The 72,089-nt window shown below is 47.2% G+C and overlaps 2 protein-coding genes and 1 long non-coding RNA gene across 3 annotated transcripts in view; all 3 read right to left on the reverse strand.

Moving 5' to 3' along the window:
* Positions 1 to 23,476: 23,476 nt before the first annotated feature.
* LOC142575845 (uncharacterized) lies at positions 23,477 to 36,578 on the reverse strand. Its single transcript, XR_012826722.1, has 4 exons — positions 36,324 to 36,578; positions 33,474 to 33,523; positions 25,410 to 25,514; positions 23,477 to 23,687 (listed from the first exon to the last, which is right to left on the reverse strand). It is a non-coding gene; the product is annotated as an uncharacterized LOC142575845 (long non-coding RNA).
* Positions 36,579 to 48,902: 12,324 nt separating this feature from the next.
* On the reverse strand, positions 48,903 to 51,050 carry LOC142575846 (uncharacterized). The gene has a single exon (XM_075685547.1). It carries the CDS (start codon positions 50,752 to 50,754, stop codon positions 49,012 to 49,014), a length of 1,743 nt encoding a protein of 580 aa, XP_075541662.1. The 5' UTR covers positions 50,755 to 51,050; the 3' UTR covers positions 48,903 to 49,011.
* Positions 51,051 to 70,644: 19,594 nt separating this feature from the next.
* The window catches only part of LOC142575847 (uncharacterized), a 29,775-nt gene continuing 28,330 nt past the window's right edge, over positions 70,645 to 72,089 (reverse strand). The window contains exons 6-7 of the mRNA XM_075685548.1: positions 71,878 to 71,979; positions 70,645 to 70,868 (exon numbers count right to left, since the gene is read on the reverse strand). The gene's annotated coding sequence lies outside the window, so the exon portion shown is untranslated. The remainder of the gene's footprint in view (positions 70,869 to 71,877; positions 71,980 to 72,089) is intronic.

Here is a 72,089-nt window from a genome sequence, read left to right on the forward strand (position 1 = left end):
CATCAATTAAACTGACGCAAAGAAGTTAGTGTAATCATATTGAGAGGCTGGTAAGGGCTTCGTAAGAGCTGAAAAAGAAGCGGGTGCTTCGTCGTAGACCATATGACGGTGTGTCTGCACAAACGCATTCATCGCAGTTTCGTCGAAAACCTCCGTGGCATGTATTTATTTTTCACAACGATCTAGGCACTTCAATGTAGAAACAGAGATCGACTGATCGCCAAACTTCTATCACTCTCGCCTCTGGGACGATGATTTCTTTGTGCCGTGCAAACGATAGCTGGGATACGTGATAAATTGTTAGCATTTGGCGCTGTTCACATGTTTAGGAGCCACATTTATTTTTTGCGATGTCATGAACAGGTAGGATACCAGTTGACGTTTTGAAGCGTTAGTCTTCTAAGCTTTCTTCAGCTGGCGTACTTACGTGAGAGTTCTTTTTTTTTTCTTTGAAGTTCACCGTGCAGTCTCATAGCGGCTCATTGCGCGAAGCTGTTAAAGGGCGTGTTAACGTAGCTGTTGACATTCTGCGTTACACGTTGTCCCTTCAGTTGTAGATTAGAGGAGGTTATTGCGTCATTCAAGGTAAATGGTTGATGCGGCAAATACTATATACTATAGAGGTTTGCCGTTGCTTTCTTCAAAGAGCTTTCTCGTAAGAATGACAAATTCTACTCAAAAGCGAACAAAGGGTCACAGAAATCACGAACATTAGTAACATATTCACCGTAAAAGGGCTGCCCAGCTCTGAAAATTCGACATGTGCATTTCATCTGCGTATCGTAACAAACCAGTTTACTTAAATATAAAATTAAATTATGTGATTTTACGTGACAAATTCACGATCTGATCATGAGGCACGCCTTGGTGTGGGACTCCGGAAACTTGGACCACTTGGGGTTCTTAACGTACACCTAAATCTAAGTACACGGGTGTTTTCGCATTTCGCTTCCATCGAAATGCGGCCGCCTTGTGACCCGTTTATTCTTCATGTTACATGGAAATCTGTTTCTCGCGCACATTATGTGGACGGGTTGAAGGAAAGAAAAATATGTATAACAGCCGTTTCTGTGTCTCTTTTCCTTTCATGTTTTCCTTTCTTTCAACCACGCCGGCAAAGAAAAGTACGCCTTCACTGACCTCCGGCATCCCCTCCCCTTACAACAACAACAACAACAACAACAACAACAACAACAACAACAACAACAACAACAACAACAACAACAACAACAACAACAACAACAACAACAACAGAAAGGAATTTTGGCTACGCCTCTACACACGCACTACTGAATTTAGACGTGCGTGCTTTAAAACGAATTCCAGCGTATTACGAAATCCTTCACGGATCGGCATTAATCGGCTGCCCGGAACTATATAGTGCACCAGGAAGTATACGAACATTGCCTCACCAACGAAGCAGAAGATGCGGAGCTGCAGCGTGTCCCACGAACACATGGCCACTGCCGACAGAGGTCAGGCTCCGCTCTCTCGACTAGAACAACAGGGGACACGGGCCGTCAGGAAATCGCGTACCGCGATAAAGACAACGCACAGAAGAAAAGGAAATGCATTCTTTTATCTTCTTACGCAAAGCAGAAAATAAAAAACAGTTAGACAAGAAAGACGATAACGAATCGCTCCCTTGAGTGCAACATTGTCCCCCCCTCCCCTCCCCCGACGTTGTTCGTGTCCGTCCGGTACAATCAATCTGGATCTGTAATTCAAGAAGGCAGCCGCAAACCGTGTTCCTGGTTAACGTAACCAGCAGGATTGCTGCGTTGTTTGACCAGCGCTTTAACCTTTCCCTTATTCAGCCGCCCGGTGGCACGCGAGCCGCGACAGACCGTTTTGTGTGGGGTCACAAGCGCCGCACTTTCGCTCGCTAGTTTACGGGTGTCACATGAGTCCGCGTCCCTGATGAGCAGCGCCGGCAATTGGAAGCGTACTGCATGCAATTTCGCACGCTGACCCTTAGCTCTCGTAGCCCATTTGTGCGGGGTTGCAGTTAAGCACAGTCGCGTGGAGGTTGTACAACATCGTCAAATTTCGCTTGCCGAAGTATTCAAAGTAGAATCGCAGGGTGCGCGTAGGGGCGCTGTGTACAGACTTAGAGCAACGCATTCTCCCGACGCATCTTTCGGCATCCTCTTCAGGTGCTGCACGCAACTTTCAAGGCGAATTACCGAGTCTCGGCATAACGGCCGCTAATTTGCTTACGACGCGAAAACAAGTCGGTGTACACCTTCTGTTGGCCGTAAGTCGCGCGTATTTCCCTCGGTCGTCGTGAGCGCCTATTTGACCGACGAAAATGGGCTGCCCGCTTCCTCTGCCACACAGACAAGCTCAGAAAGAAAGGAAGAAAGAAAGAAAGAAAAAAAAGAAAGAAAGGAAAAGAAAGACATACTACGCTTTAACGTTGCTCCCGTTCAAGACGACGTCGTTCAGCTCTGTTTCCCAGTTTTTGTGTTTCGGTGGCTTCCCCTCCTTGCACGGCGTATTATCCCCGCCCACTATAGTAGCGCAGGCTCGTTCAGCTAGACAAATCCGTTAGCTTGTAGAGGCTCGTTTGGCGAAGCCATAGTAAATCTCGCAGCGCCGCCTGGCGCTCGCGTGCCGAGTATTTGCCGCAAATTTACGGCGTTCCCGCTCGCTACGCGGAGTCGTGAGCGTCTCACCCTTTGGCGGCCCACGTAAACAAGGAAACATAGAGGATGGAGAGGCGGGGCAGCTAACGCAGCCTGATTGCCGCCAAAGGATCTCTCTTTCTCTCTCTCTTTCTCTCTCTCTCTCCGTGCTCGCGCCCGACTCCAATCTAACCTGTCGCTCGCCATGAAGTGTTTATGCCGCATCAGCAGCGTGGGATGAGTGCTCAGATAAGCTATAGCTTCCTGCCGGCTTTCGCTCGTTTTGAATTTACAACCTCGTGGCGCCTTCTCATTACGGGAACGAGGTGTTCCGTATAGCGCGGGCGCCACCGCCGCCGCCTCCGTAGCGTCCGTCGGGTTTTAGCCACGGTCTCGGCAGACCCGCACGTCAAGAAGAGAGCTCCTCACGCCTCGGTTGCCTCGGTGCCGTCGCCTGCCGTTGACTCTCCGCGCGTATAGTCAGCGTGGGAGGTGATTGGGAAACCGGAAGGACGGTGGTGGAAAGCTGGCGTGCCATGTGGGCCTGATTAAGTTTATATGCGGATAACTTTCGGAGAGAATCTCTGTTTCTAGATTTCGAGATTCACGTATTACGTTTTCATTCTTTTTTAACGAAATACACAATATACGAGACTAATTCGACCCGTAGCCGGAGGCTATATACTCTGGGATCTAGTGTTACGGTATACAAAGTGGGCTATGCGAATAAAAGACGTGCGAAATTTCTGTCGTAGCTTACAAGTAGCCACATTAAGAAAAAATACAGTACATGAGACTTTCAGAAACATAACAGAGAAGTGAAAATAATCGGGTTCAATACAGGTATATGAAGAAGAGCAAGGAATGCATATATGCATCAAGAATTGACAAAAATGCTAATGTCGGTTTTGCCCTGTCGAAAAGCGCTCGTGTCCTGCTTTTGCTTCTTTGTCCCTTTAAATATATGCGTTTGCGCTGAATATTTGCAACCATATGAATCGACAAAAAAGTTTTCTGTGCTCATAAAAAAAGCAACAAGAAAATCGCAGTTCCGCCCGAAAGGCGAAGGACTGATTGCGATGGCAAATTAGTAAATAGCTGTACAAAGTAACGATAGTAGTTTTATCGGCCGTATAAACTTGTAAACATTCGCTTACTAACCAAATTAACAATGATAGAATATGTAAGCGTGACTCACCGAGGACGTAAAAAGAAACACACGCATAGAGACAGCGCTGTCTTGGTCTGTCTGCTTCTTTCTACGTTCTTGTTCAGACGCGCTTACGCATTCTATGATGGATTCAAACCAACTAGCCCGTCGACGTGTTTTAACTAAATTAACCAGCACGGCGTCACGCGCGCACAGGTAAACATGAACTCATCTCGCTCGACGACAACGGAAACTGTCTGTGAAAACGCTGAAGTCAGGAATCGCGGCACCAGCCGCGAGCGAATTGACCTCCGTGCATCTGTCACTTCAACGCGAACGAAACATCGAAAGCACAGCGCATGCGAAGCTGCCGGCACAACGCGTACTCTGAAAACATCGCAGATCGCTTTGAAGATGAGGCCAGTGCGGGCGCACACTTTAGCCACATCGCAGACCGCTTTTAAGACGCACGAGCGCCGCGGCAACGGGTCCCTACGGCGTCCGCCAAAGGAGACTACTACGGCGTCCGCGATTTGCGTGGCCAACGCAGTAGTAGACGCCGCGATTGTCTCCACTCTGTACGGAGCCGCGGGCGAGGAGGACATCGAGGCACCCTAGCAGCCGCCGGGGACGAACGCTCCTCCTCCCTCGCCTGACCCCCCGGCCTCGCGCACGACAGGAGAGGGGCACGCATCCGGGCCGCGTTCCTCGCTCGCGCACGCGAGATTGAATCGCGTTCGCCGGCTCACCCTCACGCACTTTCACTCATACGGAACCTCACGGCGACGCCGACGCCGACGGCAGAAACGCTCCTGGAGTTTCCACATAATTGACATCGCAATAAAAGAAGGACAACAATCCGACTAATACGCACAATAAAGAGATTTCGTGTTCTGTGTTGTGCGCCAAATTGTTATAGGTGTCTGTTTACTGCTCTCAGGAATCTTATTGCTAATTTTACGTCTCGTGGTATGTTGTGCAGAAATCGTTTGACTCGAGCAAACGAGTTATATGCGCAAGATATCGAGACGCAGGAAGGTCCGCGCAAGGGGAAAGTTGACAATTAAACCCGATTGTAACACGAAGTCGCACAGGAAAACCACGCGTGGTTTCTTCAGAAACGAAGCTGCGCAGTTTAAGAAATATTCGTTGTGGTTCGGGAATAAATACACTTTCTTTCTTTCCAAGCAATCTAAGCGCGTTTCTATTGCGTGTTAGCGATACTTCACGTTGGTGTCAACTTTCTGTTCTGTTCCTTTATAAATGGGCTGCTGTAGAGAGATTGAGACAGAGAGTACCTCTCCTACTCCATTTAACCGCGCGTGTTAGGAAGCAGGAAATAAATGAATAAATTATAATTCTAGAACAACTAGAGGTAGGAAGATTACAATGGAAGTAACAAAGATAACGCCGCAACGGAGATTTCACTTGATGTCTGTCCATGGCGCTAAACCATGGCGTTAAACTATATGCACACTTTGTATTGCTTATACGCTACATTGCCGCAAGAGCAATCCGTATACTAAATGAGTGGTGTATCCAGACGTGCAGCTCAGTTCCAGTTGTGTAGAGTGCAGAGCTTAAGGACGTAACTTCATATATAACTAAATTGGACTATACTTATCAGGTAAGGTTACCTGATTCACTAAAAAAGTATGTTTTAGGTATGTTGGCATTTTGTTGCAGATAAGTTGCTGACCACGGGCTAACTAATTTTTGCATTGTAAAGGGGCGCTTGTCTAAAGTTCCAAACGTTTGGTTAACGTTCTTCTTTTCACAGCGTACTTCGAGCCCTGAAGAAGAACGTTAAAAATTAAATTATGGGGTTTTACGTGCCAAAACCACTTTCTGATTATGAGGCACGCCCTAGTGGAGGACTCCGGAAATTTCTACCACCTGGGGTTCTTTAACGTGCACTTAAATCTAAGTACACGGGCGTTTTCGCATTTCGCCTCCATCGAAATGCGGCCGCCGTGGCCGGGATTCGATCCCGCGACCTCGTGCTCAGCAGGAAGAAGAACGTGACAGGTGTTCTCAATTTCATGACCACAGAAGCACTCAGAAGAAGGGGAGTGGCGTATCCTGCACAGAGAGACATTTGTATATACCAATTCCAGGTCGAAGCCTGTGAATTAAATAGTGTATCTATGCAAATGCATTTCTGTGTGTCGGGAAATTCGATGCTATGTTTAATATTATATCTGAGTGTCAATATATTATAACAATTGCATGATGGTTTGCATGATGATTGCATGAAGATTGCATGATGGTTTCGCTTTATCACTGTCAAACCACTTCTCAGAACAGAAGGTAGACACTTGCACATCATCGTGCAATTTTCTCAATATCCGACTTAGACATAGGGATCGCACTATGATTTCCTTCGTTCAGGACTTTTTTTGTGACTCTTGACAGAACATCTTGTTCTTGTTCATTAGTGAAATGGCGCAACCCACTGCAGGGGGATCGGCGCAGAACATCTGCTTATAAGCCCTGTTACCTGTCTTCTTTTTCTTTCTTTGTAAAGCGGGAACGTGGCTATAAGCTTACAGTTTGCACGCATGAAAAAAAAAAGAAAGAGAAAAAGAAAGACTTGGCTGCTTTCTTTGCCTCTTATTGTTCTTCGTACCGCTCGCTTCTTTTGTTTGTGCGATTATGCGCTACATTTCACGACCCTTCAGCCTGTTTACGACGTAAGAGATAGAAAGGGATGAAGTTATAGAAAGTTATAGAAGACGAAGTCAATCGTGCCTGCCTGTCCCTGGTTCCTGCTTGCCTCGACAGAGCGACCGTTTCGTTGACCTGCAGTGGTGTTTTGGCTGAGTATCGGGTGGTTTAGGGTGTCTCATTAACCGTATTTTAGTTCCTGGTTGATTGGCATTCCTTGCGTCAGCCGTCTTGAGCTGATGTCGACCAGTTCTCCTGGCCAGGCGCGATCCGCCTGGTCAGCATCCCTACCACCTAATGAATTGCCCATAGATTTATTTTTCCGCAGTGGCGTCAGTACCATTCCTGTGGCGCTTGTGCCTACCAATGGAGGTTCCATCAGGATCACGAATCCACAGGCTGTCCAGAAGGCACTTAAGGCCACAACTAACCACTTCCAGACCATCACTGATGTGCGAGCGTTCGGACGGGGAGGTATAGTGTGTCGTTCACCCGACCAGACCTGTGTAGAAGACCTCTTGAAATGCACTTCATTCGCTTCCACCCCGGTGAGTGCTTTTATTCCGCCTCATCTTGCGTGCACCAAGGGTCTTGTACGGGGCGTAGACTCCAGATTAAGTCCTACTGAAACCCTGGAGAAGCTATCCGCAGCAGGCGTCATTGCCATCTACCGTTGCAACCGACTGGCCAATAACGAGAGGGTTCCGACAGAATCTGTTATTGCAACGTTTGTGGGCACATCATGTCCATCTGAAATAAAGGTGTGGCCTCTTGTGTTCCGTGTAGAGCCGCTTGCGTCACGTCCAATCCAGTGTAAGAATTGTTGGAGATTCGGGCACAGCGCAGGAGGATGTAAGTCTAGCTTGCGTTGCCGCACCTGTGGGGATGGTCATTCTTCAAGTGCATGCTCTACTCAATCTCAAAAGTGCTGCCTCTGTGCGGGAGAACACCCAGCAGACTATTCGAACTGCTCAGCTCGCGCTCAAGAAGTACAAATTCTTGAAATAATCGACCGCCGTCGTTGCTCCCGAAGAGATGCAATTTCAGTTATCAAAGACAGGGCCTTCGGATACTCTAGTGTTGCAGCGCGCAACACTCCAAGCATGGATCTTAACCTCTCAGAAGCAATTGACTCTGCTGTGGAAAAAGCAATGGCTAAAGCTATGGATAAATTGATATCCAGTCTCTCTGATTGCTTAGCGCAAATCATTTCCAGTCACATGATGCAAATAATGCAGCCCACTAGGACACCAATGCAGTGCCCAGTACCTAACGCCAGACCTCGAACGCCTAGCAACGAGGTCGAGACGCCTTCCACAGTTGCAGAATATTCCACACACACTACTTCGCTAGTCCAAACACGCGAGGATGAGCCCTCTTATTCAGACACTGCTATTGTCACAGACATGGAACTTGACACTCGAGCTCCCAAACGTATGGGGTCCCCAATTTCAACAACTATGAAACCAAAATCAAAAAAGAGTCAACCAACGCCTGTGCTTACAGAAAGTATTCTAAAGGCGGCAGTTGCCGCTGCTGTGCGTTCAACACCATTGGACAGTTGAAAGTGCTGCAGTGGAACTGTCGTTCTATATTTTCAGCTTCAACAGATTTATCTTGCCTATCTATTCAATTCAATCCAGATATCTTACTTCTTCAAGAAACGTGGCTTTCACCAGAGAAAAATTTTCATTTAAAAGGTTTTCGGTCCTTCCGATTAGATAGAGACTCGCGAGGTGGAGGATTAATGATACTTGTTTCCAGTAAAATTTGTCACAAGGCAAAAATTTCTTTTCAAATCATGGACTGCGAGTGTGAAATTTTGGCCATAGATTTATGTCTCCCAGGATACCATCCATTTTCAATTATAAATGCTTATTTCCCCAGCGGTGTGCAAAGTACGCGTCAACTTGATAGGGCTGTGGCTGCATGTAGAAAAGAAATTTTGTTTGTAGGGGATTTTAATTCGCATCACGTGTCGTGGGGGCAAAAAACAGATTTGTGTGGTAAGAGACTTTGGGAGTGGACTATTGATAGTCACCTTTCATGCCAGAACACAGGGCAAGTAACGTTTGTTAGAGGACCCTTCCGTTCAGTGTTAGATTTGACATTTTGTAGCGCTGGCATCAAGGTTTTGTCGTGGGTAGCGGTTGAATCAGCAACCAACAGTGATCATCTCCCTGTGTCATTTGAAATCAATTGTCAAATAACATCTTTAGAATACAAGGCATGCACATTTATGGACCATGCGAAATTTAAGACTTTCTTGCGTTCTGCCGTTTCGAAACTTGCCAATGCCAATGATAAGGAAATCGCTTCAACCATTTGCTCAATACTAGAGGATTCCCGGAAGCAAGCTGAATTTGTCATCCCTTCGGCTAAAGGCACCGCTTGTCGTTGGTGGAATGATGAGTGTACGCGGGACTATAGAAAAAGAAAGGCCGCTTGGAAAATGCTTCTGCATAATCAGTGCCCGACCAATTGGAAAAATTATCAGTTTCATGCTGGTGTATTTAAGCGTACTGTTAATCGAGCCAAAGAGGAATACGATATTAGACATTACGATTATCTATCTAATTCAAAAAATAAGCGTGCTTTATTTTCATTCCTTCGTGCTAGGAAGGTGCTACCAACACCCTTAACATTAGATTCAATTGTTTTGAGCCCGCAGGAACTGAGCGCCTCCCTAGAAGAGATTGCCGAAGGCTTAGAAAATCGATTTACGGCCAGGCTTCCGGCTATTCATTCTACATTAGGTCATTGGGATGGCTTTACTCCAATTTCCTTAGCTGAACTAAATGAGACTGCACTATGTTTACCGAATTCAGCCCCTGGCCCTGATGGCGTCACAAATGCAATGTTAAAAATATTGTTACAGGAATCGCCTAACGTTCTTTTGGACCTGGTGAATTATTCAATTAAATATGCATGGATTCCGTTACACTGGAAGCTTGCGAAAGTAATATTGATGCTTAAGAAACAAGAAGGAAGGTATGTATTGGAGAACATTAGGCCCATTGCGCTTACATCAAACGTAGTAAAATTCATTGAGAGGCTTCTTCACCGTCGCATCATGAAATTTATTAATGATAATTCCATTCTTAGTCCCTGTCAGATTGGTTTCAGGGCTGGCTGCTCCATCTGGCATGCCCACGTCGACTTAGAAAGCCGAATACAACTCGCTCGACGTCATAAGCAATACGCTGCCTCAGTGACGCTCGATATCGCTAAAGCATACGACACTGTGGAGCACAGTATATTGATCAATCGGTTAACTTCCTGTGGTGTTCCTGGTTATATAGTAGCGTGGATTCGGTCATTTTTAGGTGAAAGAGAATTCTATTGCTACGAAAGGGGCGTTTCTTCTTCTAGACACAAACAAACGAGAGGCGTACCGCAAGGCTCAGTTCTTTCCCCGGTACTTTTTAATATTCTCATGAGCACACTACCTTGTCATCCAGAAATAACCACTTATGTTTATGCAGACGATATTGCGTTTTTTGCATCTGCCAACGACATCCACACGCTATACCAACGACTGCAAACTTACCTTTATGATCTGGAGAGGTGGTTAGATGCTAGTCACTTCACACTCAATGCCAGCAAATGTGCTGTTCTCGTATTTCCGATACGTGACATAGTGCACATTTCATTGTCTTACCACCTTCAAGACATACCACAGGTGGAATCTGTTAAATACCTCGGAATTATTTATAACGCCTCTCTGAACTGGCGCTCACATATAGATCATTTGACTGGGAAAGGTACCCGTGCAATTGGCATATTGCGTAGGCTGAGCAGTCGTCGAATAGGAATGCGAAGAGATACACTCCTAATGATATATCGTATGTACGTTCGCCCTGTATTAGAATTTGGTTGCGTGCTCTTCTCTGGAGCTCCAGCCTACATGTCCCGTCCTCTAATCCTCTTAGAAAGAGAGGCATTACGTCTGTGTTTAGGTCTTCCTAAATTTGTTGCAAATTCTATTCTTTATCTAGAATCCCGTGTCCCGCCACTTTCGTGCAGGTTCCGGCTTTTGACGGTGCAGACGTTCTTAAGGATTTACGAATCACCACTGCGTCATCCCCAGATAATCTTTATTTCACAACCTGCGTTGTTTTTCGGTGTCATCTGGCCGCGACTACATAATCCGCAAATTATATTCGTGCAAAAATTACTTGACTGTTTGGGCGTGCGCATATGCGATGTTCTTCCTATTACCGACAGAGCTGTTGCCACGGATATTCAATTTGATGATATCTTTCCTAATAATGCAAAATTACTTCCACACCGTATTCTAGACGGTATATTACAAGATCACCTGAAAAACCTTCAAACAAACGTTGTAATTGCTACAGATGCTTCACAATGTGAAGAAAAGTCAGGTGTAGGAATATTTTCCCCGATTCTCGATTGGACATTTTCTCTTCGGCTGCCAGATTTCATACCGATTTTTTTAGCCGAATTCATGGCCGTGGTGCTGGCATTACGCAAATTAGGACCATCAATTACGTCAGCCGTGATAGTCACTGATTCTTTATCATTGTGCTCCTCCCTTACTGCTTCTAATGATTCTCGCGTAATGAGGACATTTCAATCATTGGTACCTGGTTACTTGAGAAGCGTGCGTTTGATTTGGGTGCCTGGCCATAAAGGACTAATCATTAATGAAATTGCAGACTCTCTAGCCAAGGCATCAATAAGTGGCCCGATTCTTCCTTGCTGCCCTTTGACTGCTTATGTTACTGCAGCTAGATTTCGCAGGAGTATCATTATACAGTCAGTATCAGGCTCCACAATTACTAACTCTGTGGATTACGGACATCTGCTGCACCCTTGGAACAGAGATTTTTGCCGAACACGGAAAATTGAAGTGTCCATAACAAAGCTGCGCTGCCGTATACCTGCATTGAACTTCTACCTCCACAGGTCTGGTCTGGTCCCCTCACCATTATGCTCATTCTGCGGCGAAGCGGAGACAATCGACCATTTCTTGTTGTCTTGCAGACGTTTTTCTATTATAAGAAAACGACTACTCGAAATCCCGCTTCGCTCTATTGGTCTAACTTTATCAGTGCCAGTGATCCTATCTTTTGGAGCCTCCATTGTTGGGTTCAGCAACAGAAATGTTTGCTTGGCGATCCAAAATTACCTAATTGAAACCAAGCGATTTCCATGTTAGATTGATCGTTCTCCCTCCCAACCATAGCTTTCTTTTATTTCTTATCTTTTATTAACTATTATTGTTAATATTATTATTATCTTATACCCGGTTTTCATCTGATTATTTCCTTTTTCTCCAAACACAAAACGTTCACTTTTAAACTCACACGCCCAAATTGTTAACTCCCTTGTTATCATTATTATTTAGGCACCTAATTAAACCGCCCGATTCTTGGCCAATCCCCCACTGTGGGTATGTGCCACGGCCACTCAGGACAACAACAACAACAACAACGTGTAAGAGCGTTGCGTCGGTGGCCATGTGAATATAACTTATTGTATAAGAGATTCTAATACAATCATTTACAACGTGACTACCGCTTTACCAGCTCATGCGTGATCGCAGCCTCATGCACTTAGCGGCGCGGATTGGAAGGCGATGCGAAAACCGACGCTTGTGGCTTGCCGACCACGACAGCAATACTATACGTACATAGGAACAACAATGATAACGACGTTGACAAAAGCAAACAGATGAGCCACCGTATCGGTACTTGTACTATACCTACCGTGTTTCAAAGATGGAAACAGAAAAAAAAAGTATAGTTTTCGAAAGGGTTATACAATGTCACCAGTGGGTGCTTAAGATATGATTAGAAATGATTGCAAACAACCTTCTCGTTAATTCCTTAAAAAAAATTGCCGCGTCATCGTTCTTTCTTTCATTTTCTTCCGCGGCATCAACGTGAAAAGTTATGGGTAGTACGACGCAATTGTCCGACGGCTTTTCCTTCTTTGAATGTATACTGGCATCCTCTCCTGCGTCTTCGTCATCTCTCTTCAGCACGCATAACAAGCAATTGAGATTTTGCAGTAAGACGCTCTAAGGCGCCGTTCACATTTCTCACGTTGTTCTCACTCACGCACCCTCGCACTGCGCAGGCTTCCAGCCGTAATGACGGGCAGAAGGAACCAACTTGACTGCGGCGAGAAAAGAAAAGGCGAGAGAAAGATTGCGCGATCTCAAGAAACACGGTCCGACAATGTTTCTAGGCGGACGTGAAGACCGTTCGCAATGTCCGCGACGGAAGCGGACCGCGTATCTCATGAATACCGCTGCTAATGAATCTAGCGGAGCTCAGAGTCCGAGTGTCAAGCTGCCGCACCCCCCCCCCCCCCAACCCCCAACCCCCCCACCCCGACTTATGCTCGGGCGCACGCCCTGGCGAGAAGCACTCCGTATTTGCACACGCAGTATAATGCCGAGACATTCGTTCCTGTGTGGCTTCTTATGTATTACGCATTCGCCATGCACACAGGCCGACGCACGCTTACACTCTCTGAATATGGCGTGCAAGGCTGTGCCTGGTCACTCTGTTTCTTTTATACTGGTTGCCTCATTACGCGAACGAATCAGTCTTTCTGGCAAATATTGTTTTATTAGCCTTCCCGCGTAGCGTGCTTCACAGTACTTCAGTACAGCTATATGCGTTTGTTGGACATAAATCTCGTCACGTTCTCGGTGTAACGCCTAGATGAGTTGCGTTGTTGAGAAAAAAAAGTGGCAGCGACAACGCAACAATGACAAATGCACAATGACTCGTACGTGGTGTCAGTTTTGCCTGTCTTGTACTATATTTATATAGTCTAACATATGACAAGTTCTCTTACGAGACCGATGCGCGCTGTGCAAAGTCACCTTCGTGAACAGGGGTCTGGCATTTCTCTCTTGACCATTTACTGTCAACTTTGCTGTCATACAAAAAGGAGTTGAGATGGTGTTGCATGTGTTTAGTTTCGAACGTCCAGGGCAAAAAACGTGATGACGATTACGAGACTAGCCTGTTCAATGTGCAGATGTTCAGGCATGAGTGTTATCTTTTATCAGTTTGCATGGCTCACCCTTCTCAAGTGCCTCCTTATGGGTGCTTGTCAGAACAGTCAACGAATTTCATACATATTACTATTATTCTAGCGATCTTCTGAAATTATAGTAGAATGCGCCGGAAGCTTTAAACACTGAACGGGCGTGCGCTTTACATGCGCTAAATGGGTCTATCTGCTTATCGTCTTGCTCACATGTTCATGCAATAATAGCAAAAATAACGTACTTGTGTCGCTAGAGGTACCTCTATACAATCCAGCAGAGTCCACAGCGCCTACTCTCAATAAATTGTCTGAAGACCGGCAAGTGGTTGTGATGCTTCGGTCCCTCATACCTTAGTGTACTTTTCAGCAAGTTGCATACTCCGTCAGCGCGAAGTGCAGTGCAAGTGCTAGATGCTCTTAATCCAGTGCTTGTAATTCTCGAGTAAGCCCCATAGCTCACCCGCAGCCTCCTATTCGCGCAACAACCATTGGCTCTTTGGTCTTCCCAGATGTCACAACGCAGATCACCAGCTATGGAACTCCACTTTGGCGTCACGGGTCTTCAGTGCACACAAAGTCATCACTTCCTTCTTCTTTTCTTCGTTCTATTCACCCTTTCCCTCACCGCAGTGTAGGGTAGCAAACCGAACGCTCGTCTGGTTGACCTCCCTGCCTTTCCTCGACTTGCTATCTATCTCCAGAAGGAACTTGCTTGGCATTCTTTGCCCAGACCTGGCCCTAGCGCTATTAAAAACACATACATCATCGTCATCACTCCAGAAGAATTCCTTAGTGGGCTACTTGGTACATGGCCCCTGAGCACGAGAATTGCGACACGGACGGACGGCGAAAGAAAGAAACCCGAAGGCGACGTCGACAGGCACTGAATCTCAGCGCTTGCCAGCGTCGTTTTCGCGTTCTTTTCTTGTTCACTCCGTTCGTGCTGCCGTTCTCGTATTTACGCTGCTCATATGCTAACTTAAGACCGCTCGTGGTGTGACCTACCCCCTTTATATATAAAAGAATGAGGCCCGTACCAACTCACGTGTTGTCGTACACTGTGCAGTGATGAAACGCAGAGGAACTGTTTTTCTTTTTTTTTTGGCCGGGACTTCTGGGTGAGGAGTGCGCGAAGCATTTCTTTTTCGTCATCTGTGAGGACGAATGCGACAGCCTCGTACACTGAACACGAACCACGTGAATACCTATCCTTCCAGCTGCGGAATGTTCTTTCCGCCGGCTGCTGTACGTCATGGTTTCAATCGTTATCAGACACAAAGTGTGTTTGGAAGCTAGGTGAAATCCCGACGTACCTAACTGCTTCATAGCTCAGTTGACAAACATACAGTCAACTTGGAAGTATACTTGCAGTCTGTATGCGCGGTGCAAGAGCAAAGATATCCTGCTCCCATCGCTTCCTTAACAAAGTGAAAAAACACGAATGTGAACAAGGTGTATACTGGCCCACCTGAGGTGACGCCTGCTGCTTCTTGTTTCATACAGCGCAGCGAAACAGAAATACCGGCAAATAAATTGCAGATAACTGTAAACATTGCGCAAACACCTTAAAGTTGGAGTGCCGAGATCAACCCAGAAGCACAGTCTCAGAAACGCACGGCGTAGCCCAGGAGCAGTTCAGTTAAAAGGACAACTAAAGAGAAATAGTATCTTACTTATATTCGTGAACTTACCCTCCCTCAATGCAAAAGAAACAGAAAAAAAAAACGCAGACTCACGCACACACACACACACAATAACATTACTCTTACAGCGAGAAAGGCGCTCCGCAAATCAGCTTGGAAATCCGCTTCGAAAGACGCTGCCTTGAAGTTCCCGCAACGGCTTGCCATGACGTCATGGATTTTGACGCCGTCTGCTAGGCTCTAAATCATTGTTTATCGGCAAAAAAATTGAATACATTGCATATTCTACCGATACCCTACGTAAATTGAACATGACAAGTTTCGGCAACTTGTAACTAAGCCAACGCGGCCCGAACACGAAAAAAAGAAACACTTTGATATACTTGACGTCACACTGACGTATACCTGCGTTATGGTTATCGATTGAAAAAATAAAAAAATACAACAGCTTTGATCTTAACTTTCTCTCCTAATAAGCAACCTGTTATTACGAAATGGACAAAAATAGAGTTTAGTTTTCCAAGAAAAATTTATCAGTCTACATTAATTTATTGTTACTCTTCAGTGTCACTTTAAGAGCAACGTGAGTACAGTGACAAACATGATACGAGTATCCCGTAAAGACTTCCATGAAAGTAGTTCGCAATTCACAAATAACACACGATTGCTGCAAAGGCTACAGTGTGCGACCTACCGATTTTACTACCACGAAATTACACTGGCAAAAGAAAAGAAAAACCACAGCAACAAACAAATCAGTGCTTCCAACGGCATAAATAGGGCCTGTACCTCCAAACCAACGGAGCCTATTCTTCATACCTTTTCACCGTCCTAACACGTCATCGCCGCGGCGTTTCTGGGAACAACTGGGCCTCTCGAGGTCCGAGCACGGCCGCTCCGCACACGGGCGCCGATCGACGTCACTCTTGAAGAGGGGAAAAACCAAAACGGTGAACTCCGCGAGGGGGTGGAAGGCGACGTTTATCTCAGCGTGCCCGTAAGCGTCGTCGTCGCGTGGGCAAAGCGGGGTGGCATCCTGCTGTGCGCAGTGACAGGAGCCAGGCCCGTTCAGGTCAACACGGAGGCGCGGTCGCGAGACGGATCCAACGTGTGCCGAACGATAGTGCGTGAAACGGCAGCAGCAACAGCTGCTGGGGAACCGTCGTCGTCAGTTTCCGCAAAAACTTGATCGGTCAAAAAAAAAAAAAAAAACAGAAGAAAGGAAAATTGGAGCCTGACGAACGCGTATACAGAAAACGCGTGGAAAACAAGAAAACCAGGTGTCGCGCAGTTTAGGGTGCGTGGGTGTTGTGGGGCTTGAGGAAAGCCGAGGGGGGGTTCGCGTTGCCATCTTGTTTCCGGCTACTTGTTAAAACGAAACGTCGCTTGTATAAGCCCGTTAAGCGGGCCCCGGGCGAGTGCGTTCGGCGTGCCTGCTTGTTCAGTGAGCACGGCGGACCGCGCGGCTCCTGCGTGCAGCGGTGTCGCCGGGCGCATTATTCATGAGGCTGCACTTTTTTACGGCGAACCCGTGTGTCTCCACCTTCTGGAGGGATGGCGCGTGTCGGCGCGAGAGCGTACGAGGTGCCAATCACCCGATGCGCGGGGAGAGCGGGCACGAGGTGTTTCTCTTTGACCGGCGCCCAGTATCGCCCACAAGTGTGTCGCGCGCACGAGAAAGAGGGAGAGAGATGGTTATTTTGCCGGCTGGGCAAAATAACCTGGCCATGCGACGCTTAACCCCGTGCAGGGTAGCCAACCGGAACTACCTCCGGTTAACCTCCCGTTTCATCCTTTTCTCTTTCTCTCTCTTGGATGAGGAAGAAGCAGTCTATGCTCCGAGTATCACGCAATACTTGTGCTTTCTTTTTATTATGTTAAATCTACTGGAATAGATACTGCCGACAGGGAGAAGCGCGCGCAGAAACAGAAGAAGAAGGCAAAGACGAGACAGAAATATACCGCGCACTCTTTGCAAGAAAGCCGAAAATCGGAAGGAATGAAACTTTGCAGTAATACGGGGCTATATACGTTGCATATCATCTACAGGAGAAATGATATATATATGTGGGTTACTTATATGTAGATTTTAACACGTGCATGTTAAAATCTCGCTAATGACGAACAACGAACACTCAAAATCCTGCGATGAGCTATCGTTAGTCGTTCACGCTCAACTGCGACGCAAACTTGGACGTTTGACTTGAAACAATTGCTGCAGAGGAACTATAAAACCCGAACGGGAACCAAACTTGAGGAGAATACCCGGGAGACGTGCAGCATCACCTGCGGGGAAATTTCGAGTGTTCTGTCGTGACTCGGGGCTCGAAGACGAGAGAGGGACTCTTGGAGCAGACGAAGAGGAGGCGCCCCCAGCCATCCCGTCGGTCTGGTGCGCTATTACTGCTACTTGTATGCTATTACATGCTATATATGTATGTATTGTAGAAAAATTTTCGTCTCCTCTTCGTCTACTCAAAGAGTTAGCCTCTCGGCCTCGACCCCGGAGTAGCGATAGTGGATGGCAGCTATGGGGTTGGCGAACCAGCATCTCAACAGTGGGTCACTCGAGGAAGACGCAAGAAATCAACAACATATTGAGTGGCCCAACTGTAACCATATCCGAAGGCGCGAAATTAATTTAAAAACTGTCAGTATAAACAGGAGAACATACGTGCAGAACTGAAATTTCGCGCATATATAGTTAAATTTAATCACGAGCCGGTGTGGTTATAGACAATTTTTGTGAAATTGGAAATATCTAAGAGCGTCTATCAGAACGTTTTACACTGAGTGGCGATAAAGGAGACATCCCGGTGAATCTTGCGAGTTGGGAGAACGAAAAATTATCCAGAAAGCGCTGTGAGTCGCGGTCACGTCTTTTAAAATCGGTGTGATATTTCGTAACGTTTTGTCAGCTTGCTAAAGAAACTTGTTTTATTTCCTTGCAAACGCAGTTATTGCGTCAGAGAAAGAGTCGTAACTTGCTGTGTGCTAGCTACTATCCTGTTCAACGTGCTTCCTTCTAAATGCTAATTTCGGAAGGAGGGCGTGTAGATTAATCTTTAATTAATAATGCCTGGCAAACGCGTCATATGGGCGACTCCACCACATCATCCCACACATATAGAACGAAGTATTCAAGTTATATCGGCTTGAATATTAACGACATGCTTCCCTTATGCGGGGACAGCCCTGTTGGTCAGTGGCTCATCACTTGTAATGCTTAATGCGTTCGCGCACCTTCAATACAAGGATCCGTATGAAGGCAATTTTAAATGTGAGTTAGCGCTTGTGCCATGACGTGTCCACTTTTCGATGCTAAACATGAACCTCCGAAAGGCGAGTGCTAGTTCCGGTTTCAAGGAACGCGCGCGCTCCAAGCGGTTGCCGGTCATGCTAACACCTTTTTCATTTCTCTTTCTCTCTTTCTGTGAATCTTAAGAGGAAGCTTTAGCTCGAGTGTTCCTATCTAAATACATGTAAAAGGAGAATTCGTTTTTCTCGGCAACCACTGCACCAAATTTGACGAGGTTTGTTGCATTTAAAAGAAAAGCTTAAATTCTAGTGACTGTTGGTTTCGAATTTTTGAGTTAGGTCGTCAATTGTTTATTAAAAATTGGCAAAAATCGAAAATTTTCAAAAAACGAAACTATCAAGTTTACAGCTCTGTAACCCAACCACTAAAAATGATAATACAATTCTGTGAACTGCATCTAATAGCACATCTAAAGCGGACAAAATTGATATGTTAAACATGAATATAAAGAAATTTAATCATAGGGAAATAGAACTTTTGCAAACCATTGTAGCCAACGTAACAAATTCACGTAAGATGTAAAATGACATATTGAACTTGTCCGCTTTGAATGATCTAATGGAAGCCGTTTACAGAACCGCGATATCAGTTCTTGATGCAGAGCTATGAATTTGTAAACTTCGTGCTTCTATTTTTTCAAACGGTCAAATATTTGCAAATCGTTTTAAGAAAATTCAGGCCATAAATCAAAATTCCGCTTCTAACAGTCACTAGAATTTAACTTTCTCTTTCAAATGCAACAAATTTCATCAAAATCGGTCCAGGAGTTATCTCATAAAAACGTTTTTTTACATGTATTTGAATAGGCCGCGTCGGAGTTTGGCCCGAGCTAAAGCTTCTCCTTAAATCGGGCCAAGCGCGGGGCGTGCGTTGCCTTCGTGCGTCCGTCGAGCTTACCGCCGCTCACCCTTGCCAAACTCGCTCAGCGATATCGCAAGTCGGATCGCGCTTGGTCGTCTGCTTCGATTGTCGTCCCAAGCATGAAGATGGGAAAGATAAGACAGAGAAGCTTGATCAGGCGTGCAACGAACGGAAGACGCAGGAAACCAGGTCAACAAAGCATTAGACGATGATGGCTAAACCGGGGCATCACTTGTGTTGCGCGGCTCTGTGCTGTTCTAACACCGAGAATTCCAGTGTTGCGAAGTTTTTAGCGTTTCCTAACGACAGCAGGTAAGCGCAAGTATTTCACTTTATTTTCTGACCAGGGATTCATTTTGCACGAGTAATAATAATAATATTTGGGGTTTTACGTGCCAAAACCACTTTCTGATTATGAGGCACGCCGTAGTGGAGGACTCCGGAAATTTTGACCACCGGGGGTTCTTTAACGTGCACCTAAATCTAAGCACACGGGTGTTTTCGCATTTCGCCCCCATCGAAATGCGGCCGCCGTGGCCGGGATTCGATCCCGCGACCTCGTGCTCAGCAGCCCAACACCATAGCCACTGAGCAACCACGGCGGGTGTTGCACGAGTAAACAAGTTCTGTGCAAGCGTGAGTGGACTGACATAGGAGCAGTGTCGCTCGACCAATTCGTCATGGTGGCAGCCCATCTGCTGTCGGTGAAATACTTGTACTGAGGGGCTTGAGCGCGTGTTTGTTGAGCTATACATTTTCTGCACTCTTTGTCGACACATACAGCCAAGGCTAAAGTAAAGAAAGAAAGACACAGCCATGGGGTTCTGTCAAATTTCAAGAGACGGCAAAAAGATACACTCACGTGATTTCTTGTTCTGTTCGATGCACCACTGCTAAGATATCGTATACTTAAGAAGGTTTAAGCTCTTTATTTTATCTGAATTTTGGAGCGTATACGGCACCGTACGCTCTGTTACCTTGCTTTAGGCATAACTTAGGTGTGTGCAAGTTTTTGAGCACCTGTATTATATACGAGGCGCAGTGTTGTTTCTTTTGCCGGCAAAACGTATTTAATGATACCAGTAATACAAGCATAGACTATTTAATGCTAATTAAACACGAACTGGTAATGCCCCTTGTGTTGAAGAGTGCTATTAAGGTTTCTTTTATGAATAGCTGGTTTTTTGCGTTGCTGTTGAGTCAAAATAGTGTCCTAGTACTCGCGTGCTTTTCTGTATATATGAATATGACGCAAAGTATGACGACAGGCCGATTATATGCGCTTGTAAGCTCTGTAGAAATATGCTCCCTCATTGTGCATGTATAGTTCAAATAATGAGAGCAATAATAGGCCACTTCCTGTTCATGCTGATGCATGTAGCAAGTTTAAATGTCTGTGGGTCCTTACTTCGCATACTTTCAAAGAAATGCATGTATTGTACTCTACCTTCTTTCTGTAAGCCACACCATGTGTCGCCGTCATAACATACGTGATAGCCAAGTTCCGTGTGACCGGCCCATGATGGTTAATTTTGGCATTGGTTTAGATCTTCTGGAATCTATGTTCGCTCATTATGCACACAATTTCACTTGTGAAGGAAAATTGCTTCTGCAGATTGACACTTTCGCGCTGGGTGGATGTCAGTCTTTCTGCGGTACGGAATGTGTGAATGAAAACAAAAACGTTCAACTTTTACATGTGTTGAGTTTTGGCTGAGTGAGAAATCGGTCAGCTTTAGTTGATCCACTTCACAACACACGAACAAAATTAGCGATTGATGGTGTCAGGAAGTTATTTTCTTTATACTACCCACCACTATACCTGTGGACTAGTTGGGCTGTAGCCCTAAACTTAACCACAAGTTAGGAATTTCAAAGCGACTACTTTCACGAAGTGACGAAATGTACTATATTACCTGCAAACATTGGTAGTTAACGAGGTTTGTTTATAAATATTTTTCATTATAATTGCTTGGCACTGGTGTGTACGATTGCTGTCCCAGTGCTTTAAAGAAATGAATAGAAGCTTCCAAGGTAAACGCGGTAGAAAATACGCATTTCGTAAAGACGACACACTTCAGCGGATTCTGCTCCGCCATTTGGCGAATGTCGCCGCGCGGCCAGCAGACCTGCAAGAGAGCACGAGCACAGCCTGCTTGTGTGTGAAGCGGGAAAGGAGGGCTTCGCGGCAAGCCTCCTCCTCGCGGCGGCGCGCCCTCTCCCTCTACCTTCTGACCTCATCAGTGACGTCATTGAGGCATTGTTTGTTAATGATTTCCAGTTGGATATCCAGCAACCGCCATTGGTGGAAGCGGCGCGGCCGCCGCGTATCGGCATGGGAAGGAGTGTACCAAGGGAGGTATAGGGAGTTTCCGCATTATGCGAAAGCATCAAATGGCCCATTGAGCGAGTAAGCCGGCGTCGCCTGCAGCAGCGAAACGCGTTCTAAGTCCCCATTGGCCGCGACGCCACGTCACCGATGCGCCTCGGCGGAGCAGATACGGCGACGCGACGCAGAAAGTCTTCGATGTGTGCAGCGAAGTTTCGCTCAGAACGCAAACATCTGTTGGCTCGAAAACGTGAAGCGGAGCGGCGTAGAGTGGCGGCGATCTGCCCCCAGGAACGAATTTTTTTTAGAGCGCAGCTCTTTGGCGTCCGTTCCTGGGTTTCGCGTCGTCGTCGGCGTTGTCGTCGGCCTCGTAACCAGCTCCGCCCCCCTTTCATCCCCCCAGCGCTAGCAGCGACCGACTGATACCGCTGGATGCCGCTGACGCCGCTAGAGAGTCAAGATAACGTGACTGCATAGAACACCGTCGCCGCCATGCAGAAAGAGGAGGAAAGGGTCCCCCCTCCCCCCCCTGTTCTTGTGTGGCGGATAGGGTGCTCTTCAGTTGCCGACGCGCCGGTTATTTCACGTAGGCCCCGGCACGTCGACGAATACGTGACCACCTTCCCACGGCTAGACCTGGTTCTTAGCGCTGCGGAAGCGAGGGTATCATATTGTTTGTGTCGGCATCGGCGGCGTTGTCCCTGAAACCAACTCCGCAGCTGGGGTTGACTCACTATCGGCGTCAGCGGCATCAGTCAGTCGCTGCTATCTCTTCCCTCCTCCCTTTATCGTGTTGTCCGCTTGCTGCGCGCGCTTCTGCCCCCATCGTTTGCCGCTGGGTGTACACGCCGCCCCCCTCCCCCCTCTTCCTGCGAGTCTCCGGTTGTCAAAGCGCCGGCTCGAACTTAATTCCTTTCTTCGCTCCTCCTCCAATGCAACCCCTGTGCGGTGGCAATCAGAGAGCCAGATCGGTGGCGGCGGATCTGTATATGTGCACCGCCCGAGCCGAAATTGCCGCTGCCGTTCGCCCTGTGCGGTGGCAATCAGAGAGCCAGATCGGTGGCGGCGGATCTGTATGTGTGCACCGCCAGAGCCGAAATTGCCGCTGCCGTTCGCCACTGCGAAATTATCTGCCAGTTCTTTCTGAGCCATGAGCGAGACGACCGATGGAAGTCCTCCGTCTGCTGCTGCTGCTGCTGCTGCTGCTGCTAAACGAGCTGCCAGAGCAGAGGCCCAGCGCCGTCGCCGTCAGAATCCAGAGGTGCGTGCCGCCGAAGCAGAAGCTTACCGTCGCCGCCGTCGAGATGATCCAGGAGTACGGGAAATATAAAAAAAAAATTCTGTGATAGCGCATACATGTGTTGCTCGATTTCTTTGCCTCAATCTATCGAAAAGGTGAAACAGCTTATTTGCTGCGCTCAAATTTCGCATTAGGAAGTAACGTAATCGTCGGTAATTTTTTTTATGATGAACGTTTAGCACAGAAAGAAGAAGTGCAGATGCGTCGACCCGGTAATGAGAAAGAAGCGTATTTGCGAAAGTAGACAAATACCCCGTAGCAAAACACGAATGCATTACTCGCGGCGTAAAACTCAAAGGACCAGTCAGCGGCGTTCAATTGAACAATAATGCTTTCTCATTCCAAGCCCATAAGAAGCGATTAGGTGTCCTCGGATTTTATTTTCTAGCATTCGCTCACCAGACAGGGGCGGTTCGTTTGGAACTACATGCTTGTACCAATGTCGATGGCCAAACCACCAAATGTCGAACGCCGAAATTCCGGTCATCACTTCGCGATAGGGAACTGAGTCGTCACTGCTCGCGAAAGGGTGTCCCCAAGATACAGCATTAAGTTGAGACCCCCCAGCCGCCTTTATTACAGTATTTCCAAATCAGACGTAAACTAATGTGCTTTCTTCGTCGGAGAAATGCCCATAGTTGTGTCAGGAATCGCTTATCCAATGTGCTTCAACGGAGTCTTATTAATAAAGAAACCCAGCACGCCACCAAGTATGCACCTTCCTTCTTTACAATATCCCTTCATTCCGGTCAATAATCTCTGCAAGAAAAGGAAGAGAAGAAACGTTACTTCACGTGTAGTCCACAGGGTGCGCACTATGTAACGATATTGGGCCACTGCATCATACATATGGTTCTAGAACACATTTCTTTGAAAACTTTGAACACATTGGAGTGAGTGCGATATCGTTTGATGAATATATCCCACAGATATTTCTGGAAAGGACCCAACAATAACGGAGATATAAGTATCGCGACATTTACGTCTCCGTTATTCCCCTTGGACGCAACGTTCCCGTTTAGCTGCTGCGGCGCAGATAGAAATGCCCTGCCTGTTGCTACATTTTTTCTGCCCTTTCCGCGATGCTCTTATGAGCGGCGTTTACATCGATGCGAGAAGTGGCGCATCGCATTGTATTTATATCAGCGCGTCGCATTCGTGTAAACGGCGGTAATGCGCTACGAAGACGAATCGCACTGAGGTAATTAACGGGGAGAGAGGCGGCTGCAGCCGTGTGCTCTCCTCACCTCAGCGGCGGAATGCAAACCGCTGGAAACACTAGCTTTTTTTTTTTCGGATAAAGGGGAATGCGTTACATGCAAACACATAGCTACTACCGCGATTCGCTAAAATAAATGCGATACGCTACGGTCGCGTCCATATTAACGCGGCTGAATATTGGAGAGGTGCGAATGACGTGCCCGAGCCATCGCTCGGGGGCCAAACTTCATGATCGTACACAATCACCCAAATGCTGGCCTCAATGGGCTGTCTTGTGGCTCTGTGCCGTCATGGGAAGCACGTAGTAAAGGTGGGGGGGGGGCGGGATTGGGGGAGACGGTGTATGCTCGAAATTTAGCCACAGGACAGAGATCGAACTAGGTTTTATGTTAGAATGTGGATATACCTGCTGCTTGCAGTGGGAATGGCATTTGGTGACATATTCTTGGATTGTACCGCGAAATGACACACACAGAGACTAGAAGCAGACAGGACGAGCGCCCTTTCCTTTTCTATCCCTACCCTACCAACTCGTCAAACTTTCTATCCTTTTGCAATAGTATTTGGCTTGTATGTTTACGGGAGCATTGTCGAAAAATCGCGACCGTCTTTCTGACCAGGCTTATAAAGTATATACCGGCAGATCAGGAATGTTGTCAGGCGAATGCACAAGGCCCAGAGCCGCGTGTGTGTGTGTGTGTGTGTGTGTGTGTGTGTGTGTGTGTTTTGCTTATGGCGTCGTCTGTACAGTTGAGCATATAGTCGTAAGTACAGTCTCGAGCAATAGATTCAAACACTATCTCGAGTGCAAGCTTGAACGGTATAGCTGGTAGCTTCAATTCCAGCGAAGTTATTACAACAACAACAACAACAACAACAACAACAACAACAACAACAACAACAACAACAACAACAACAACAACAACAACAACAACAACAACAACAACAACAACAACAACAACAACAACAACAACAACAACAACAACAACAACAACAACAACAACAACAGAGTGAGGGGAGCATTTAACCGACGAGGAAGACAGGGTATATTAACGGCGTTCCCTGCTGAATTGCTAGATTGTCAACGTTAAAGTTTGTCTTCGTCGGGGTCCCGATGAAGACGATTCTTGTTGTGGGTACGTTGGGTCCAGCGTCAACCTATTTTTGACCACTATTCACTACTTCAAGTCTCGATCCTTAATTTTATCTTATAGCGTATATTCTGCCGGTATCGCAGTTCAGTGCAGATGGCGTGTTTACCTTGCATTTCGTACCGTCAGGCTTGTTGATAATTCTGAAGAGGGGTACAAAGCGAGCGGCGAATCTTGTGAGACAGATCAGCTTACATCGGCGTGCGGGTATTTTCTGAAAAGAACGAAGCAGTTCAACAGAGCAGTTTCATTTCATTTCATTTCATTTATTTCATTTATTCATTTTCTGAAAGTGCCCATGAACAGCTTTACGCCTTAATATTAGTGCACTTGTATTACACCATTGCAATAACATAAAACCGAGAAACAAAACAGCAAATCTCAAATAACAGTGGCACGAAGCGCAACAAAAAATTGAATTCATCAAAGACAGAAGTCAGATAATGAGCAATTAGTAGAGCTGAATACATCAAGATCATGACGCAAGGTATTTTACTGTGTTACAAGATGTGTTATAGCGTCTTGCTACCCTCAGGGCGTCAAAGCGTTATAGAGGGGAGCAGGCACAAGTCCAGTATAATATAATATAAAGGAACACAGTAGCAAATAAACGAAAACGAATTATAGAGGCTAACGTAATATAACTCAGCATATGTGAGCCATGACAAGTTGTAATAAGAGAACACTTGTAAAATAATTAAAAGAAATGGAGCAAGTCAACTAAATAAATCCTAAAGTAAGAGACGCAAGCAAGAACAACAACAAAGATTAGCTAATAGCACTCCCGAAATCACGAATACGCCAGTCTGATCGTGAGCACACATAAGCTCGACAAGAAAGAAAAGTTGAAAGAAAAAAAAGCTTGGTGACACCGCCTTGTTGTGATTCTCGCATTGGCTTCCCATGACGTCACAAATTTCGGCAGCTTGATGCGATAGTGAAATGCTTGTCGAGAAGAATTACGTAAAACTCTAAATCTTTTGTTTTCTTGTTCGCCCGATAAAGGAGGTCTTTCGTGCGGCTATGCTGCATTTAGCCTCTGCTCTCGCTCTTGTACGCAGGTAGGACAGATAGAGAGAGAGAGAGAAAGCAAGGACAGGAAAGGCAGGGAGGTCAACCAGAAGAGCATCCGGCTTGCTACCCTACATAGGGGGTGGGGGAAAGGGGAATAGAAAGAGGAAAAAAAGGGAGCGGGTAAGCACTGACTGAGTGTAGGGGAGACACTATACACAGGGACACTATAAACGGTCTCTTAAGCCGGTGCACTTCAAGTATTGCACTAGTGCACGAATCGCTTTTCGTGCCAGTGATGGGTGGGGCCATGGTCAGAGTATCTTTGACTCAGTGAACGGTCTTGAGTCCAGTCGGTGTAAAGTTACCCGCAGAGAGAAGCGTTGTACATCGTAGCGAGGGCAGGTACACAATAGGTGCTCGATGGTTTCCTCACACCCACAGGAGTCGCACATAGGGCTCTCGGCCATTCCCAAACGATAGGAGTATGCGTTCTTGAACGTCACTCCCAGCCACAAACGGCACAGCAAGGTTGTCTCACCGCGGGAAAGGCTAGATGGCAGTTGTAGCCGTAGCGTGGGGTCAAGTTTATGTAATCGGCAATTGAAGGCACTTGAACTCCAGAGATCTTGTTACTTTTTGCGTGCAAGTAGGTGAAGTGCCCTGGCAGCGTCCGACCTCGCCAAAGGTGTTGGACGCGTCTGGGTACCTTCGTGGGCAGACCGGGCAACCTTGTCAGCTAGGTTGTTGCCGACGATGCCACAGTGAGCAGGAATCAATTGAAATATAATGTTGTGCCCTCTTTCCAAAGCATGGTGGTTGACTTCCCTGATGTCATATATAATTTGCTCGTTAGTTTTGTGATGTAATGCTTACTTAATACTATAAAGAGCTGCCTTAGAATCACAAAATACGACCCATTTCTCTGTTGGCTCTTCGGTTACGTACGTCATAGCGGCATGGAGAGCTGCAAGTTCTGCCGACGTAGATGTAGTCATGTGTGACAACTTTAATCTAACTGTAACCTGCTTACCTGGAACAACCAATGCGACAGTTGAGCTGGTAGGTGAGGTCGAAACATTGGTATATATATGTATGTGGTCAAGATACGTTTGGTGCAGTAATAGGAGCGTAAGTTGCTTCAGAGCCGGCGATGGATGATTGGACTTTTTTTTTTATTCCAGGAATAGCAAATTTCACTTGAGGCTGTCGCAGGCACCACAGGGGAGATGAAGGCTTCGCCGCCGGTGTGAAAGATGACGGTACGCGCTCTTGATGAGCGCTAATCACTCTTGAAAAGGTCGCATGAGGTCTCTCGGCTAGTAGGGAGGCCAAATAATTGTTGGGGATCCTTGACAGATGGTGAATGTGCTCTCTGAGAGAGTCGACAGCTACATGTGTCTGGATCATATGGTCTCCGCGATGGCAATTGTTGTTGCTGTTAAATTGCACCGTGGCTGCCCTAAACACGTGCGTAGGGCTTGACCTTGTACGCTCTCCAAAGCGCGCATGTTCGTCTTGCATGCATTTGACAACACTAGTAGGCTGTAACGTAGGTGTCCGAGAAACAAAACCCTGTACAGCTGCAACATAGAATGGACTGGTGTACCCCAGTTTTTCCCGCATAAAAATTTGAAGACCTGAGCAATGGCGACTAACTTCTTCAGATAGATGCAGTGAGGGCCCCACGGGAGGTTGCGGTCAATGATGACGCCCAGAAAGCGATGCGTCTTAACATAGGATCCAGCTTGACCATTGATTGAAATAGGATACGATGAAGTTTGTTTGCGCGTAAAGCCAACCAAGGCTCACTTTTCAGTAGACACACTAAGGCCTTGTACTCGGAGATAAGGCGCCGTCATGGTTGCCGCCCGCTGAAGCCTGGCTCGTACCTGAGGGCGAGTTACCGCAGAGGCCCAGATGCAAATGTCGTCGGCATATGTTGAGGCATGAACTGTCTGCGGTAGGTTCTCTATATGTTCTCTCTGTCTCTCTCTTCGTATATATATATATATATATATATATATATATATATATATATATATATATATATATATATATATATATATATATATGTGTATATATATATATATATATATATATATATATATATATATATATATATATATATATATATATATATATATGTATATGAGAGTGTTTTCTATATGTGCGAGAGTGTTTTTTGGGAATCAAGTGACTGACAGAAAGTTTTCCATCGCTTGTCTTCTAATTTATCCATACGACGCTGGACTTTCTTTTGTATACGTCAGATCCAAGACGGACTTCGTGCGCCGATACCACCTCTCCGTCTGTCGGCGTGCCGCACGCACCCTCTCCAGTTCCATGCCCAAGTCTGTTCGCCTTGCTGACCTTGTAAGCGAGCAGACGGATGTTTTCAATGCCTCTGTGATTGCATCTTCGGTAGTGTGTGAAAGGCCTTCCCGACATGCGTCATCTATATCCTTCTAAAGCTTTGACCAATCAACTGTACGCAAGACAGTAGAGGAGCGTTGCTACACTCCTCTAATATTTATGTATGTTGGAATATGGTCGCTTCCATGTATTGCTATGACCGTAAACCATTGGACGCTCGAGGCAAAGCGCCGTGACGCCAAAGTTAAGTCCAAGCAGCTACTGTAGGTCGTGCCTCGCAGAAACGTAGGGCTGCCGTCATTCACACAGCACAAATCATGATCATGAGACGGAAATAATCAGAAGAATAAGGATGGGCTGGGGTGCGTTTGGCAGGCATTCTCAGATCTTGAATAGCAGGTTGCCATTATCCCTCAAGAGAAAAGTGTATAATAGTTGTGTCTTACCAGCACTCACCTACGGGGCACAAACCTGGAGGCTTACGAAAAGGGTTCTACTTAAATTGAGGACGACGCAACGAGCTATGGAGAGAAGAATGATGGGTGTAACGTTAAGGGACAAGAAAAGAGCAGATTGGGTGAGGGAACAAACGCGAGTTAATGACATCTTAGTTGAAATCAAGAAAAAGAAATGGGGGGGGGGGCAAGGGCAGGACATGTAATGAGGAGGGAAGATAACCGATGGTCTAAGGGTTACGGACTGGATTCCAAGGGAAGGGAAGCGTAGCAGGGGGCGGCAGAAAGTTAGGTGGGCGGATGAGATTAAGAATTTTGCAGGGACGACATGGCCACAATTAGTACATGACCGGGGTTGTTGGAGAAGTATGGGAGAGGCCTTTGCCCTGCAGTGGGCGTAACCAGGCTGATGATGATGATGACGATGATGTTGTTGTTGTTGTTGTTGTTGATGATGATGATGATGATGAAATCGTAGTCGGCAGCAAAGGAGGCGAGACTCCTGCCATTGGAGTCAATTTTAGTGATTCCCCATAGCTGGTGATGAGCGTTGAAGTCACCTGTAGTAACCAAGGGGCAATTGTACATTAGTAATATTTTATTAAGTCGTTCGCCGTCAAAACGACCCGATGGTGATATGTAGGCTCCAATTAGTGTAAATGACACATCCTTCTTTTGGACATTCAGGCACACACATTGGTTGTCGTCACGATGCTCTACCGCGTTATCGACATATGTAAAGTACGTGCGGATGTAAATGATTACTTTCGTGCTCGCACCGCATGTCGACTGAGACGAAAGATTCGTAAAGGGACAGTCTGAGTGGAGTTGATGTATTTGGTTCGCAAATGACCGGTATGGGGAAGCTATTGGTAAGTATGAACTGGCGAAAGTCTGCTATGCGGGTCCTTAGACCCCTGGTATTCCACCGAAAGATCGACACATTTTTAACTTCAGTGCGGAAGGGGACTATTGGTCGAGCCATGATGCTTAAACGATGCTAGCAAGCACTGGATTTAGTGCATCCAGTATTTGCAGAGCACTTCGAGCTGCAGGTGTTTGCAGCTTGTTCAGTATGTTTCGCATTGTATTAATTAACGATTGCAGCATATCAGCCACCTGCCTGTCTTGGTCGGACAAATCACCGACACTAGACGTCGGAGGTTGTCCAGCAAAAGTTTGCTGTGATTCTGTTGGTGAATGCTGTCGTTTCGCTAGAGCCAGCCAAGATTCTGGAGATGTGAGTCTTCTCAGTAACCTTGTTTTCGCGGTTCTTTGCACAGTGTCCGGCCTGGGCGGTAGAGGAGGAGGTGGTGTTGTAGGAAGTGGCATGCGAGTCGCAGAGGCAACAGCCTTTCTTGAGGAGCGCCGGCGACGGGAATGTCGTTTCCTGATTTCATCGGCGGCTTCGCGATGAGATGAATGATCTCTTTCCACCTCTTTCAAGATGGCCATTTCCTTCTTAATATGTGGGCATTTCTTCGATGAAGCTTCATGTGACCCATCGCAGTTTGAACACTCCATTATAGTCGCGCTAGATTTATCTGCAGCGTGGGGCTCGGCACAGCGGGGGCATGCTGACTGATTTTCGCAGCGTGAACTGCCTAGCCGCTTAACATCAACAATGACCTAATCATTGGCTGGCTCGATAAGAATCGGCAAGTCGTTATTAAGGACGGCGACGTCTACTTCGTAGATAATGCCGGTGACTACGTCAGATCCCAGAGGGATGTAAGAGCGCACCTGAATGCCATCAAGGTCCGTTACGTTGCGTAGGGTGGTCATAGCAGCCGCATGCTGGACATCAACCACCAGTAGATTTTTTCGGATGTGCGCTCGAATGTCCGATATTTCATTTGGCATCAAGGCTTCCAGTGATATCGACACAGATTGCCTGTTAAGTAGCGTCATGTTGACGGTGGGAAGCAGGGGCACAAATATGATGGTATTGGCGTCCGGCCTCTGCGTGTGTCTTACTCTTTGCGTGGTTGACGATGAGGACGTCCTGGTGCTCCTTCTCTTCGCTCTGCGGCTCTGCACAAGCTGGAAGTCGTCGTCGGAAATGTCCTCACTCTTTTGTTTTATTTTATTTATAGTTATATATAGCACCGCTGGTCATCCACTTTGACAAAGTGCAATAGCTCTGAATTTTTTTTATCCTCTTCCCCTTGCTGTTGATTACAGAAGTCGTTTGGCTTTCTAGAGGTGGGGAATACCACATTTTTCGAATATGTGTCGAATATCGAATAGCATATCAAATGGGCAACCGCAGGCACGTATGCGTATGTACAGCAGGAATATTTGTGTCTTTTTAATGAAGTATTAAATCTGTACTGGCTAGTCCTAAAAAGAAAAAAAAAAGATAGCAGAAAGACAGCTTGTGTCAGGCACAAAGAATGAGTCTTAAACACAAGATTACTAATTGCCCAGAACTGCAAGAATAGCCTCTTTATATCTTGAGAGTCTGATTGAAAACAATCTTTCCAAGTATGAATGGCTGCTTTATTGAATATATCTTTAACAAGAACGCCAAATAAATGGCTGCCAAGAAAAGAAAAAAATATACCAATCGGAAGTTATGGTTAAAGAAAGAAGAAAAAGAAAAGATGCCGAAGGACTTGCATGGCGTAAACACACGTAAAGGGACCAGTTTCAAGGAAAACATATCTGGTCGTAGCGCAAAAGGTTAACATGCTACATGACTAGACTACCACTACATTAAATGAAAGTCTACAAGCAGTACTCACAGGCTCTCATACAGGCTTCCGCCGCGAAATCGAAAACAGAGCTTGCATTATCCATTTCGTTCCCGCATTCCTTCGCAAATCTTTATCATTGTTACACTTCCGACAATTTACGATACTTTGTTTACCAGATGGGAAACAGTAACAAGACTGTAACAGTCGGTTATTGCGAAATAGTTCGTTAGCTTCAAATGTTCGAAAGTACCGAATAGCTACTTTTTGAACACGAATATACGAATAGTTAGTGTGTGATGTTTGATTCGTATTCGAAACCTTGAACATTCGTCCACCTCTGCCGCTTTCAAAACAAACTGCGTAAATTATTCATCTCACGCTTGTGGCGGAGCGGTTGAAGGCACAATGCATCTGCTATTGGGGCTGTTCGCATTATGTTCAGCGGCGGCAGAAGCTACGGCCCATATTGAGAGCATTGGGCAACGAGCGCTTGTCCATTTTCACTGCACTGTAGCTCTGTTCCATGCCTGAACAAGGGCGTTTATTACTTTCAAAATGTTTTAACTAGCTCGCACATCTGTCCAAAGTATTAGCTCATATTACTTGTTTATATACATATATAAGTTCTTTGAATAACATAAAAAATATTGGAGCTTTATATCCGAAAATTACGATCTGATTACGAAGCATGCCTGCCGTAGTGGGAAATTCCAGATTAATTTTGAGCACGTGGAATTCTTTAAGGGGCGTGTAAACCTAAGTACACGAGCGTTTTTTTTTCATTCTGTCTCTACCGAAATGGGACCGCCGCTGCCGGGTCGAACCCGCGACCTCGAGCTGAGCAGCGCAATGCCATAGCCACTGAGCTACCGCGGTGGGTAACATTAAAATAATTGCCTAGGGCCAGGTAGCAGAGCTCTACTTGCTAACTTTGATTACTAAACGAGACGGATATTACATGCATGAGAAGTCGAAGTGAACAGTTGACTGAATAGTTTCACTAATGACCCTTTCTTTACTCATCACTGTAGGTGCCAACTCTAGAATTTACCGACTGGAGCCGTTGGTTCATGAGGAAATCTTTTTAGAGAGAGCTTAATATTCACTAAACACCATCATTAAAAGAAAGCTTGTATTTTACACGCATACGCAATGAGAGCAATCCTACCTAGAGCCAAGCCTGCATGCGCAGGTCGATTACAATCTCTGTAAACAAGGTATGTAGGGCCTGTTCGAAGTGAAGCGAGTCGATGGACAGAACTGAAATTGCGTAGTCATTGGGCTTCTTTCTTAATTTTTTTTTAAAAGGAAGGTGCGGCGGTTTTAACCAGCGTTACGAGTTCTTCCGGTAAAACTAGACTGATGTAAAGAGCCGACAAGTGCATTAAGACATCTCTTGTTTTCGATCTGTGCTTGCATAAGGGCGCTAATTTACCGCTCTTCAAAGCCACAAACCTTGACGAATGTTCAAAAAAGAAACGAAGCAAAACACCACGGATGTAGCTAACGACATTACTCTTAGCTTCTAGCGTGTCATCAGCAATAGACACTGCGTGCGTTGCCAGTACGAAAAGTGGACAGAAAACAAATTACGAGTTTATCTTTTTTTTTTTTAGGAAGCTATGTACTTACAAATGTTGTAGTGCAGTTGGGCGGTGGGACGTCTGTTTCACTTGCCTGTGCTGTGAGATTTAAAGATAAAGTCATAGAAGGTGCGTATAAGTGCTTTGTTGCACTTATAATTTGATGCAGGTTCAACATTTCTCGTGACAAAAAAGAAAAAAAGAACGAAAGAAAGAAAAACAGAGCAAAAGGAAAAGAAAAGAAAAGAAGAAAACAAAAGTTGAGAGATGCCTGCTATCTTGCACATCTTCGCAAGCAAGTTCAAGCGATAGGCCGTCTGCTCAGTCATATCATCAGCGGCGTAGAACGGAAGAGGGTGGAGACGTGCATGGGACGCTCGGTTGTCAAAACATTGTCGTCCCCCTTTCTCCCACTACCAGTAGACTAGTAATCGCTTTAAGAACACTTATGCAAGGAAGATAAACAGGACGCCTGTTCACAAAAGCGTTCTTACTGTGGAACATTTAGCGAGGTCAAATAGAAACCGATCGTTACATTGGACAATATCAGCAACGAAGGCGGCCCGTCAACGGTAAAGAGTATGTACAAATGAAAAGCTGTGTAAGTTGGGCCGAGGTTAAGAACTAACGAGTAACAAACTTCGTCCTCTTAACAGAACCCGGTCATGACGGTCATAACGAAGTCCAATTTATCAAAACGAACACGGATCGGCTACGAACATGGGGCTGTTCGAAGCAAGACCTCAGCAATACATTACATTACCACCACCAGTACCACCACCCCTGCTAGCATCACCATCGCTGAGAACAAGCACGGGCGCAAATCACGGTGAGCCGGCACCTTCTGGGATGCGCTGACTGCACTCAGCCCAGGCAAGGATCCTCGGTGCATGGCATGGAGGAAGGAAAGCGTAGGAGAGGCCCCGGCCAGCCTGGGTGAGTTGGAGAAAGTGTGGGGCGAAGTCCCGGGGTGTTTTTCGCAAAGGAGCACAGGGACTGATGCGTCAAACATCCTCGTTGCCATAGCAACCGTGCTTGTGAAGCTCTCGCTGCTGCTCTCGGTCTCCGAAAACTGGGTTAAGATTTTCTCAGCGAGGTACCCGCCGTGGTTGCTCAGTGGCTATGGCGTTGGGCTGCTGAGCACGAGGTCGCGGGATCGAATCCCGGCCACGGCGACCGCATTTCGATGGGGGCGAAATGCGAAAACACTCGTGTACTTAGATTCAGGCGCACGTTAAAGAACCCCAGGTGGTCAAAGTTTCCGGAGTCCTCCACTACGGCGTGCCTCATAATAAGAAAGTGGTTTTGGCACGTAAAACCCCATAATTGTCATTGTCGAGGCACGCTCAATTCTCCGGACATGCCGTGCTCGTAGTGTGGTCCATGAGCTTCAAAGTTGTGTTTTCGGTCTGTGAGTGTGCGTGTCAGCCAGCAATACGTAATCACGGCGCCGTTATTCGTCGTCTTCTTCAACGTGCCACGGAAGGACGTAGGAGCGTGTCGGCTTCACAAAAAAACTGTTACAGAAGTTTTGTGGGTTGGTGTTTTGATGCGCGTCTGCAGCGCACACTTCTGGCGGCTCGTTGCAACGCAAGTTCAAGGCTCGCGCCCATTTGCTCCAGCGAGATGACTAGAGACGAGAGGGTGACGGAACACCTAAATGCACGCACTTCTAGCTTCACAAAGGTGACGTCAGGACCTCTCCTATTTTGTTTCTTTCCTCCATGGTGCACGGTCTGGCACATCAACATCCCAGAATGCTGTGAGCGCTCTCATAACTTTCCTGAAATCAACAGACCTGGGAAGACGCTTATATACATCCCGTGTCCAATACTACTGTGTCTGACTAATATACTGTACGCCTGAGCTTTCTCGTTCTTTTGTCTGCGCCTCCCCCTTCTTTCTTTCAATCCCTCGTCCCCTTTCCACCATGTTGGCTAACCAACCATACGTCCGTGTGGTTAACCTCCTTGCCTCTGTTTTGTTATCTCTCTGTCTCGCTCGTAGGCTGTCCTGAACCAATTTTTGCCCGACAAACAGCTGAACAAGGTGACAGGAATTCATGGCGAGGCGCGCAAGACGTGGATACACGCAGCGCGAGAAAGAACGAACGCAAACATCATGCCTGCAATTTTGGAATCTAGAGTTCTGAGTTTGCTCGGGACTATTGTCTTTCATTTACAACGTTGCTATTGTCACTCAAGGCGTCTACGCGGAAACACGATCCAATACGATACTGCCGCGCAAAACCTACCGCTATTCGAGCGAGCAAGCTTAGCGCCAGCGCGCTTGTCAATGCTGTACAGCCACGCAGGCAGCTTATTACTGAAGCCTAAGCATTACTGGTATCCAGGAAGCCTTAAGCGAAAGCAGAACCTGTTTCCCGTGCCTACGGTACTTAAACATGGCACGCAGGGCTTTGCCAGGTGGAACAGAAACAGACGATGCTATTCGCTTGCATTGAGGTGCAGCAGCTACGAGAAGAGAGCAGAATGCAATGGCGTTTTAGCCGTACAAATATTTCGGTTAACGGGTATATCGCGCAAGGTCGTACTAGCAAGCACAAGGCTCTCGGTGCAAGCATGCAGAAAGACATGATACTTAATCCGCCGCCTTTCTGATACGCAGGGCCCGTACTCACAAAATGCCATTGTACTAGGATTGTTTGCAAGAGAAAATTCCAGCCAATCATGATCCTGGACGAAGGCGGCCCGCCAATGACAGAAATAACTGGCGAAAGAAAAAAAGTCTCGTGAATTCGGCCATGAGCGTCAGAAAAAAACGTGGTTTTCAACAACAATTTGCTTTTCCTTCTAATGCAGGATTAAAGAACGATGGGTTGAAGGCTTGCAGTTTTATAAAACAGAGCCAAGAGCGCCACGTTAATCACTGTACTCACCAAGTGAAAGTGACGATAGCAACAGCAAGACCACCGGCGTCATCATAAAGAGCGTGTTCAATAAGCTCTTAGGTCACCGGCTGCCTACCATCACAGGACAGTGTACGTTGTTGCGACGGCGCCTGTGAAGTAAGTAGGCGGCATAGTCCTGCGGATTGCTGTCTCTGGCCAAGGCAAAGCCTAAGCTTTTTGCTTGAATTCGCGACTATCGTTAACCCTGTCAAGGCACAGAGAATGCGAATTCTCTTATAATGCTCCCGGTGGCTCGCGTTTGTTCTGCAGGCTTGGTAAGGACGTCACGCAGAACCCAGAATATATAAAAGGATAGAAAAAGAATGCGTGTAGAGTCAGCGTTGTAAACGTTCAGGTGGCGCGGAGGCGCTGATGCATAAGCCATTGTAACGCTTCTTTTATGTTGATATACACTTTGGCGAAGATTTTTTGTATGTCTTTTTTATTTCTTCTTGTGTAGCAGATGCTTGCCAATGAACACTCACTCGTACATGACCGTAGCTTGCCGACAGCTAGAAAGGCTAGTTAACTTATCTTTTTCTCTTCGTGACTGCAAAGTTGTGTTCTCCAATAAAAGAGTGAAAAAAAAAACATTAATGGGGGCTCAATTTTCGCGTTCACGTTGAAGCTGCACTTTGTCGACGTTGAGCATGCAAATCGTGTCTATATGTCACAAAAAATAAACTTTGACGTCAGAGTTGTACAATTCCAAAAATTCCATTTCCAATTCTAGTTCCATTAAATTATTGCGTAATTTCGAGCTGGTCCGTAAACGATCACAAATAAAGAAGTTGTTTAGGACAATTGAACAATTTGAGATTCAATCTGCTATGAGGTTAGGGCTAGGGAATAGACGGCTCTGGCATTTGCCTGACAGCGTCTCGGGTTCCCAGCGGCATGGAAACAGGGGTGAAATTTGGAGGGCGCCGAAGATTCGCCTTTCAGAGTGGAACGCGATAGCATTCAAAGATCCCTGAGTGCTTCTCACGCTTCCCGGCAACTGCAGCTTGTGTAACCGTAATGTTTCCCGGGAAACGCTGGCGGCGAACTTTGTGGTTCTTATTTTGACGGTATGCAAGGAACCGAGGGGGCCTCGCCGCTCCTACTAAGACAGACCACAAACGGCAGCTGCAGTGGAAAACGCCATCTCACTGAAAGTGGTTTGTGTTTGAACTTCCGCTTAACGAATTATGTTTTCTCTTATATATACACATTACAATCCGACGCTGTCATGTCTGTAAGTTGTGTGTAAGCGGCAGAACTTTCCAAGTTAATCAACAAGCGTAAGACAGCGGACATCAGAAACTATAATATGGATAGAATTGAACAGGCTCTCAGGAACGGAGGAAGCCTAAAAACAGTGAAGAAGAAACTAGGAATAGGCAAGAATCAGATGTGTGCGTTAAGAGACAAAGCCGGCAATATCGTTACTAATATGGATGAGATAGTTCAAGTGGCTGAGGAGTTCTATAGAGATTTATACAGTACCAGTGGCACCCACGACGATAGTGGAAGAGAGAATAGCCTAGAGGAATTCGAAATCCCACAGGTAACGCCAGAAGAAGTAAAGAAAGCCTTAGGAACTATGCAAAGGGGGAAGGCAGCTGGGGAGGATCAGGTAACAGCAGATTTGTTGAAGGATGGTGGTCAGATTGTTCTAGAGAAACTGGCCACCCTGTATACGCAATGCCTCATAACCTCGAGCGTACCGGAATCTTGGAAGAACGCTAACATAATCCTAATCCATAAGAAAGGGGACGCCAAAGACTTGAAAAATTATAGACCGATCAGCTTACTGTCCGTTGCCTACAAAGTATTTACTAAGGTAATCGCAAATAGAATCAGGAACACCTTAGACTTCTGTCAACCAAAGGACCAGGCAGGATTCCGTAAAGGCTACTCAACAATAGACCATATTCACACTGTCAATCAAGTGATAGAGAAATGTGCAGAATATAACCAACCCTTATATATAGCTTTCATTGATTACGAGAAAGCGTTTGATTCAGTCGAAACCTCAGCAGTCATGGAGGCATTACGGAATCAGGGTGTAGATGAGCCATATTTAAAAATACTGGAAGATATCTATAGCGGCTCCACAGCCACCGTAGTCCTCCACAAAGAAAGCAACAAAATCCCTATAAAGAAAGGCGTCAGACAGGGAGATACCATATCTCCAATGCTATTCACAGCATGTTTACAGGAGGTATTCAGAGGCCTGGAGTGGGAAGAATTGGGGATAAAAGTTGATGGAGAATACCTTAGCAACTTGCGATTCGCTGATGATATTGCCTTGCTTAGTAACTCAGGAGACCAACTGCAATGCATGCTCACTGACCTGGAGAGGCAAAGCAGAAGGGTGGGTCTGAAAATTAATCTGCAGAAAACTAAAGTGTTGTTTAACAGTCTCGGAAGAGAACAACAGTTTACGATAGGTAGCGAAGCACTGGAAGTGGTAAGAAAATACATCTACTTAGGGCAGGTAGTGACCACGGATCCGGATCATGAGACTGAAATAACCAGAAGAATAAGAATGGGCTGGGGTGCGTTTGGCAGGCATTCTCAAATCATGAACAGCAGGTTGCCACTATCCCTCAAAAGGAAAGTGTATAACAGCTGTGTGTTACCAGTACTCACATATGGGGCAGAAACCTGGAGGCTTACGAAAAGGGTTCTGCTGAAATTGAGGACGACGCAACGAGCTATGGAAAGAAGAATGATGGGTGTAACGTTAAGGGATAAGAAAAGAGCAGATTGGGTGAGGCAACAAACGCCGGTAAACGACATCTTAGTTGAAATCAAGAAAAAGAAATGGGCATGGGCAGGACATGTAATGAGGAGGGAAGATAACCGATGGTCATTAAGGGTTACGGACTGGATTCCAAGGGAAGGGAAGCGTAGCAGGGGGCGGCAGAAAGTTAGGTGGGCGGATGAAATTAAGACGTTTGCAGGGACAACATGGCCACAATTAGTACATGACCGGGGTAGTTGGAGAAGTATGGGAGAGGCCTTTGCCCTGCAGTGGGCGTAACTAGGCTGATGATGATGATGATGATGATGATGATGATGGTGGTATACTTTACGGTTTTTCTGACGCCTTTTACTTTGAGAAATTCGACTAGTTCAGTAACTTCTTTGCGCTACGATGAAGACGTTTAGGTCAGGGGACGCAAGCGGCTTGCGTACGCAAGAACTAGGGGCGACGATACTGCGCATGCGCAGACCCAGATGTTGGGGGCGCGCATGCGCAATACCGTGGCTCCTAGTTCTTGAGTACGCAAGCCGGTTGCGTCCGCTAATCTAAAGCTCTCTAATGAGGGCCTCCGTCGTTGGGTATGCGCGGTCGGGTATGCGTCGTTCGGAATGATTATTCCCGAAATGACGGTCCACACCGGACGCCGCCGCCGGATTTTCTGCGTCCCGGGGCCCTTAACGCTATCACGTTAATAATCACGCACACACTGTGGAATTACAGGGTGAAAAAGCGAAAGAGAAATCAACAGGGTATAGAACTTCTTTTTTTTTTCAAGAACACGTACCTGTGCGCTTAGACACGCACGCAATGGACGTACATACGGGGTAGACTAGACGTGCGTTATACATAACCGCTGACTTATTCGGGGCAGAAATAAGCCTACAAATATTGGCGTCTCTTCCAAATGGGCAGATGCGTAATGTTTCTGTCGCCTCCCGATGAGTTGCTCCCAAAAGGTAAAGGTAAAAAAAAAAAAAAGATCAGAGCCATTTGACTCTGTGCAGGTGGATGACCATCGGAGCTGTATATAACTGTAAAGAAACTATAATAAAACAACACACATTATAACATAAACGTGCACGTTGTTATGTTTATTTGTATTTACGTTTTTCTCTTGACCACAGTAATTGCGGCTTTATGGTGGCTGTGATGGACGGCCATGGGCTCTAGGACGACACACATATGTTCTTAGCGAACGTTAGGTGTGTGCGCGAGCGATGGCGCAGACATTCGTCCTGGTGCAACATTGAAGGCCAAATCTTTCCAACAGAAACTCCAGGAACCAATTTCCGCCGGGACGAGACACATCGACGGTAAAGTCACCCGCAATGAACATGGGATCAGGGTCCACGGGGAGGATCCACCTAAACGTGTCGATCATAAAGTCTTCGGGATCCCTCTTTGACATTCCGCAATGAACGTATACGGTGCCGAAAGCGATTCCGTCCCCAGTCTGTATACGTTTAAACGTGTCGGCACATTCCACGCGTCAAGGCTCTCGCTCGTCGTCGGTAAGGCATAGGGCGCAATGGTCACGCTGTCGTTGTTTGCGTAGATCACAACGCATCAAACCATCATCTATCATCCATCAGAGGTTGTCACATCTGTGGAGGGGGGGAGGGTGTATTCTGCAAGAGTCCACCTAATGGACTGTCCATTTCGGCCGCTGCTGATTGGATGCAGCTGTACGAGCGAGAGGATACGAGCGGCCTCAGCCAATCAGCAGCGGCCGAAATGGGCAGTCCACTAAGTGGACTCCTACAGAATAGCTCCCCCGGCCTTAAACGCAGCTGGGACACATACGCCGATACGATTATGCCTAATGCTAAGCTTTTAGCTGCACGGGTACGCTGCCATCGTTTTTGCCTGCGCACACCACGAAACGCTGGAAACTAGCCTGCGACAGCTCCGCTGTAAAAAAAAAAAAAGAAAAAAAAATCACGCATATCCCGCGCACTGTGACTGCAGCTACAGCTTTCTATCTAGCATCGTTTGGGGTTTTGCAAAGAGGTGCCAGATGGCCTAACTTGTCTGCGTAAGGCGAGCAGTTGTGCGTGTGACGCTAGCAGCTACGTGACGGCGATAGCATGACGAGTGATTTTTTGGTGTACTCCTGCGAAGAAAGATTACAACCCGTTCCTTTACCTGAACGGACACTGAAGGTGGCACGATGTCCTGCAATGTCTATGTAGCGCTAGGTACTAGGGAGGAAGAACTGGGGAACGCGGGCCAATCCCTCAAGCGGAGAATTCCGAAGCAGGGAGTCAGCCTTCTGCCAAATAATAGCCATCGCTCATCACCGTCTGTTCAAGAACACCTTAGCTAACATTGTATAATTACAAATTTTGCACGTTTGTCCTCATTCTTTAAAAATCTCTGGATCATTCGCAACCCACTCCCCTCCCGAATAGCCTTGGCCCTGAGGGCATGTTAAGTAAACAAATAAATATCAAATTCAGCGTACAATGCAGCACTACTTGTTAAATAGCGAGGCCATTCTTAACCGTGTGTACGTTAGCCTGAACATTTGCCTGAACGCATATTTGAACAATGTCTCAGTGATAGATGCACAATCCATTTCTATAGGGTAAATATGAAGTTCGCTTCCCTAAAAGTAGCGAAAACGTTAAAAAAACCATACCAATAAAATGCTTGTAAATCCCAATGAAGGAGTGCTCCAAGAAGAAAAGAAAGAAGAAAAAGAAAACTTAGATTTTTTTCTGCTCAAGTGGGCTATTTCTGTTCATATTCATGCCTTTTGGACCCAGATTTCCAGCGACGGTGTTCACCAAACTAATGAGAAAGGTTCTAGATGTGTTAGACAAGGTTGAGCACTATATACACAAGCGCAATTTTGACAACTGAGAAGTTTCTATAGTACTAGGATACGCTGGAAACATTTCAGAAAATCAATAATGCAAAGCTGACTGTGAAACTAACGAAAGTGTGAAATTGGCTTCAAGAACAGATCTTTTCTCAGACATAATTCACAAAGGGGGCATATTAAAAGAAACGAAGATATCAAGGGTCAAATACAAATAAAGGGCTCAGCGACCAACTAACAAGAAAGTGGTCCACTCATTACAGAGATTCTCATGGACGTTCACGACCTTGCCTGCATTTTAACGCGACAGCGTTAAGGAGCTCGTGTCGCAGAAAAGCAGGTGTCGTGGGCGTCGGCGGCGTTGGCCGTGATCGAAAAATCCCGGAAGGCAATTCCTAAATAAAAAACAACTTGCAAGATAGGCTGGGTGGGAATCGAACCAGCGTGAGACGGAGACGCTACCACTCAGCCATGAGTTCGATGGTTCAAAGCGCGACAAAAGCGCCTCTAGTGAATGCGGTGTTGCCTTAGAAACGTGCCGTAGAAAGTTATGCTGCGGTGTATATCGGTAATTATGAGCATGTAAATTACAGAAGTCGCAGTTAAACGAGTAGCGAAGTACGTTTCCGCTACATTTCTTTTGCGAATGGCGCAGACGCAAAGCCGTCTTGCGGCAAACACAGAAGACCCCCTCCTCGCAATTAACGGCGCTGCCCCGGCAGGTGGCGCGCCACTCGCCCACTTCTCCCCTTCGTCTCGTTTGAGCGCATTAGGGCCGTGCGGGGACCGGTGCGAGGATGCCCCAATACCCTTGCGTTTAATAAGTTTTCTCGCTCTCTCCCCTTCCAGCTTCCAGCGTGCGTCACTCGAACCCTCTCGTTTAGGCGACGCGGCTCTTCTTTCCGCTCACAGCGCGATTCCTAGGTGCAGCGTCCGATGCGGGACGCCTCTGACGTGATCGCTGCGCCGTAGCGCGTCTGGTGGGAAAGCGTCCCCTGCGATGGTGCCGTGCTGCTGGCGAGGAGTCGTGCGTCTGCGTGGTGCTCCTGGAACAAATAATTAGAAAAAAGTTGTGCTGTGGACTTAGAAGTGTTGTATATGAAAACTATCTCTTTGTGTGACTCAAGAGCATGCCGAGCGAATGAGTGGGCGGTGCGAACGGGGTGCGATAACGCTCTTGAAGGCGGAGCTTAAGCGTCCTCCAATTTTTTTTCTCGTTATTTGCTTTTTATTTCCTCTGTTTTTTCCGTCTTTCATTTCCCCTTACACTTCCTCCTGTGCAGAGTGGCAAACCAGAATCTCATCCGGTTAACTTCCCTGTCTTTCCCATCCCGTTTACTTAAGAATTCGCGGGATCAAATCACGGCCATGGCGGCCGCATTTCGATGGGGGCGAAATGCGAAAACACCCGTGTACTTAGATTTAGGTACACGTTAAAGAACCCCAGGTGATCCAAGGTTCCGGAGTCCCCCACTACGGCGTGCCTCAAGATCAGAAAGTGATTTTGGCACGTTAAACCCCATAATTTCATCCCGTTTATTTCTATCTCTCTCTACGGAGATTCACAAAATACTACGAGGAGTTTGGTTCTATTATTCTGCTATTGTTGACACTTTAGTGGAACCTATAAAAAAAACTGGAGCTAACATAGTAAGCTTGTCTGCAGCGTACGCACACGAGTTCACTTTTCTGAAACAACGCATGTAAGAACCCTTTGCGCTATTAAAACCAAACATCGTAAATCAGTTTGTACTTCGTTCAGATACATCTAGTAAGTACTTATACTATTTCAAGAAGAAGACAGCATGATGCACCCCTTATGCTATAATACTTCTTTCTCCGTGCCTATGCCAGTAAAAGGTTAATGTAGACTGAAAAAAAAAAGAGTTACTCGACTATAGAGAAAGAGTGCCTGGCGTTAGCATGGGCAATAATGAAATAGACGCCGTTTCCAAGAGCAGAGTGACCACAACATCCTGAGAATATCTCACGGCATCCAGGTTGACGAACAGCCTACTGATGCGGTGGAGTATAATTTTACAGGAGCGAGCTTTCACGTAGAATACACAAGCTGTCTCAGCTAGTGTAGACCGAGCTTTAAGGAAAGGCTCAATTTGCATGAACGAACACATTGTTCACAGTCGAACTGAGGAGACAGCACGAAGGACTAGAGTTCACTTAATTGGGCAATTGAAAATATTTATTGTACTCGATTATTTCTGTTCTTGTGAAGCACCCACGCGCTCCAGAAAGCAGCGCCCACAAGCAGGGGCACTGGGTACAGGTGGTATTGCGTCACAAACGATTCCTGCGCAGACAACCTTTTCCACGATGCGCCAAGAGCTATCGGCGTTAATTTTGCACTAACAACAACGTGACGCGCTGTCTCGTAAGAGGCATCGAGTTACATGCAATAATCACTATGGGGAACTCTGGCGCTAGTGTCTGAGGGAGCTGCAAGCGGGGCGAGCCAGAATGGGAATGATGGGTAGCACAGGGATTTGCCTAAACTTCATCCTTCAAGCGGCTTCGTGACTTTCTAGACCCGTCATTTTCAACAAAGTACGGGTCAGCAAATGATTAACTACACGTTATTAAAATTGTCCGAAGGCAGGAATCGAACTCAGGACCTCTAGAAAAGAAGCCCGATAGTCAAACCGTTACGCCACCGACGCATGCGTCGTCAAGCGGCATAGAACTTCCTTACGAATTTCTTGCGGGCAAGCCTGCCTGTTGAGACTCGGCGCTTTTCGGTTTGGCCACCTCGACAGGCTAAACATCTGCAGTGAGCAGCGATTGTGCGTGTTCGCAGAGTCTTCTACACCTGGAAAATTATAGATTGCTCTAAACTTTAGGAGAATTATGGCAGGCAAAGCGTAATAAACAAAGCTACAAGAACGTCTGAATCCACAAGCACGAAGATCAGACGTGCATGCGCTCGCACGTGCGAAGCTTCTGATTTTGTGTTACTGCGCCAGGTATAGTTCCGACGTTTTGCAGGGGGGGGGGGAGGGGGTTCTGCAAGTGTCCACCTAGTGGACATGTCCATTTCTTCTGTAGATGGAGTTCTGATTGGCTGGGCTGGGGTACGCGTCGGAAGGAGGCAGGCACCCCCAGCCAATAAATAAGTAGTTCAGCAGCAGATGAAGTGGACATGTCCACTGGATGGACATTTACAAAGTACGCCCTCAGGTGATTTACAGGAGCAGGAAAACTAGGCATGGACACCAGGAAGCCAAAACTAGGTAGAGCAAGTAATGGAAATATATTTCCTAAGCAACCTTTTTATTTGCTATGAAAGAGAACGCTTTGAGTAGCGTAGCTGGCGCGGACAATGTCTCGTGTGGCACTTTACAAACGGAGCGAAGTGTGGCGCGACTGCATCGCTAATAGGCAGATCGCGATTGGATTGGATTGGATTGGAGAAACTTTATTTATGCCTGCAGTTGGGCGCTCGCGCGCCCCGACGAGGGCCTACGTCATCCTCGAAGGTGCCGTTACTCGGCGCGGGTCTCCGCTCGCCGTTGCCGGCTCGCTGGGTCCGTGCCTTTCGAGCGCCTCGAGGACCTGCTGGACGGCCCAGAGCTGATCGTCTCGGTCGTAGCTCTTCGCGGCTGCCTCGAGCCGCGGTGGGAGTGTTCTTGAGTTAGCGTCTTCTGGATATTTAATGCAGTCCCACAAGATGTGCGTGTAGTCTGCGGTCCCCCTCCGGCAGACTCTGCACATATCTGTCGGATATGTCTCGGGGTACATGCGATTTAACAGTTTCGGGCTCGGTAGCGATCCGGTCTGGAGCTGTCTCAGTACTACCGCCTCCGCTCGACTCAGTCTCGGGTGCGGGGGTGGAAGAGTCCTGCGAGCCAAGCGGTAGGCCTTCGTGATTTCATTGTAATCCGTCATGCGGTCCTTGGTTCCGAACCACGTCGGACGGTCTGTCGCCGGGGCGCGGTTGGTTAGCGCTCGCGCCGCGGCGTGTGCCGTCTCGTTATGGTTCTCATTGCGTTCCGACGCGACGCCCGCGTGCGCCGGGAACCACTTGAGTCGTACTTTTCGTTCGTCTAGTTTTACCGCTCGCAGTACGCGCTCAGCCTCCCTGCAGATTCGCCCTTTGGCGAAGTTTCGCACCGCCTGTCTTGAGTCACTCAGCACCGTGTGGCAGTCTGCGTCAGCGATGGCCAGGGCGATGGCTACCTCCTCCGCTTGCTCCGCTTCGGTGCTTCTCACGCTCGCTGCCGTCCTCGTGGCGCCGGTTGACGCCTCTATGACGACCGCTGCGAAGGCGTTCCGTTTTTATTCGGCCGCGTCCACGTACCGCGCGTGTTCGTCGTTGGCATGCTGGTCGATGAGAGCCTTGGCCCTCGCCGCTCTTCTTCCCTTGTTGAACTCGGGATTCATGTTCCTCGGTATGGGGTCGATTCTGGTCTGGCGTCGGACCTCTTCGGGGACGGGGAGCTTCATCTCCACCTCGTTCGAGCGTCTTATTCCCAGATCGTCCAGTATCTTCCTCCCGGCTTTGGTCATGGACAGCCGCTCCAGTTGAGAGGTCCGTTGCGCTTCGGCTATTTCTTCGAGCGTATTGTGTAGCCCGAGTTGTAACAAGCGGGCCGTGCTTGTGGACTCGAACAGGCCCAGCGCTGTCTTGTACGCTCTTCTGATGAGCACGTTGATTTTGTTTCGTTCGTGTTGCAGCCATCTGTGGTAGGCTGCAACGTACGCGACGTGGCCGATGATGAAAGATTGGACGAGCCTAATTAGGCTCTCCTCTCTCATGCCAGCCTTTCTGGAAGTGACTCGTTTGAGGAGTCGAATCGCGTTGGCTGTTTTTGCCTTGAGACGGGTGATGGTTTCGCCGTTCCTTCCGTGCTTTTCGATGACCATGCCTAGGATCCTAATTTTGCCGACCTCGGGGATTACGTTGCCGGATTTGGTCACGATTCTGATTTTTTCGTTTTCGCGTTGTCTAGTCTTGCCTCTGCTGTATTTGGTAGGTGGGAGTATGAGAAGCTCCGATTTGCTCGGCGAACATCTCAGTCCGGTGCCTTCCAGCTGGTCTTCTATTGCGTCGACGGCGGCTTGCAGCGCGCCCTCGATGTGGGCGTCGCTGCCACCGGTCACCCATATCGTGATATCGTCCGCGTAGATGGTGTGCCTGACGTCTTCGATGCACCCGAGCTTTTCGGCCACTCCGATCATTACCAGGTTGAACAGCATTGGCGAAATGACCGATCCCTGTGGTGTTCCGGTGCTCCCGAGCTTCTTCTCTTGCGTCTGTAGGTCGCCTGCTCGTAGCTCGACAGTCCTGTCCGTGAGGAAGTCCTTGATGTAGTTGTAGGATCTTTCCCCCATGTTGAGCTTGGAGACTTGGGACAGAATCGCCGAGTGTTTCACCTTATCGAAGGCGCTCTGCAGGTCGAGCCCTAGGATGGCTTTGTTGTCGCGGGCGCTGCCGCCATCATCGATGATTTGGTGTTTGAGCTGCAGCATCGCGTCCTGCGTGCTGAGATGCTGTCTGAAGCCGATCAAAGTGGCCGGGTACAGCCCTTCTCGTTCCAGGTAGTCTTGCCACCTGTTGAGCAGGACGTGCTCCAGCACCTTGCCCACGCAGGACGTGAGCGAGATGGGCCGGAGGTTATCCGTGTCCGGCGGCTTCCCCGGCTTGGGGATCAGGATGGTCTTGGCTGTCTTCCACAGCTTTGGCAGCGCTCCCGCTCTCCAGCACTTGTTGTAGTATTGTACGAGCTTTTCAATCGAGCCGTCATCGAGGTTCTTGAGCGCCTTGTTCGTGACGAGGTCCGGGCCGGCTGCCGACCGGCTGTTGAGGTCGTGCAGGGCCGCGCGTACCTCCTCGACGTCGATGTCACGATCGAGGTTCGCGTTAGGCAGGCCGCTGTACGGCGCGTGTTGTTCGGCAGGTGTAGTCGGCAGGTATTTGTCGTTAATGCGCCTGGTGACTTCGTCGACGCCGTGTGCTGAGACCGCCCGATGTATGAGCTTGGCGAGTCTGTCCCTTTGGTGCGACTTGGTCTTCGTTTCGTCGAGCAGGTGCCGCAGTAGGTTCCACGTCTTCCCGCTATGCATCTGCCCGTCTGCCGCGTTGCAGATCTCGTTCCACTGTTGCATGCAGAGAGCGCGGCAGTGATCCTCGATCGCTCGGTTCAGCTCCGCCACCTTCTTTCTCAGTCTGCGGTTAAGCCGTTGTTTCCTCCAGCGATTTAGTATCGACTGTTTGGCCTCGATGAGATGCGCAAGCCGGCTCTCTACTTTGTCGATCTCCGCGCCCGTTTCAATCTCTTTGGTCGCGTCGCGTACGCTCTTGGTGATTTCGGCCGTCCACGAGTCGATGTCTTCGATCTCGTCGTCACCGTCGCTCTTCTGGCTTCTGGCGTCTCGAAAGGCATCCCAGTCTATCCATCTGTGTGTTTTGACGCTGGTGTCGTTGTGTTCCGGTATGCCGATTTCCACGATGGTGTGGTCGCTGCCTAGGTCGATCCCCGTGTTTCTCCATGTGATCGCGCCCCGGATGTCGTTCTTGACGAACGTGAGGTCTGGAGTGGTGTCCCGGGACACGGAGTTACCAATTCTCGTCGGATGTGTCGGGTCCGTGATGAGGGTAAAGTCGAGTTCCGTGGCGTCTTGGTACAGGTCGCGGCCCTTTGCTGTGTACTTGTTGTAGCCCCAGGCAGGGTTCATCGCGTTGAAGTCTCCGCACGCGATCAGGGTGTTACGGCCCGCTGCGGTGCTGGCTCTGTGCAGTAATGTCTTGAATCTCTGTTTTCTCTGAGATGGCTTGCTGTAGACGTTGAGCAGAAATATGCTTCCTTTTCTCTTCTTGCCAGGGATGATTTCGGTCAGTGTGTGCTCGATCTTGAGATTGCTTTGCAGCTCATGTTCGACGAACGTGAGTCCCTTCCTGACCAGGGTGCACAGGCCTCTGCCGTCGGGCGGTCCCTTGTGCACTCTGTAGCCGGGGAGGGACGGTGCGTCGGTTAGTGTCTCTTGTAGTAGTATAACGTCTGGCTTGCGCGCGGCATGTACGATGTGCTGTTGGATGACTGCCTTCTTCCTTCCGAAGCCGCGACAGTTCCACTGCCACGCGGTTACACCTGCTGCTGCTGGTGTTGCGTTGGCGGCCATGATTGCGTTGCCGTGTACGGGGCTCCCTGGTTGGGTGGATGATGCGCGAAGAGGGGCGCAAACGTCGGGTGGCCTACCATCGGCTGTAGGGTCCTTTCGATGTAGGCGAATCTGTTCGTGTTATCGGCTCGATAGGTCTCCATTGTTTGTTTCAGTGCTGTCACTGCTGCGATGTTTGTCGTGATTAGCTGTTCGAGTTTGCTGAATGTCGCTTCGAATTTCGCTTCGAGGCAGTCGATGCGATTGTTTTCTGTTTGCGTGTGCGTGGCCTCGATGGCTCGCTTCTTCGGTGCCGGTTCCTCTATGGCTTTCTCCTGGATGTTCGTTGTCGTTTCCTCGGTCTTGCTTGTGCTTGGCGTGGGTCTCTGTAGAGGCTCGTTGTTGCATAGCAGCAACTGACGAATCTCGGCGATCTCTTTCGTGAGGTTGTTGATGGTCGCTCGCAACGCCGCGTTTTCGTGTCTTAGGAGCTCATTTGCCTCCCGGACCTTATTAATATCTTCTTTCTTCGTGGTTTCGGTGATTTGCTGCACGTTCCTTATGTTGTTTCCTTTCGCTGCGTCGACCCAGCTCACTCGCTCACGTGACGGTGACGTTTTCCTGCTGAGGCTTCTCTTGCAACAACTGCTGTCTCTGGATTTGGGCGCGCGGTTTTCCGATGGGGTCCTTGACTTTCGCGCAGCTGGCGGCTTGTCCAGTGGCGGGAAATCGCTCTCCGACAGTAGCTGGCGTTCGGCCTGTCGGCGCTCCCATTGTCGCTTGCGCACTACGTAGGGGATCTTGTATTTCGCCTTGCACGTTCGGTCTCCGGTCGCGTGTGCGCCTCCGCACAACTGACATTTTGGGGTACAGCGATGGTCTTCTGTAGGGTTCGCGAGTCCGCAGGCCAGGCACGTCTTGATTGTGGGGGTCGGGCAAACGTCCTTGCGGTGTCCCACTCGGCCGCACTGCTGGCAGACGTCAATCTGTTTCTTGTAGAGGCGGCACGGAATCAGGGTGACTCCGTATCGGACAAAGTTCGGTACCTTGGGCCCCTGGAACACCACAATCGCAGTGGTCGTGCTTCCAATCCTTTTTGAGGCCACTGCTAGCGGGTTCCTCTCGTTGACGATCTTTCTATCTAGCTCTTCGGCGCTCGCGTCGATGGGGATGCCTCTGATGACGCCCTTCACGGTGTCGTGAGGTGCCGTGCGATATGCGCTGACCTCGTAGGGTTTGCCTTGAATGGATATTTCCTGGATTTTAGCGTACCTTGCCGCGTTGTCTTCGTTCGGTGTACTTACGACCATGATGTTCTGTTGTGTGTTGGGGCAGATGGTGTCCGCGGCGCTTTCCTCGCTCGTGATCTTGGCCGCAGCGAGTATGGCCGCAGCGACGGTGGTGGTGCCGGTCTTGACGATGTCCAGTCCCCCTCTGGGTCTGACAACTATCTTGGTTTCTTCTAGTGGCATGGCTGGCATGCGTGCTGCCTTGATGGCCGAGGCTCTGACGTTCTTGTAGAATTTTGACCTCGTGCTTGTTTGACACCCGCCGGGTGCGTCGGGCTTGCCGCTGGCGGGGGTCCGCTGGCGCAGCCTCGACATGCGTTCCCCCGCGAGCGTCCATCCGGCGTCGCTGTGGTATTCCTCGGGTGATATCTCTGTTCCCTGAACTTGAACGCACATGTGATTGTCCACGATCATTGTTGTTTCAGAGGGCGCCTCCATCTCGGAGCTGACGAGTGGCAGCCGCCGAGGTGTACGGCAGGCCGCTGTCGGTGCGACGGTGTTGTTGGGCCGAGTGTCAGCGGAACACGCCTAAGCCTAGCAATCCTCCGCACGGCGGCAGTAGAAGCAGTCACGAAATATGGCAAAGCACCTCTGGGGTCAGCTGGTATCGGTCGATGCCGCTCGCCTTCACGGACACATTGGTGCAAGCAAAACTTTGGTACGAGGTAATTAGCACTGCGTAATTGGCTAGCAATCACGGAGCCGATCTCTGACTAGGGACGAGCGCTTCTTCTTCGTCGTCGTCTCTTCGGGAGATCGCGAGAGGCAGCGCGTAGGTGACGCGTGGGCGCGGTTCACAGCAGCCGCCGCAGGCAGACATCGGCTTATGCAGCGCTTTGTTTCCATACAGACGACGCGTCCTACTGTGGCGCCATATAATAATAATAATATTTGGGGTTTTACGTGCCAAAACCACTTTCTGATTATGAGGCACGCCGTAGTGGAGGACTCCGGAAATTTTGACCACCTGGGGTTCTTTAACGTGCACCTAAATCTAAGCACACGGGTGTTTTCGCATTTCGCCCCCATCGAAATGCGGCCGCCGTGGCCGGGATTCGATCCCGCGACCTCGTGCTCAGCAGTCCAACACCATAGCCACTGAGCAACCACGGCGGGTGTGGCGCCATATCGTAGCTGTCGTGGCTGCACAGCCCGCCTTGTGCGGCACTAATTCTTCTCGCGCTTTCGTTCCACCAACGACGAGAGCGGCGCGTCTTCGCGGGGAAATCGTGCCACCAGTGTCTGCGGCGACAACACCAAAGGGAGCCTTACTTCCCCGTCACACACGCGGGCTTACCTCGCAGGCTTTCCTCACCGCTGGCTTACCTCAGCAGCTGACGCCGCGGACTAGCGTAGCCCTCGCCACCTCAAGCACGCGCACCTTGGCCCCACCCTCGGAAGCGCAGATGAGATCGCCCACGCCGCTGCGGGTGCCGTGGCCGCCGGCAACGCAGCGCATGCGCAGGCCGTCTCCCCTCCGCTCCTCATCCGCTTTCCGCCTCGTGCATTCACTGTAGCCTCCTCCTCCACTTTCCTCCTCCCGCTCCCTTCTTTCATCTCCCGCTGCTATCCGCGTTCGCTTTCATCTTTCGCTGTGCTCGTTAGCTCGGTTACGAGGTACGACGAAGAGGCACGCCGACGCTCAACGCAGGAACGGGCGCCTAAGAGCTGCGCTGTAATAAGTTGTAATTACCTACTTGTATTTCAATAGAAGATTACTGGCGACTTCTCAACTGAACGGTGAACAATATCTACTTGGTTCACGTATAGTGATCTTTTTTAATAGTCAATCCGTGTTAACTGGTACGCCCTGTATAGAAAGGCAGAGATAGTGGAAGCAGATTGCTTTAGTCGCGTAACGTGAAATCAATGTTGTGAAGTTCTTGGTTTCATCATCATCATCAGCCTGGTCACGCCCACTGCGGGGCAAAGGCCTCTCCCATATTTCTCCAACAACCCCGTTCATGTATTAATTGTGGCCATGTCGTCCATGCAAACTTCTTAATCTCATCCGCCCACCTAACTTTCTGCCGCCCCTTGCTACGCTTCCCTTCCCTTGGAATTCAGTCCGTAACCTTTAATGACCATTGGTTAACTTCTCTCCTCATTACATGTCCTGCCCATGTCCATTTCAACTAAGATGTCATTAACTCGCGTTTGTTTTCTCACCCAATCTGCTCTTTTCTTATCCCTTAACGTTACACCTATCATTCTTCTTTCCATAGCTCGTTGCGTCGTCCTCAATTTGAGTAGAACCCTTTTCGTAAGCCTCCAGCTTTCTTCCCCGTAGGTGAGTACTGGTAAGACACAGCTATTATACACTTTTCTCTTGAGGGATTATGGCAACCTGCTGTTCATGACCTGAGAATGCCTGCCAAACGCACCCCAGCCCATTCTTATTCTTCTGATTATTTCCGTCTCATGATCCGGATCCGCCGTCACTACCTGCCCTAAGTAGATGTATTCCCTTACCACTTCCAGTGCCTTGCTACCTATTGTAAATTGCTGTTCTCTTCCGAGACTGGTTAAACATTGCTTTAGTTTCCTGCAGATTAATTTTTAGACCCACTCTTCTGCTTTGCCTCTCCAGGTCAGTTAGCATGCATTGCAATTGGTCCCCTGAGTTACTAAGCAAGGCAATATCATCAGCGAATCGCAAGTTACTAAGGTATTCTCCATTAGCTTTTATCCCCAGTTCTTCCCAATCCAGGGCTCTGAGTACCTCCTGTAAGCACGCTGTGAATAGCATGGGAGAGATCGTACCTCCCTGCCTGACTCCTTTCTTTATTGGTATTTTGTCGCTTTCTTTATGGAGGACTACGGTGGCTGTGGAGCCGCTATAGATATCTTTAAGTATTTTTACATAGGGCTCGGCTACACCCTGGTTCCGTAATGCCTCCATGACTGCTGAGGTTTCGACAGAATCAAACGCTTTCTCGTAATCAATGAAAGCTATGTAAAAGGGTTGGTTATATTCCGCACATTTCTCTATCACCTGATTGATAGTGTGAATATCGTCGATTGTTGAGTAGCGTTTACGGAATCCTGCCTGGTCCTTTGCTTGACAGAAGTCTAAGGAGCTCCTGATTCTATTTGCGATTACCTTAGTAAATACTTTGTAGGCAACTGACAGTAAGCTGATCGGTCTATAATTTTTAAAGTCTTTGGCGTCCCCTTTCTTATGGATTAGGATTATGTTAGCGTTCTTCCAAGATTCCGGTACGCTCGAGGTCATGAGGCATTGCGTATACAGGGTGGCCAGTTTCTCTAGAACAATCTGTCCATCATCCTTCAACAAATCTGCTGTTACCTGATCCTCCCCAGCTGCCTTCCCCCTTTGCATATCTCCCAAGGCTTTGTTTACTTCTTCCGGCGTTACCTGTGGGATTTCGAATTCCTCTAGACTATTTTCTCTTCTATTATCGTCGTGGGTGCCACTGGTACTGTGTAAATCTCTATAGAACTCCTCGGCCACTTGAACTATCTCATCCATATTAGTAATGATATTGCCGGCTTTGTCTCTTAACACATATATCTGATTCTTGCCAATTCCGAGTTTCTTCACTGCTTTTAGGCTTCCTCCGTTCCTAAGATCATGTTCAATGTTATCCATATTATACTTCTTTATGTCAGCGGTCTTACGCTTGTTGATTAACTTTGAAAGTTCAGCCCGTTCTATTCTAGCTGTAGGGTTAGAGGCTTTCATACATTGGCGTTTCTTGATCAGATCTTTCGTCTCCTGCGATAGTTTACTGGTATCCTGCCTAACGGAGTTACCACCGACTTCCATTGCACACTCCTTAATGATACCCACAAGATTGTCGTTCATTGCTTCAACACTAAGGTCCTCTTCCTGAGTTAAAGCCGAATACCTGTTCTGTAGCTTGATCTGGAATTCCTCTATTTTCCATCTTACCGCTAACTCATTGATCGGCTTCTTATGTACCAGTTTCTTCCGTTCCCTCCTCAGGTCTAGGCTGATTCGAGTTCTTACCATCCTGTGGTCACTGCAGCGCACCTTGCCGAGCACGTCCACATCTTGTATGATGGCAGGGTTAGCGCAGAGTATGAAGTCTATTTCATTTCTAGTCTCGCCGTTCGGGATACTTCACGTCCACTTTCGGCTATCCCGCTTGCGGAAGAAGGTATTCATTATCCGCATATTATTTTGTTCCGCAAACTCTACTAATAACTCTCCCCTGCTCTTCCTAGTGCCTATGCCATATTCCCCCACTGCCTTGTCTCCAGCCTGCTTCTTGCCTACCTTGGCATTAAAGTCGCCCATTAGTATAGTGTATTTTGTTTTCACTCTACCCATCGCCGTTTCTACGTCTTCATAGAAGCTTTCGGCTTCCTGGTCATCATGACTGGATGTAGGGGCGTAGTAGACCTGTACAACCTTCATTTTGTAACTCTTATTAAGTTTCACAACAAGACCTGCCGCCCTCTCGTTAATGCTATAGAATTCCCGTATGTTACCAGCTATATTCTTATTAATCAGGAATCCGACTCCTAGTTCTCTTCTATCCGCTAAGCCCCGGTAGCACAGGACGTGCCCGTTTTTTAGCACTGTATATGCTTCTTTTGGCCTCCTAACTTCACTCAGCCCTATTATATCCCATTTATTGCCCTCTAATTCCTCCAATAGCACTGCTAGACTCGCCTCACTAGATAACGTTCTAGCGTTAAACGTTGCCAGGTTCATATTCCATATTCCATATGCCATATTCTTGGTTTGAATGACTGTAACGCGTATTGACCGTGAAGAACCAGAGCGACGAAACTTGCACAAGTTAGGTGTGTTCTGAATCAAGCAATATTGAGTGTTATTTGTGTACATACACATAGGTTATATGCTGTGCATGGATGGGTAAACGCGATAAGGACCCACGAGAAGCATTATGGTGAGAAATAAAGCTGTCACATTTAGTCAGATGCAATGACGGACAATTGGACTTCAAACTCTAAAACTTTCTTCGTTAAATAACGTTAGGACAAGTGTAGCAGTTATGCAAGTGAGGATGTGAAGCCTACTTATGCGGTGATGAGTTGTCATCGAGAAACTCAATAACGACGGTTCAACCAACGCAATGATACGCGAGCAGTTTTTCTTCCTAAAGGAAAAAAAATACCTACGCAATGATGAGTCATAGAAACAGGCACAAGTCCGAAAGCATTTGCGCAGAAGTGAGAGAATAGACAAAGACAAGCAGCTAACTCAGAAGGGAAGATTGGTGGGCACAGAGAGGGTCACGTGCCCCCCCCCCCCCCCCCCCCACAAGCACACCGAGGGAACCTGAAAGACGGTGTGGCATCGAGGTCCTGGAGCTAAAGCGAGAACCCACCAGTCCACCACTTTTCATCGTATCCGCGTCCCGCAGCTCTGCACTGGGGACTAGAACCGAAGGTCCAGTACACAACCAGTCCTGTCCCGTCCCGTCCTGTGCTACGGAGACAACCACTTCGACCACGCGTCGGCCACCACTAATCTCCGTCTCAGGTTACGGCGGCTAGCCTGTATGACATTAGACCTTTGGAGTTTCTCGAATTACTAAATAAATAGCACTTTCAATAGTAGACTAAAGAAGATATATTCGGGCTATATTGGTTGTTTCCTAAATGCAACACATAGAACGAAATGGTGTTAGGGTATATATGCCTTTTATAGATTCCTCGTTTAATGTGCGCGACTGTTCAGTTAACGCATAAGAGGTGAAGTGATAAGTATTTTTATTTTTATTTTGAGATGTGTGCATGCCTAGTTCGCGTGCGAATGTTTACACCGACAAGGACGTGTGGCCAGTCCATCATGTACGTCTTGCGATTGCTACGAGGCACTTCAGCACCTGATATTGGAGCGTCCCGCTTTCATTGCACACCGCGCGTCGCTAGTGAGGGACTATCATATCTCCTTGGCGTGCGGTGTACGACACTCGACGAATGTTTGTACCCAAGTGGTTGTGCGTCTCGACGCGATCCGGTTCATCGCGTTCTCTTTACTTTTTTAGAAGTAACTAACTTAGGTGCACGCTTGTAGCTTATTTTTGTTTTAAAATGACAAGACCTCAACCACGATATTTTCACATTATGTGGTAGCGTGGCCAGCAGGGACCGGCCCTACTGTGCGTGACCCGTACCTGCTGTGTGTGTTGTGCTTTATTTATTTTTTTTTACATTTGTCATCTTGCTCTTTCTTTGCTCTTTCCTCCCCTTCTTCGTATCTTCTATTTCTATCTCTGTGTCTCCTCGTTCCTGAAGGATCTAGGCAGTCATTGTGCCCCTTCCGGTGGCAGTTGCCAGCCTGCTCCCACTTTCTCTTTCCTGTCAATTGTATATATGTTTTCAAAACAACTAACAACAATACTACAACGGAAGCCGCGGCAACTCAGTGTCAAATTTTGTTCTCGCACAATACCGGGAAAGCATGCATATTTTTTCGACTTGTACACATTTACTGTAATTACCATGTGCGGATAAAAGCGTAGTTAACCAACACGTGCACATTAAAATTTGCACCCACATCATACACGTGTTCTGTATTTCCAACAAATATTTATTCGGTGGTTGTTTCAGTTCTCCAATGAAAACTATTCGTGCTTCGTATAACACACACACACACACACACACACACACACACACACACACACACACACACACACACACACACACACACACACACACACACACACACACACACACACACACACACACACACACACACACACACACACACACACACACACACACACACACACACGCACACGCACACACACACACACACGCCCACACGCCCACACGCCCACACGCCCACACACACACACACACACACACACACACACACACACACACACACACACACACACACACACACACACACACACACACACACACACACGCACACACACACACACACACACGCACACACACACACACACACGCGCGCGCACAAAGAACAAGTGAGTATTCACTAATTATCTGCAAAGCTGATAATAAAACTTGAATCGTTAAACTTCTGGCACACATTACCGTTTTCATCCTCCCCAATTCCACCAAATCTGCATAAGTAATTTACTGCAGAGGTCATAACTAACCCACAATCTCTGAACGTTGCCTACGCATCACCTATAAGCTGCACCATACTTCCATTAAAAGTGCACGAAGTGCCTCGTTTAATTCACTGAGGATACCGGGGAAAACCATTACGCGCCTGGTTTGACGCATGCAAATGGGGAGAGGACAAGCGTTCGGTAATTATTTGGAAAGCGCACAAATAAACCAGAAACGCTAAACGTTCGGCAAGTTAACATGCCTCTAACATGCCCCCTACTTTCGCTGTAAAACAACAACTTTTTTTCTGCATGCAGAGTATACGAAGATGTTGAAACACGGCCGATGCAATCATGGGTTTGCATACGAAAAATTACTCTGCCAGTTCCTGCGCTACAGTGTTCGCGTTCTTTGTTAGAATGCCGATTTCTTGCCGCTCTGAGGCACGATTTCGAAAGATAGCGTTTTGTTGCAGCCGGGGCTCTCCCACAACATGTGTCTAAGCGTCGGTCGGGCGCCTGTGGGGCACGCCGAACAGGTGAGCACGGTTGTATAGGGCGGCTGTATCATAATTTTGCCTGTCTTCGGCTTTACCGCGTCCATTTCCCGGCTGGCGTTTTCCTCGCGCTTGTCGTAGGCTAAAATAATACGGTGCGGGTACTTTTCGTAATGACGAAACTCAGCCAGCACGTCCTCTGTTAGGGGACCATTTTGCTGTTTATAAACAAAGGAACAGAGGCCCTGGTAAGCTTCCGGTTTTCTGTACAGAACAAGAGTTGGCAAGAGAGACAGTGGCGAGGCGCAGCAATGCGGCATAACATAAGCCTGCGAATTTTCGACAGTCTTCCTTTGCATCTAATCACAAATTTGCGAATCAGGTTTTCTGTATGTCACGCGGATAAATATAAATATCTGTGCTTGTGGGCGCGAAACGCATTTCTTTTATTTAAATGTGTAGAAAGGAACGTCATGGTTCTTTGAAACAACACGCTTTCTTTTTTACATATTCCAGTGATAGAACACACAAACGAAAATTTCTCACTACTGCTACGGTTTCGCAAAACCTGGATGCAAAACCGTTTCCGAAGCCAGAAATGGGCTCAACGGGGTAGATTTGACGGAAGCAGGCGCCCAATTATGGGAGTTTGCGCCATCAGTCACCGAGTCTTCCAGCTCTACTCATTTTGTGACTTTCTTAGACTTTGCCAGTGGACTGTTGTTTCCTCCTTAACTGCGATGGAGATGGAGTCTCACGTGCGTCTGCCGGACTCGGCAGTGCCCGCGGCGGCTGCCTCCAGGGAGCGCAACGGCACCGAGAGCGACCCTGACAGCGACGACACCATGCAGTACTATGTCAGCAGTGAAGATTCTGGTGACGACACCTTGGAGCTGGTGCGGAGTCGTAAAGCAAAGCGAAGGTTTCTTGGCGCAGCATCGAATTCGAGTGAGTACACCGTGAAATCTTCGCGGAATACCGAGGTGCTCACCGTTCTGTTCGCGCCAGTTCTCGCCACTGACAACCTGAGACGCCTCAACAGGCAAGCCATGTCTTCCCATCTAGAGGCGCTGGTTCCGAATGAAATCAAATACATCAGAGGGAGCACCCGTAAGAACGTGCTAGCCATTGACGTAGAACACGTGGATGCGTTTGATTCTTTGCGCAAAGGCACGGAACTTGACGGGATGAAAGTCCGGCCTCATATTCCGCTGGGCAAACAAGTCAGTACTGGCGTAATTTATGATGTTGACGATCCCATTGTCGACTCCGATCTGTCGATCTTAATCAAGCCGGCTACAGAAAACACCATCATCACAAACGCGTTTCGTCTCGGCACGTCACGGTGTGTTAAGATCATATTTGAGGGCGAATCCCTCCCATCGCATGTAAAATTGGGCCATTTCCGACACGCAGTTCGCCCCCTTTATACCAAAACCGCTGCAGTGCTGGAAGTGCATGAAGCTTGGCCATGTCAGTAGTGTGTGCAATAACACTACTGTCTGTTCTCGCTGCACTGGGCCCCACTCCACAAACACGTGCGAGGCCAATGTGCTGGAGTGCACAAACTGCAGCAACCCTCACGGTGCATCCCCGAAGGAATGCCCTTTGATTCTAAAGGAAATGGCAATATTGAAGAAAATCTTTCGAGACCATTCGTCTCACCGGGAAGCAGCAGAATTTATTAAGCGACGCCGATCACGTCACCAACGTCGATCAAGAGCCTCCAAAGCATCTGCAGAACGCCGCCCACGTGCATTACCACCCAATCTTCCACCCAGGCCAAACGCAGTCAGCTCAAAGGACAATGGTGCATCGAAGAGCACGGCTGCTGACGCTTGGCCTGCACTCCCGACTCTACATGCCCCCATGAGCGAAATCAGACTTCTACAGCAAAGGAGACTTCGCCTGTTCCTGATAAATTCACGGGCCAAGATCAACAAATTGTTGTCATGATCAGCTCTCTGGCGAGTGCTATTCGTGTTCTTCTGGACAAGCTACAGACACCAACAGCTCGAAGTACGTTGCAAGTGCTGGATGGCATCAATCCGGCTCTAACGATCCTTCAGAAGTCGAGTGCTTGATAACTTTTACAGCAGAACCATGGCTCATCGACAACAACAGCGATCGTTCCAGGATGATGTCAAAAGTGCCTCCATATTCCAATTGAATGCGAGAGGCCTGAGGTCACGTATTTTGGATTTTCGACAGTTCGTGTTTGAAAACCACATTCCTATACTGGTCATCTGTGAACCGAACTTATCAGCCTCCATAAGACTATCAGGATATGAACCTCTTGTGTCAAACACGTGTGTCCGTAGTAGTAAGGTTCTGGTTTAAATTCGCAAGGACTTTACGTATTTTCCCCAACTCGTAGCGCGACACGACGGTGACTAATACGTCTGTGTTACTGTGAAAAAGAAGAGGCTGTCTTTTACTCTTATAGGCGTCTACCTTTCCCCGACAAGTCAGCTTGATAGCAAAAGACTAGAAGACATTATGGCTGCTACTCCCGGTCCTTGGATAGTAACAGGGGACTTCAATGCTCATCACCACATATAGGGAAGCTCCAGGATAAATTCGAGGGGCAGGTCATTAATATCCTTTGCATCAAGCCACAACTTGTGTCTTCTGAATGACGGAAGCCCGATATTTCTGTGAGGAGCAACGTACAGCAGCTGCCTTGACTTTACTTTGGTGTCACGTTGCCTGACTTTGAGCGTGCAGTGGTTCACTGATATTTAAACCCACGGAAGTGATCATATTCCGACCTATGTGAGAATCGATCGACTGGACGCCGCATTACCGATTGTGTCTCGCCAAATCGACTGGTCAGTCTTTCAAGATCGGGTAGGAGAAACATGCAAGAAACATATCGCACGCAGATTAGAAGACATAATTGCACACGCAATGCAAGATTGTACACGCTGCTTCACACATTCATCAAAGTGTACTGAGAATGACATTGAATTGGAAAGGCTTCGTGCACTACGTCGCCTAGCTGAAAGGAGGTACAGGCACACGAAATCAATTCTTGATCTCAGAGAAGCTCGACGCATGCAAAAGAAGATAAAACGCCGAATGGATAAGCTAGCGGATCAAAGATGGAAATGCTTTTACGACTCACTGGACCCCCGCAAGCCTTTGTCCCGTATGTGGCGTACCCTACTGGGTTTTTGCTCAATTCCCCAGCAAAGACGCCCTTTTAACACCCTTGCTCTCTATCAAAACGGCCGTGAGATAGACATTGCAGAGGAATTTCGTGCGAAAATCGCCGGCGGCACAGTTTTAGTCTCCGACATGGCTTTAAGCGACATCCCCAATCCACGAAATACAAGTATGGACACTCCCTTTTCTATGGAAGAGTTAGAAGTTGGAAGAGTTAGATGGTGCTCTGTAGGTGTTCGTCTTCACCAGGGCCCGATGGCATAACATATACTCCTTTGCGCCACCTAGGTCGAGAAGCACAAAGAGAACTCCTTAGCCTTTTTAATAGTTCATGGCAAGATGGTGTTGTACCACAGAAGTGGAAACTCAGCTGCCTGGTACCACTTCTAAAACCAGGAAAGTCACCGCTCGAACTGGAATCGTATCGGCCTGTAGCTCTTGCCAGCTGCGTCGGGAAGCTCATGGAACGTATGATCCTCATGCGTCTCGAATGGTACCTTGAACACCACAAAATTTGCCCTGACTCTAGGGTGGAATTTCAACGAAGTCGTTCGATTGACAGTGTCATCGATCTAGTATCATCTGTAGAACAGGAAAAATCTCGGAAGCGATTATCAGTAGCACTCTTTCTTTACTTGAGAGGCGCTTACGACAACGTTTCCCATCAAACCACTCTAGACGCACTTTTGAGAGTTGAACTAGGAGGGCGAATCTATCGATGGATCAGGAACTACTTGACAGAAAGGTCCTTGTTCGTACGTACGGAAGATGGTCCGACTACCGACCACTGCACATGCCGAGGCGTTCCCCAAGGCGGTGTTTTAAGCCCTATTCTTTTCAACCTCGCGCTTCTTGGGCCTGCCAAATCACTACCGGAAACAGTGAGTGTCTGAATCTACGCCGACGACATCTGCATCTGGACATCAGCGGTCACTCGCCTGCATGTTCTCGCAAGGCTACAGAAAGCAGCAACACAGGCATCTGACTATTTTCACTCACAAGGCCTTACCATCTCAACAGAAAACTGTGCTTTAGTCGCTTTTACGCGAAAAGCGATGACTTGTTATGCAGTGTTGCATCTATGTGTTGCATCTATGTGTTGCATCTATGTGTTGCATCTATGAAGTTTTTTTATCTACTCTTTAACGGACACATCAAAATCGGAAAAGACGACTATATTCATCCGCCTGGCCGTCGGTCTAGTAGGACAAACCACGATAAGTGCGTCCGGCCATTTAATACGCATTGCAATACGTTTCAGTTTTCCTACTTCCCTCGCGCTGTGAACGCTTGGAATGCGCTACCAAGCGAAGCTATAAATAATCAAAATTTAGATCAGTTTTGTTCTCTAGTGGAGCAGCTAATGGACCCTGTATAACTACTTTTCCTGTTGTAAAACGCCAGAAAGTATCTTGTAGTGTTGTATTATTTTCGTGTGTACATTTTTCTCATGTATAGCATACGATTCATAATGCTAGATTTTCTGTTTTCGTGTTCGCGAAGCGTAACCATGTAGGTAGCATAATATTGATGCACTTGTTGTTGAGAAGTGTTCTGATCTACCTCATGTTTACCTCTTGTCTTTTTGAGAACTTGTATCTTATTACATACCTATGATGATGTAAGCCCGCTCCCCGTATGGGTCTACAGAAGACCTACAGTATTGATAAATAAATAAATAAATAAGTATGCATCAATCGCCAGCCTATCTCCTACAAGAGAAATCATCGGCTTTTGGGCGCCATTGTTGACCGGGACCTCTCTTGGAGCCTTCAGGTTGCCCACATGAAGAGGCTCACATCTTTTGTTCACGTCTTCAAGTTCATCGCCGGCAAAACATGTGGGTCCTCAGTGAGCTCCATGCTACGGTTATATCCAGCACTTCTTATCGGATTCCTACGCTATAGCTCTCCCGTGCTTGTTAAAACATGCAAGTCAAACCTTCGAGAACTTCAGAGCGTGCAAGCACGGGCACTACGTGTTCGCCTAGGCCTTCCACGGAGGGCCTCAACAGCAGGAACCATCATAATGGCTCAAGACCATCCGATCACGACTTACATTAGCACCGACACGCTTAGGGCCCATATTCGTCATGTTTCACGACACGACACAACAACTCGTGTCGGAGATACGAGAAAGGCACCATCATATGATCGCGAAAGGACACGACGTCGTGTTTCAGTGGCTGCATGGCCATTGCGGTATCTCCGGCAACGACCTCGCTGACGAAGCTGCTAGGAAAGCACACGAACGAGCGACCCTTGTTTCTCTACCTTTATCGCGGACTGACGCAGCCCAGCACTTAAGCAAGCTAGCGCACCGCATGACATAGGAAAGGTGGCACACCTGAATTCACTCAACATCGGTTGCATTCCCTCGATCCATCTATGCAACTGCGGCTGTTACCAGGGCTTCCGCGTAAGGAGGAAACAATGCTGTGCCGCTTACGCTTGGGCGTCGCATTCACCAATGTATATACATTTTTGATTGGAATGGCTGATAGCGCCGAGTGCAACGCCTGCGCTGTCGAAGAAACTACAGACCATCTACTGTGCCACTGCCCGTCTTTTGAAAGTGCAAGACATAACCTCTGCACAGCTCTCAATCAGTTAGATGGAAAGCCGTTCATCTTGAGCAAGATCCTGGGACCATGGCCTCGCATATCACAGCTACAAAAGGCCACTAAAGCGCTGCTGCGATATTTGGAAGCTACCGGATTGATTCAGCGTCTGTGATCCGGACTGAGTGACCGATGATATCCGCAGTGGACTTTCTCTTCTTCCTTTAATCTTTCCGTCCCCTTTTTCCTTTCCCCAGTGTAGGGTAGCCAACCGGGCTCAGTCCTGGTTAACCTACCTACCTTTCATTTGTCAGTCAGTCATTCAGTCGGTCGGTCGGTCGGTCGGTCGGTCGGTCGGTCGGTCGGTCGGTCGGTCGGTCGGTCGGTCGGTCGGTCGGTCGGTCGGTCGGTCGGTCGGTCGGTCGGTCGGTCGGTCCGTCCGTCCGTCCGTCCGTTTTTATTTGCAGGAAAATCACATCATCCTGCAGGTGGCAGAGACTAAAGGCATGTTTGCCTGACGAGGTCTCTGCCCCCGTAACAAAAGGAGCAGTCTACAGCAGTACAGCAGAGAGCTGGTAACAAAAGAGAAGCGGCGTTACAAATAGTACACGCATAAAGCCTACATCATACATACATCATACATCCTATACAATATGGGTGTTCTTAAGCACTATAGACAGTTTATTTTTTAAAAATCACATTGAAGATTCGCTCATATCACAAAAATACTTAAAAGGAAGTCAACAACTGAAACGGAAGGTTACGTTTATTATTGTAACATAACAATTTCAACGGAAAACAAAATCGACGGAAAACTAAATTGACCGCAGTTCACGTTTGAACGTTTTTCTAAGTAGGCAGAAATCCAAAATAGAAGCACAGTTATTTAACATGTCTATTACCTGATATTCCAGATCTTGTTTTCCATAATTTCTTCTGACTTTTTTATTTCTGCGTTTGGGGTTACGGATATCATATTGCGCCAAGACAGGTGTATAAATACTGTGGAGTTTCTGTTTATAAATTCGCTGTGCCAGTATCCATAAATAGACTTTATTTGCAGGTAAGACATCAAATCTAGGAAAAAGTGGTTGCGTCGGAAACAAACTAATAGGGCCGGTGTGGTTCACAAAAATCCGGAGGACACGTTGTTGCAGCAGTTGTAGCCTATCGTAGTTCCCTTTTGTCGTTGTCCCCTAGACCAGAATGCCATACAAAAGTTTAGAATATAACAGGTAGTAATATAGTGATTGCTTTAGCCAAAGAGGTAGAAGAGGATCTATTTTTCTAATACATCCAACAGACTTCGCGAGTTCGGAGAGCAGATGATTGACATGAGGGGTCCAGGACAACTCTTCACTAAACCATACCCCAAGGAACTTTTGCACACCTACTTGTTCTAAGTGATGTCCTCTGTACTGTAAGTTAATCATTTTTTATGCTTATTGATTGGCTTAAATATCATGTACTTTGTTTTTACTGCATTAAACTGAAGTTTGTTTTGTTGCAACCAAGTGGATAAATAAGTTAAATACAGATTGGCCGATTGTTCAATGTCATGCAGTGTTCTACCTGTAAAGAATAAAGTAGTGTCATCTGCAAACATGGTTATTGTGGGTGTTCTGTGTAGTTCCGTAATGTCATTCACATATAAAAGGAAAAGTAACGGGCCTAATATCGAACCTTGCGGGACACCTAGTTTAATTTCAAGCTGTTTTGAAGAACCACAGTCTATTTTAACAAACTGACGCCGAAACGATAAGTAGCTCTTGATAAGGTCCAATGTGACACCACGAATTCCATAGCAATCTAATTTTATAGCTAAGATATCGTGGTCAACGGAATCAAAGGCTCTGCTCCGATCGAGAAATATTCCTAAGGTGAAGAGCTGATCTTCAAAATTTCTCATTATTTGCTGCTGGACGGCAAGAAGAGCGTCCTGAGTTGTCTTATTTTTCTGAAAGCCATACTGTGAGGGTGATATTATATGATACTTGGTTAGGTATTTTGACAGCCTGTTATTAATTGACAATTCGTAAATCTTTGAAAACACCGGTAGCACTGAGATTGTCCGGTAATTTGTAATATCGTCAATTCTACCTTCTTTGTGTATTGGAATTACGTTGGCCAGTTTTAATTTATCTGGGAAGACTCCAGTAGAAAATGTAAGACTAATGAGATGAGACACTCGCCTTACAGGTTCAACTTTATTTCATCATACCCACTTGCGACATTATTTTTAAGCGTAATATAAGACCATTGATTTCTCTTTCGGTAACGACATCCCAAACAAATGAATTTACTCGACGAGAAGGCCAGTAGAGCCCACTTTCTTGAATAGACGGCTGGGGTACGGCTGCATTGATGAAATACTCGTTAATTTCATCTGCTAGCGTCTTGCTTCCTATAGAGTCATTGATTACTATTTGGTCAGCCTTAACCGGTGATGGGTTTCTGCCAGTAAGGTAATTTACCTGTCTCCAGATCTTTGCTGGATCCGTTCTTATCCTAGCAAACATTGCTTCATAATATGCAAATTTGGCTTTCTTTATATCAGCATTTAATTGATTGCGATATTTTTTTAAATTCTTTGAACAAGTCACCGTCTTTGTATTTTATGAATTTGTGGAACATATTATTTTTCTTCTTGGTGCGTTTTAGTAGGGCGGTGTCAATCCAGGGCTTTTTAATTTTCCGATTGCATTTCTCATATTAGGGAGCTTTAGAATAGGGGCCCCAATAGTTTGGGGCCCCAAAGAGCTTTGCGGGTGTTAGCGTTGGAGCACGTAGGAGTGAAGAGCTTTAGAATAGGGTTTGACGTTTGCGGATAGCGTCTTGCGCTGACAGCGCCACTACGGCGTCAAAGAAAAACTATTAGAAATAATTAAATAAAATATACCATTTTATGATAGGAACAATAATTTTTACTTGCGTGTATTCGCGTTTAAGTACAATTTAGAGGTTATTCTCTGTAAGCAGCAAACAATTAGTTGCGCTTAGTTTTGAGCAAACCAACTTTACTAGCCTTCACCAGCCAAGCTTAGCCGTGTTAGGCCTACGAGCCATAAAATCCACAATCGAATTCAAAATCAGCGGTGTCTAATGAGTCAATCTTCATAACATACGCTAGTTGAGAGAAAGCAATAACCGCACTCACTTCTCCTAGCTTGCGAACTTCACGCGTTACCGCGAATCGAACCCAGTTTTGTGCTTGGTTAGAGCCGTCGCTTCGATGGGTGCCGCCATGTTTGCCGACGCAAAGCTTTTGGGGCCGCTATTTGGGCGCCCGCTAAATCGGTGAAATAGCGTTCCCAACGCAAAACCCAAACGGAGTTTGCGTCTTGCGCATGCGCAGTGGCTTCGACGCTATTTCTTTGGGGCCCCAAAACGTTTGGGGCCCCTATTCTAAAACTCTCTATTCTCTCAGTGGAAAAGCATCATTGTAGCAACTAAGAAAGACCCGAAGAAAAACCTCACACGCTGAATTTGCATCCTGCTGTAAGTACACATTTGACCAGTCAGCCCGCTCAATTAACGAATGAAAATAGCTTAACGAGGAGTCATTCACCACCCTTTGTTCAAGCCTGCTGCGTTTATAGTTCGTGGTTAGGGCGTGTTGGTGTGGCAAAGAATATAGGCAGATGGTCACTGATGTCGCATGATAATGCCCCTGCTTTGAAGTCTGATGCATTCAGGTTTGAAACACATATATCTATAGAAGTTGAACTTTGTGAAGTAATTCGGGTTATCATAGAAATAGTATTTTCGCACCCATAAGAGGATAACAGATTCATCAAGTCGCGCCCAGAAGAGTCGTCGGCCAACGTGTCGATGTTTACATCTCCCAAGAGAAAGAACTGCTTATTAGTATTAATACAATACATTATTACATTTTCTAAATGCTGTAGGAAATGCCGCTTGTATCCAGTCGGTGGTCTGTACAGATCAGCAATTAAAAACGTGCTGGTTTCCACCGTTAGGCACTCTATATCCCTATTCATAACTGTGCGCTCATCAACAATATGATATGCATACTTTCGTTGTAGATAAATAATCAGGCCACCACCTCTACCAGTTCTGTCTAATCGTATTGGCATGTAATCAGTAAAACAAGGGGAATGCTCATCTTTGCTTAACCATGTTTCAGTGAACATGAATGCGTCAAAATTAACTTGCAGGGACTTTAGCCAAATGTCCAGCTCATCTTGTTTGTTCCTCATGCTACGGACATTTAAGTGTAATAAGGAAAAACATGGGTGTAAATATCGAAGGTTTGATTTTAGTGTGGACGATTCAGTAATGAAAGAGCCTGAGTTGAGCATCATACTGATTAAATAAACAACCCGGACCAACACAATGACGTCTAAGATTATTTGATGCGGGCGATATCTTCTTTGTTTGCAATTCGAATGGCATCGGTCTGTCCATCTTTCCGTGCCAAAATTTTACCCGAGCTGACCCAGCCGTATTTCCATCCGGCCTTTTCCTTTTCTGCAAGGGCAGCACCAAGAAGTTGTTTGTTCTGTCGTGTTAAGTGCTCATTCACGTAAATGGTAGTGATACCTGTGCCCTTATATCCCACATCTTCAGATGACAGCTTCTTTTTCTTTTTTTACTTGGCAAGGAACGTGTGGCGCTTGGTTCGCGATGTGAACCGTACAATGATGTTCTTATCCTCTCTGCGGGCCGTGGGCACCCGGTGGCAAATGTCGATATCACTATCAGTTACCGCTTCACCCACAAGTTCACCGATCTTTTTTATCACTGAGGTCGAGTCGAGCTCCTCTGGCACGCCCCTAATTTCCAGGTTATTGCTTCGCTGATATTGTTCGAGCTCGTCCACTTTCTTTTCAAGTCTCTCGTTTTCCGCTTTGAGATGCTGATTCTGAGCTGTTAACGCTTTTATTTCTTCATGTAACGCCTTGATGTCACCAGTAATTGCCTTAACTTCATCACAGGTATTGCTACAGAAGCGCAGACTATCTTTTAGCGCCCTCATTTCAGCCCGCATTTCCCTGCGGAAGTCTGAAAACGCACTTGCGAGAAAAAGCAGTCAAAATACAATATATATATATATATATATATATATATATATATATATATATATATATATATATATATATATATATATATATATATATATATATATGTATATTTGGTTGTCCGGCAGCAGTGCAGCAAGCAAGGTAATTACTATAACGTGTCAAGGTCGTCTGTTCTTACCTGTAACGATATACAGGATCACTCAGTCGCCCTGCTCGCTGGGTGCACTGCTGCCGGACTGAAGAGCGAAGCAGGGATTCCGGGCTTATGTAGGCAGCCGTGCACTCTGCTCCGTCAGCGTAGGCAGAGACGAGGATGCGCAGTAGGATGCACGGGCGTCACGGTGACCAAAGGGCACAGGCAGCCTGCGTCGCTGATGGCCAGCCGTAGCGTTGATCCAAGGCCCCAGGAAACGTGTGGCTGTAACGATATACAGGATCACTCAGTCGCCCTGCCCGCTGGGTGCACTGCTGCCGGACATCATTTGCTCTCTCTCTTTTCCGCCACCAGGGTACTCCTCCACAGCATGCTCTCTGACGGCGTTGATACGTGCGGCCAAAGCTGCTTCTTCAGTGTGGGCTGAGACCATTGGGTTTCATACAATTACTAGAGCGAACTGCGGCTCTATTGCCTACTGGAAGTGCAAGCAGGGTTGTTCAGCAAGCATGTGGAATGGGGGGCAGTACATAGGTTTGCCTAAACTTCGTCCTTGTGGCTTTAAGACGGCTTCGTTACGTTGCAAAGTGACAATTTTCAAGAAAGCGCTGCTTTATAAATAATTAAATAAACATTAATGAAATTGCACGACGGCTGTATTCGAACACGGGGCCTCTAGCACAGAATCCCGATATTGAAACCATTACGCCACGGCGCATGGACAAGCGGAATCACTGCAATTAGCAGCGGTTGTGCGTGTTCGCCGAGCAATGAAGGCAGATGACGCGTAATAAAAGAAGTCACAGGAACGTCCGAAGCCACAATCACGAAGGTCAGAAAAATTCATGTACTAGGCATCATTCTGATGGTGACTAAACAATCGCAGCACCAGAGTTCCCTCTAGTAATTATTGTAGGAAACTGTATGTCTTAGACAAAGCACCATGTCGCCTCCTTCTCGATTGCCAACATGTGCACAGCCTCGCTTCAAACGCCATCCCACGTGACCTATACTACATCGTGCACCCTGCGAAGCCTGCTGCTCCAGATTTTTGTCTTCTCGAGTAGCGTTCTTACGTTCGGCGTACCCCCGAGTCACCTAAATCTGCCGTTAGTGAAGACGATCACCTTGACCCCCCAATTCAAGCAAGTCTTTGAAGAAGTCTTCTGCATCCTGACGAGGTCTGCGCACGAGCTCGAGTTGGCCGGAGCTGGGCGTGTGGCCATAAGCCTACTGGTGCGAGATTATCCTGTTGATCATTACGTAGCTTTTTATCCTGTTGTTTGTGTTTTTATTGTCCTTCTAAGTGTTTTTATACCGTAACTTCTGGTTGTTTTGTTTTACCTGTCTACCTATTGTTGGGTTTTGTTTCTTTGTGCTTCAGCTCTCATGACATCAGCGTTGTTAATGGTCACGTTAAATAAATTATTGATTAGATAGATAGATAGATAGATAGATAGATAGATAGATAGATAGATAGATAGATAGATAGATAGATAGATAGATAGATTCTGTTAGTTAGTTAGTTAGTTAGTTAGTTAGTTAGTTAGTTAGTTAGTTAGTTAGTTAGTTAGTTAATCCATGCCGTTTTCTGAGCCAGCACAATTTCGCCAAGCTGCATCTTGGAAAGGAGAGAAAACTTGGGACGCATGTGAGAAACAGCTCTTCATGGACCCTTTCTCTTTATATACTTTTCATAGATTCACGCTTCTGCTAGTATTGAAGTGATGACGAAAGTGCCACTGCAGACTTTAAGAACATCTTGATGAAACAGCTATAGCACTGAAGCGCTTTCGCATAAAAAAAGAAAGCCCTGTAGAGAACTATCTTGAAGTCTGATCTACATCATGTACGAAAGTGAACCGTCGATGCCAATGTTCTTTATTGCCATCGAAGTACGTGGACCATGTGTGTTCTGCGCAGGTCGTCGCTTTAGTCTTCTCTCAGAGGGGCCGGCGTGGTGGTGGTTGCCTCGGCAGTCATCATTATATCCGTGAAGTTCATCACGGGTGCTTTCGTGACTTTTCCTTCCGGTTTTATGCATTTTCCGTGAGAACAGACGCCTTTCATAACGAGCAGCCTCTGAAAAAGGGAATAAGAAAGATGCAGTCGTACATTCGGTTTCGTTCCGATATCTGGCACCAGCGAAGTTGCTACGAATTAGTAACAATTGAATATAAACTACGAAGTTTAACTGTAGTGGACTATGAGGCATGACGTAGTGGGAGACTGCGGACTAATTTTGACGACCTGGGATTGTTTAACGGGAACTCAAAGTATGGTACATGAGCGTTTTCGCATCTCATCCTATCGAAATGAGCCCGCGGCGTGTCGCTTAGCAACACGACATCATAGCCACTAAGTCGGCGTGGTGGGTCGTGAAATGACACGGTTAGGGACGCATCGCAATATGCACATAAAGTACCTGCAACTGTATTGCGCAAGAACTCTCGACATTTCTGAGGAGTTCCAATAGCATCGCAAATTTTATGCAAGCTATTGTGATATTTCATCAACTCATTAAAACGTCAGCTAAATCTCACTCACAACATGACGTAGTTTTCCAAAGCAGTTTCAAATGGAGGAACGGTTTTCACTGGATAATATCTAAACGAGAGAGTAAGTGAAGGTAATGGTCGAAATTATGGAACCGATATCAAGACAAACTAATTTTGCGAGGACATAATAAAACAGGGGACACAAGAAGTACAAGACAAAGGCAGGCAAATTAAATTTAAATTTACATTGACATTAGTCCTGGTGTGGAGATCAAACCCAGGACTAGCGCCTTTCCGGGTTGGTCGCTCAGATGGTATAAAACGACCGTCCCGGTACACAGATGGTACAGCCACCGGCCCAGGAAGGCGTTGGACCCGGGTTCAATACATTCGGACCAGGACAAATTTTTCTTCAACTTCGGAGCTTCCTTTCGTAGAAAACCGTATGGGTTTCCTTTGTAGCTGCTTGCTACAGTCCGCTTGGGTGCCATTTTTTTTTCTATTTGATCGATAACGCGTGTGCGGATGCCATATATTCTCTACTGGATGTGTCAATAAGTAAAATAATTGTGCCCCGGGATGAAAGTGCTTACCTTGCACGGAGTTCCGTCTGCAACTTCTACTTGTTTATAGCTGGGCACGATCAAAATCCATTTCACTCGGCAGTATCTCACGCACGGCTTAAATGGAATGTACTGAAATGAGATGGGACGCGCTTGTTTACACTCAATTTGCGTATGTTCCGCGAAGGCTAGTGCAGGGGCACTATAACGCAAAGCTATTCCAAGCTTTTCTATTCCAATTC

Source organism: Dermacentor variabilis, chromosome 3 (assembly GCF_050947875.1).
Source record: "Dermacentor variabilis isolate Ectoservices chromosome 3, ASM5094787v1, whole genome shotgun sequence".
Taxonomy (NCBI): domain Eukaryota; kingdom Metazoa; phylum Arthropoda; class Arachnida; order Ixodida; family Ixodidae; genus Dermacentor; species Dermacentor variabilis.

What these genes read in the sequence shown, in the direction of transcription:
- LOC142575846 (XM_075685547.1), bottom strand. Translation starts at nt 50,754, where the DNA reads ATGGAGGCGCCCTCTGAAACAACAATGATCGTGGACAATCACATGTGC.